Source organism: Phragmites australis, chromosome 21 (assembly GCF_958298935.1).
Source record: "Phragmites australis chromosome 21, lpPhrAust1.1, whole genome shotgun sequence".
In the NCBI taxonomy this organism is placed as follows: domain Eukaryota; kingdom Viridiplantae; phylum Streptophyta; class Magnoliopsida; order Poales; family Poaceae; genus Phragmites; species Phragmites australis.
The window spans coordinates 18,999,533-19,062,346 of NC_084941.1; the positions used below are offsets into that span (position 1 = coordinate 18,999,533).

General features: G+C 43.8%; 2 protein-coding genes across 3 annotated transcripts; one reads left to right on the forward strand and one right to left on the reverse strand.

Moving 5' to 3' along the window:
• Positions 1–15,449: 15,449 nt before the first annotated feature.
• Positions 15,450–23,550, forward strand: LOC133904116 (uncharacterized). 2 transcript variants are annotated; one of them, XR_009907398.1, is made up of 3 exons: positions 15,450–17,032; positions 17,275–17,403; positions 23,318–23,550. XR_009907398.1 is itself a non-coding variant. In XM_062345607.1 (2 exons), the coding sequence occupies exons 1-2, from the start codon at positions 16,399–16,401 to the stop codon at positions 17,316–17,318; spliced, it is 678 nt and encodes a 225-aa protein (XP_062201591.1). In that variant the 5' UTR covers positions 15,450–16,398; the 3' UTR covers positions 17,319–17,998. The 2 variants fall into 2 exon arrangements, 1 of the variants encoding a protein (XP_062201591.1); XM_062345607.1 differs by lacking the exon at positions 23,318–23,550 and having other exon boundaries at positions 17,275–17,998.
• A 20,226-nt stretch (positions 23,551–43,776) lies between these two features.
• Positions 43,777–58,896, reverse strand: LOC133903200 (alpha-L-fucosidase 2-like). The gene is made up of 10 exons (XM_062344522.1): positions 58,644–58,896; positions 48,918–49,063; positions 47,847–48,721; positions 46,914–47,046; positions 46,084–46,242; positions 45,647–45,871; positions 45,432–45,533; positions 45,213–45,348; positions 44,258–44,453; positions 43,777–44,184 (listed from the first exon to the last, which is right to left on the reverse strand). The coding sequence occupies exons 1-10, from the start codon at positions 58,894–58,896 to the stop codon at positions 43,875–43,877; spliced, it is 2,535 nt and encodes an 844-aa protein (XP_062200506.1). The 3' UTR covers positions 43,777–43,874.
• Positions 58,897–62,814: the final 3,918 nt, after the last annotated feature.

Below are 62,814 nucleotides of genomic sequence, written 5' to 3' on the forward strand. Positions count from 1 at the left end.
AAATATTATCCATTCGAGTTAATTCCTATATATCTCCAATGTTTCAGACGTTCAAATTTAATATTTTAGACGTTATGAAAATTTGTTGCAGAAGTTCTACGAGAATGTTGCATCCTGAAATTTCTTATGTACAGATTTGAACCCGAAAAATTATCCATTCGAATTAATTCCTATATTTTTCGTATCTTCAATGTTTTAGACGTTCAAATTTAATATTTCAGATGTTATGAAATTTTGTACTTGCAGAAGTTATTTTCGTACGTTGCATCTCGAAATATAGGAATTAACTTAAATGGATAATTTTTTAATGTCCGGATCTATGTGCTTTTGTGGTGCAATTTTTTTATGTTGCGAACGTTGATTTCAAATTTTGTAGACATTAGTCTTCGATGTTAGGACGAGCAGTTGCAATGTCCGATATATCGGACGTCCGAGCGCTAGCTTTGCCGAATTGTAAAGCGGAAATCTCACGTATTCATCTAAAATTTCCTGTGTTTTTTCCTACAACCCAAACCAACCCGATTTTTTTCTGGTTAAGCACACAATGACCAGAATTCTTGAATGAGGGACTGACATAAAATTCTAATCCTAAGCAGAACGCTAATAGCATGCAGCGTCAAGCCGATCCCTTTGGACTCGGCAGCATCCCATCGCCGTCCCTTTAACTAGTCCAGAAATACTTTCTTCTCCCTACGTTCATTTCTCTCGTGGCATTGTCTATCATAGTCCTCTGTCATAGCGCTGTTCATCTTGATTAATTAACATCTCGCTGCGATTAGATGATTAGCGATATGAACTATAAGAAGTCGATGCCGCCATTCATTTCATCCCCTAATTTCTTGAACAACCAGATCTAAAGAGGAACAATTAATTAGTTTGATGCGCAGGTTTAATTCTGAGAGCATGACGACACCTTTGTAGTTAGATTTAACAGCATTGAATAAAAATCAGTAAATACTGCAGCGGACACACCATGATAAGGACAAACAACAGCAAGAAATCTTCAAAGACCAGATGATTTGTGCGCGATGCGCAAGCCTCGTGTGCTCCAGAACGGAGAAAGCTAGCTTGTGGCGGTGTGTGCCAGGTATCAAATGAGTCAATAATCGACTTGTTTAAAGAGTAAGTTGATTATTTTGTTTGAAATATCTTGAGATGTCGGAACTTGATCCAGAGTTAGTACAATATCGGTTGCCTATAAAGCGAGATTTAGACTTTATAAACAGCCACCTAAAAAGTTTAATCCTAATATGTATGATCGGATCAAAGAAGAAATAGACCGGTAGTTCAAAGCGGTATTCATTAGGCCTTATAGATATGCTGATTGGATTTCCAACGTTGTCCCGGTGGAGAAAAAGAGTAGCGGTAAGTTACGAGTTTGCATTGATTTTAGAGATTTGAATAAAGCTACTCCTAAAGATGAATATCCTATGGCTATAGCTGACATGTTAATCAATGATACTTCAGGACATAGAATAATTAGTTTTTTTTATGGTAATGCTAGTTATAATCAAATTTTTATGGCCGAGGAAGATATGTCTAAAATGGTTTTTCGTTGTCCTAATTTTGTTGGTTTATTTGAGTGGGTGGTTATGACTTTTGGGTTGAAAATGCCGGTGCTACTTATCAAAGGGCTATGAATTTAATTTTTTATAATTTACTTGGTGTCATATTAGAAGCATATATTGACGACATAGTTGTTAAATCGGATGGTAATGATTCTCATGTAGCCGATTTACGTTTAGCCTTTGAAAAAATGCGTCGGTATGGTCTGAAAATGAATTCACTCAAATGTGCTTTTAGTGTGTCGGTTGGAAAGTTTTTAGGCTTTATTATACATGAGAAAGGCATAGAGATAGATCCTAATAAAATAGAAGCTATACAAAAGGTTCAGACCCCTACTTGTAAAAGAGATATGCAGAAATTTCTAAGCAAGGTGAATTACCTGAGAAGATTTATATCAATCTTGTCCGGCAAAATCAGTGCTTTTTCACCTATACTTCAGTTAAAAAATGAGACCAAATTTACTTGGGGGCAGAGCAGCAACGTGCATTTGATGAGATTAAGAAATATTTGTCTACTCCTCCAATGCTTCGGGCGCCTAAAGTAGAATTACCTTTTCGGCTATATATTTCTGTGGGAGATAATGTGATTGATGATGTTTTGGTACAAGAAGTTGATGGTAAAGAGTATTCAATCGCTTATTTGAGCCGACGTCTTTTGGAAGCGAAGACAAGGTATGTCTTTATTGAAAAATTATGCTTATCGCTATATTATGCTTGCACAAAGTTAAGGTATTATTTACTATCCAGTACTTGTATAGTAGCATGTCAAGCCGATGTGATATATGTTGCAAAAGCCAATTTTGAGTGGTAGAATTGGTAAATGGGATTATACACTTATATAATATGATTTGGTTTATGAATCATTGAAATCTATGAAAGGCTAAATTGTAGCTAATTTTATTGTTGACCATCAGATTGATGATAAGCATGATTTAGATGTCGGTTTTATATCTATTAAACCATGGAAGTTTTATTTTGATGGTTCGGCTTGCGGAGTTGGATAAGGTGTTGGTATTATTTTTGTGTCACCTAGAGGTGCTGTTTTTGAAATATCTTGTCGTCTAGAATATTTTTATAGTAATAATCAAGCCGAATATGAAGCTCTCTTATTAGGATTAGAAATTTTGAGCTCCATGGGTGTGAAGAACATGGAGGCTTTTGGTGATTTGTTGTTAGTTGTGCAGCAAGTTTCCGGTAATTATCAATATTTCGACGAATCACTAAATAGTTATCTTGATAAGTGTCTATATATTATTGCTATTTTGGATGATTTTACTATCAATCATGTGTCTAGAGATAATAATTTTTATGCTAATGATTTAGCATAACAAGCATCCGGTTATCAAGTTGGTAGAGGTAAATTCTTTGTGATTGAAAGACCGATGGTTGGAAGTGTTGATCCTTGTATAGCCGAACATAAATTTTTGGGTTCAGTTGTATCTTCTTCATTGGGAGAGAATGTTGAAGTTGCTGAAGGTGAAGATTGGAGAAAGCATCTCATTGATTACTTGAAAAATCCAAGCAATAGTATCGATAGAAAGTTTCGGCTCCAAGCTTTCAAGTATACATTGTTGAATGATGATTTATATTGCCAGACTGTGGATGGTGTGCTTCTCAAATGCTTGGATTCTGATGAAGCTAGAATTGCTATGGGAGAAGTGCATGAAGGCATATGTTGCACGTATCAATTAGCGCGCAAGATGAAGTGGTTACTAAAGATAGCTGATTTTTATTGGCCTACTATGCTTAATGATTGCTTCAGGTATTATAAAGGATGCAAGGTGTGTCAAAAGTTTAGTAATATCCAATTAGTTTCTGCTACTATGATGCATCCTATTATCAAACCATGGCCGTTCCGAGGTTGAGGTTTGGATTTCATCGGCCAAATACATCCTCCGTCATCTAAAGGTCATCGCTTTATTTTGTTGGGTATTGATTACTTTACTAAGTGGACTGAAGTTGTTCCTCTCAAGAACATGACATATAAGAAGGTAATTGACTTTATTTTGGAGCATATTGTTCATAGATTCCGCATTCCGCAGACTTTAACTACGAAACAAGATACTTCATTCATGTCGCACCAGGTACATAAATTTGCTGAATCATTGAAAATTAAGCTTCCTAATTCATCTCATTATTATGCTCAGGCCAATGGTTAGGCCGAGTTTAGTAATAAAATTTTGATTAAGCTTATCAAGACAAAAATAAAGGAACATCCCAGGAGATGGCATGAAATTCTATCGGAGGTTTTGTTGGCACATCGTATATCTTGACATGGTGCCACTAAAGTAACGTCGTATGAACTTGTTTATGGACAAGAAGTCATTTTACCTGTTGAAGTGAATCTTAATGCTTTGAGATTAGCCAAGCAGAATAACCTGTTGGCTATGGATTACTATGATCTAATGATGGATAAGATTGATGAAGTGACAGATGAAAGGTTGAAGGCTTTGAGAGAGATCGAGAAAGGCAAGTTGAGGGTAGCCAAAGCCTATAATAGGAAGCTAAAAGTAAAGTCATTTCAAATAAGTGATCTTGTGTGGAAGACTATGTTGCCTATAGTATCGAAGGATAAAAAATTTGGCAAATGGTCTTCGAGTTGGGAAGGTCCATACAAAATTCTAAGTATCGTCCCTGGAAATTCTTATCTGCTAAAAAGTTTGCAAGAAGAGAAACTGCCTAAAGTTATTAATGGACGATATTTGAAGAAATTTTATCCTAGTGTATGGCAAGATGCTTATGAGAGATATGGCCGATGTATTGGTTACCATCATCCTAAGGGGTATTCATGGCTGATGTCTTGATCATCGTCCTAAGAAAGGTATAAGGGAGATGATATGTTTTTCAGTGAGTAAGCTTCACCAAAAACAGGGGGCATATGTTGACGACAAGATTTGGCATTTATAGTGGCTATTGCAACAACAATTGGCTTAATGGGTGACCAGATGAACAGTACCACAACCAGATGAACAATATCATGACTAGTGAACAGTACCGCAACAAATGAACAGTAGCTTCCATATGGTGAACAGTGATTTCAGACCAGTGAACACGATTAGTGGTCACGACCAATGACCAGGCGACCAGTGAAGGTTTGTTCCTGCAATTGGTCTCTGGACAGATGGAAGAGTTGGTCAAATCTAAGAAGGCCGAACTATATTAAAGCGTATTCGGGTAGATATATGGGGTTTTTACGTGTTCAAATAGAAAATAACTGTTTGTTATAAAAAGTTTGAAGATCAGGTAAGCTTAGTCGAATCATATCTATAAGTCTTGTTCGATTTGATTTAGGAGTCCTGATCTCTTACAGCTAAGACCTGCTGCCCTTTAAATATGAGAGGGCCATGGCCGATTGAGGACATCAACCAATCGATCAAACACAATTTACAATATCTTTCGTGTTTTGCCTAGCTCTCGTAGTTTCATTCTTTTTTCCCACTATATTCCTTCCTATTCGCGATCTCGATGACCAAAGACAAGCCGCTGGTCACCCGCACTCTGACGGGTCCCAACCAAGCGTGGGTGACGAAGAAGGTCTGACAACGCAGCGCCATGACTAGGGCATCCTGGGTGCTGCTCGCCAGATATTGCACACGAGGTGTTCGGTGTGTTTAGCATGAAAACTTTTTGCGTCAACATGTGTGTATGTGAATTTTTATGCCTCTAGCAACAAGAATAATGACCTTACAAGGTGCTTAAATTTCAACCCAAAAACCAAAATAAAAATCAAAATAGAAAAACTTGCAAACTTGCAAGGGAACCAATAGAGGGAAACAAGAAGGAGGGAAATTCAAGCATATGCAAAAATATATAATTCATTACTCAAAGAGGTCAGCCCTATTTTAGGCGGATTACGAAGATTTATAGGCTAAGCACTTATCCTTCTCTACTCTAAAACCCTAACTCTAAGCTCTCCAATGGGTGAAACAAGGGGGCTCAAGTGGCTGGTTCAAACTCTTTCATGGCCCTACCCCTCTATTTATAGGCATAGAAAACTTGACTACTAAGTTTTTTATCTTTTTCCCAAAATACCTCTCTTGTAGTACACTCTTACCTACCCCGAGGGTATTTTAGTCCATTTTCTTCTCCATTCATTGGACGGCCGCGGTGCCTTCAAGACTTAGCTTCGCCTCGACGCAAGCTTCACGATGGTGCCATGTACTCCTCTAGTCCTCCCACGATTTTGAGGTCAAACCACGAAACCATCTGCACGCTTCTCAAAGCGTGACTTGCCGCCTTGCTTACACCTTAAGTAAGCGCTTCAATGTCAACACGTGTACTCCGTCATACGATCCTGACCGCCAGCAAGTCTCTCCTGCTCCGATCCCTCGAGATGCCTTGTCACTTACACCAGCATCCCCTTCGCTTGACTTTGTCAATACGCCATCTCCATCCGCCTTCCATGCTCTGCTTGACCTCCACGTGTTTAGCTAGAATCACCCTTGACTCCACCCGACCTCCTTTATCGTGCGGCACCAAGCACTCCACTTGGCCCTAATCATCCCGCTGTCAACCACCAAGTTGCATCCATCACATGCACGCTATGAGACAAGCAAATGCATATCTCCAACTCCAATACCAGTTAGTCCATAATCAATATGCTCAAATGAAATCCTAAATCAATTCAAATCACATCAAAGCTCATACAAAACCGAAGACCATCAAACCAAATAAATATCAATATCAATCACTCATCACAAGTAAACCAAGACACATTTTAATTTGGTTTCTCAATCTCCCTCTCGATGAGTGCATTAAAAACCCTCAAAGCACAAAGATTTTGATTTGAAGAAATTAAAACAAGATAAGCTCATCTAAGTGACCAAAAACTCAGAAAAGAGCAAAATATATGAAAGATTGCAAAAGCCCTAAGAGAGGCAAAGACGAGCCAAAAATCTCAAAAGAGCAAGAAAAACTCAAAAACCCAAAAACACAAGCTCCTCCTCGATGATTGCACATATTCTTTTTTTATTTCTATATATATGCTATTTTATCCCTCTTTGTTGAATATTTGTGCATAAAATCTTTGGATATATTTTCTCCCCCTTTGGTAATACAAACATCAAGGATACAAGACTATACAAAAGATGTGCAAATAAAATGCAAGCCTACAAAGCTTCACATATAAACACTTGCAAGGACTGGAGATATCAAAGCACTAGGAGGAGTAAACAATATAACTCAAAGGCGCACAAAGCCTCGAAGTGAGTTCATGTCACAAGCACCAGGAGTGAAGCAAGTTTTGATCATGTTGTTCAATTATCCAAAAGATATCACCACAAAAGCAGCCATAGTTTCATGATCACTGCAAAGATTAGAGAAACTAGTGCTATGTCAAGTTCAAATTAGGCAACCAAGTTCAACCTGATGGGCTATGCAAACACCCACATATCAGTCCAAGCCTTAGTTTGACAACATGAAAAATAACATTCTTAGCACATTAAAAAGCACAAGCTAATTATCTCATTTGATCATATAACTATCTTCAAGTGAGTTTTAAGCAACCATAGGTTCACTTCTTTGGCAAACTACATGATGCCTTAAGCCATCGTATTGGATTCAATTTTAGCTGAAAATTTGATCATTCATTTTATTAACTCAACATAGGAATCAAGATATGCAATTTTTCACAAAGCCAAAACAAGTTGTGCCTTTGCGACACAAAAGAGCATATGATCTCCTAAGGGTTAAACATTTACATAGACAAAGGTTAAAGACCCCCAATCTGCTGAATTGAACAAAACGGCCTAGCACAAGTTTTTCACAGAACTAGTCCTAATTTAAGCACTGATCAAGCTAAAGCAAACACTCAAGGGTGACAAGAGAATATTTTCATATTTCAAGTTCATTCTTAGAAAAGACAAGCTTGCTCAACAGATTTTATGTCATATTTCAACAAGAGGCTAAGCTTGCATAAATTGTTATACATCTACTGCACTTAGCAAAAATTCACAACTAGTACAAGAAAGTACAAAGAACATATAAGTGAAGCTTGTTAACATGATTATCTTACAAAAATGCTATACAATACAAATGCAATAAAAGTAAGATAGAATATGTACAAAGGCAACTCCCCCTCACACAATGCCATAGGGATGGCACACACCAAGCTCTCCCCTCAGAAATACAAACCTTGTTGTATCTAGAGGCTTGGTAAAGATGTCGACTAGCTGGTGTTGGGTATCTATGTAGCTCAACTCAATGTCTCCCTTCTCATTGTGGTCTCTCAGGAAGTAGAGTCTCACATCTATGTGTTTGGTTCTGGAATGTTGAACAGGGTTATTGGCTAAGCTTATGGCACTGGTGTTGTCACACAAAAGTGGCACACTCCTGAAATTTAACCCAAAATCCCTCAAGGTAGCAACCATTTACAAACAAAATTTGTGAGCAACAACTAGTAGCAGTTACATATTCAGCTTCAGTGATAGACTGTGCAATGCTAGATTACTTGCGAGAATATCAACACACAAGAGAAGTACCCAAGAAATGACAAGTACCAAAGGTACTCTTCCTATCAATTCTACAACCAGCAAAATCCGCATCCAAAAAGCCACAAAGAGAAAGCAAAGAGGATGCAGAAAATCAAAAGCCATACTCTAGAGTGTCTTAAGATACCTTAAAATGTGTTTCACCGCTTGGTGATGAGACGTCCTCAGTGAAGCCTAGAAACGAGCACACAAGCAAACGGCAAAGTGGATATCGGGTCATATCGCCATCAAGTACAGAAGGAAGCCAATCATGTTTCTATACTCCCGCTGGTCCACCTCCTCGTCATCTTCATCCGAATCAAGCATGATCGAGGTAGCCATCGGTGTCACTAATGGCTTTGCATTGCTCATGTCAAACTTCTTCAGCAAATCCTTGGTGTACTTCGTTTGATGGACAAATGTACCTTGCTTGTATTGCTTGATTTGCAGCCCAAGGAAGAAGTTAAGCTCGCCCATCATCGACATATCGAACTCCCTGCTCATAGTTTTTGCAAACTTGGCCACAAGTGCATAAGAAGAACCACCAAAAATGATATCATTTACGCAAATCTGAACAAGTAAGAAATCATTATCATGCTTGAAAGTGAACAAAGTTTTATCAGCTGACTCCATCACATACCCATACCCTAGCAAGAAACATCTAAGCCTATCATACCAAGCCCTAGGTGCCTGCTTAAGCCCATACAAAGCTTTCTGAAGCTTGTATACTCTATGAGGGTATTTGGGATGCTCAAAGCTTGGGGGTTGCTTGACATGGACCTCTTCCTCTATAAAATCATTTAGGAAAGCACTCTTGAAATCCATTTGATACCACTTGAAATCTTGGGATGCTGCAAATACAAGGAGGATCCTAATAGCTTCCAGCATAGATACTGGTCCAAAGAAATCTCCAAAGTCTGTCCCCTCTACCTGAGTAAAATCCTGAGCTACTAGTCTAGCCTTGTTTCTTACTACAGACCTATCCTCCCCTGTTTGTTTTTGAAAACCCATTTAGTGCCTATGGTGTGAACATTTGGGATGGATCTACTAGGACCCAAACTTGGTTTCTCTCAAAGATTTCAAATTCTTCATGCATGACATCGACCCAACTCTAATCAGATAAAGCATGTCCAATATCATGGGACTCAAAAGAAGCAACAAATGCAGAATCAGTAAAATGAGCATGAGAAATAGATTTGGACCTCGTTACCCTCTCACCAAGGTTGTCGATCATCAGCTGCGGGGGATGTCGCCGCTGAATCTGTTAAGGGGCTTTGCACTGCGAAATGACCTCCCCCTCAAACACGACTGGTGCAGGCTCGAAAACAGCTGAAGTGGAAGTAGATGCTGCAAGACCCTCTATCGGTGTCGAGGAGATAGGAACCAGCTCAGGAGCGAGTGGAGTAGTATGAAGTAGTGGATCATTCTCGTCATCCCCGAATGCTGGAAGGTCGTTGTCTACAAAAATGATTTTGCTCATCTCCTGATCACCTGCACACTAGACAGGGCTAGCACAAGGGGTTGATTCATCAAAGGTCACATCACAGGACTCAATGATGGTGTTAGTGTCCAGATTAAAGACCCTGTAAGAATGACCATGAAGAGAATACCCCAAGAAAATACCATCAGAATAACGCGACTCGAACTTGTCAAGATTGCCACGCTTTAGGATGAAGCACCGACACCCAAAAACTCTCAAATGCGAAACATTTGACTTCCTCCCAAAACGCAACTCATCAGAAGTCAAATTCAAGATTGAGCACAAGAAAATTCGATTGGAGATGTAGCACGCCATGCTAATGGCTTCAGCCCAAAACTTCCAATGAGTCCTATGCTCATCGAGCATCATTCTAGCCATCTCCACCAAAGTGTGATTCTTCCTCTCAACCACTATATTCTGCTGAGGAACGCGTGAGGCAAAAAATTGATGCTCAATGCCATTCTCAAGACAGAAAGTATCAAAGAGATAGTTTTTGAACTCGGTGCCATTATCACTGCGAATTGCTTTCAATGCACCAGGAAGTTCTTTGAACAATCTCAAAGCCAAGCTCTAAAAGTGTGAAAACACTTCATCCTTGCTCACAAGAAAGAAAACCCAAGAGTAGCGAGAGAAATCATTAACAATGACAAGTACATACCACTTCCCACTCGCCAAACAAACCCGGGAAAGATCAACAGTATCCATATGGAGAAGTTCTCCCGATCGTTCAGTCATCACTAGATTGACTGGTGGGTGAGAGGCAGTAACCACCTTACCATACCGACAAGGAACACAAATGAGGTTCTTCTAAAACTTGAGCTTGGGAAATCCTCGGATCAAGCCTATGGCACTCAAATGAGAAGAAAGTCAAAACTCATATGCCTTAGTCTCCTATACCACATTTAAAGCTCAGAAGAAGGTTGAGCAATCAAACAACAAGATGAACCAAGGGACTTAAAAAATCATCTCCAAAAACTCTCCCAACTCTAAAACTCTGGCGAATCAAAGCGCCTGAAGAGTTAAGAACTCGAGAAGTATCGTGTTTGAAATGCACTTCCAAGTCCTCATCCACCAACTGAGATACAGAAAACAAATTGTATCCCAGATGTTCCATCAAAGCCATATCCATGAGAGTAAACTGTTATTCACCCTTACCATACCTTTGGCTTTCACCCTTCCTTTCCGATCATCCCTGAAAGTGATATACTCATACCGCTTCGTTGGGGTGAGGCTAGAGAACCATGATGTATCTCCAGTCATATGGTGCAAACAACCGGAGTCAATGAGCCACTTGTTCTCCAGGCCTCCGCCTACCACCTACATGCGGGAAGAGTAGTAGGTGGATGGCTCAGTACTGGGGTTAATCATATACTTCTTGGGAATCCAGTACTGGGTTATCCACCCTAAAGCAGTAAAAACAAGTGCATGCAAATCAACACTAGTACGTTGGGGGCGAGAACCATAAAGAAAAAATATGATCTGCCAAAGCCCTAGAACTCAAAGCCTCTTACACGTAGATCAAAAACATATGAGTTATGGTAAAATCCACGCCGAGCACCACCTCTAGGAGGAGACTGAAAAGCACTAGAGACTCATGAGTAGGAGTGAGGAAAAAGCTCATGTACACCAATAAAGGGGCAGTACATGTCCCGGGTACTCCACTCCTACTCACGCCGCTCATCCCTCCTACAGCGAAAGTAAAACCCAATCAAGTGACCCTCTCTCTGGCAGTTGGTGTAGTGGTAGCGTCTTTCTGGAACTCAACTGCCAGTCACTCTAGGCTCTCTCACAGGGGCACTCATCTGAGACTGTGATGCTCACTTAGGTTGTCGTGCGGGCTTCTTCTTGGTAAACTGTGGTGTGAGTTTCTTCTTGTTGATTTTGGATTTCTCAGCTTCTTAGGTAGTAGATGTGGTGAAAATAATCTTACTCTCCCAATTGTAAGCCACCCTATCAAAACCCAACCGAAGAGCCACCTGTCTTATCGGCACACATCTTGGTTTTGGTTAAGATCAAATTCATTTTGCCCTTTCCTTCTGAGCATTTCTCCAGTAGAGAAAGTAGATACTCATTCTTGTCTAAAAGCTTCTCAACTTATCCTCTAACCCAGTTGAGTTTGTCCTGAAAGATGATGCAAGTGGGACAGTTCGACTACACATCCTTCAAACTCCCAGTACTCTCCAATCTAGATTCTAACTCCTTGATGCACACTGCTTTCAGTTCCACATCCTTTGCAAGCAAAGGGCAATTCATGCAGGCCCCTAAGAGAGTGGATCTAGAATCCTACTCAGAGAGCTTCTTCTCAGGGTCTCAAGTCGACTGGCAACTTGAGCATGTAAAGCCTGAAGTTTGGCAAGTTCTGTCATAACCACCAAATAACTCTCACACTTCTCATCATCACGCCTAGACCTAAGCAATGCAAGCTCAGAAAAAATAGACTCATACTTACACCTAAGCTCCTTCAACTCACGCACAGCTTTCTTAAGTAATCTATCCTGGCTAACGAGAGCATCATTCCAGGTATCGACTTGGATCGAAAGCTAGTCGTAGGAAGGTAATACCTCAGATGGATCAAGCTCAGGGTCGCTGTCGTTGTTGTCGTCCACCATGAAGCAAAGGCCGGTGAGGTCTTTAGCCTTCTTCTTTCTCTTCACTTGTGGTTCATCCTCCTCTGAGCTCTCCACCTCGCTTGAAGAGATGTCGATGTTTCTGAGAGCTGCCACAAACGCCTTAGAAGCCGCCTTAGCCACCTTCTTGGCCATCTTGTCACAGTTCTTCTTGCAGAAGGGTTTCTTGTTCTTCTTCTTGTACTTGTCACAGTCGTGGTCACGGTCTTCCTTCTTCTTGAGCCAGGGGCAGTCCGCCTTGAAGTGGGTGGTGTCACCACACTCAAAGCAAGTACGAGAACCACCTCTCTTCTGGTCTCCACGGTTGTTGTAGAAGCGGGTGAATTTTTTCAGGATCAGTGCAAGATCCTCATAATCAAGCACATCGATCTGCTCCTCTGTGATAAACCAAGGAAGACAAAGTAAATCCACCAGATAAAGTGTTAGCACAAGAAATACCAACTCCAGACTGGTTGCCACCGCTAGATCTGAAAACCAACACCATGTTCTGAGACAGGGGGTTTACGACACCAATTCGAACCGCCTTGGTTATCTCGATGGACTTGAGCTTGCTGAAGAGTTCATCACAAGTTAACGTGTCGTAGCTTGATGACTCTTCAATGCTCAAGATCTTCACTTCTCAAATGCTACGATCTTGAGCATAGAGAAACTTAATTGCTCTTTTGTTGTCAGAATAGGGTAAAACATCAATTGATCAAAGATTGTTAAAAATTCCATCAAAGCGAGCAAACATAGCATCCAAAGACTCTCTGGAGCCTTGCACAAATATTTGATATTCTTGGTTGTATGTGCTTTGGTGCCTAGCCTTAATCTGAGTAGTGCCTTCATGAAAGACACTCAGAGTAGTCCAGATCTCCCAAGCAGTATGAATGTGCTGAACCCTGTCAAACTCATTCTGACTTAGGCTTGTGAAAAAAATATTTCTGGCCTTATTGTTAGCCTCATACTGTTCGATTTGAATCTGAGTCATGCGAGCAGCAGGGATCTCGTAGTTGAAATTAGCTACCTCCCAAATTGCACTTCCTTGGCTTAACAGATAAGCCTCCATGCACACCTTCCAGTACGAAAAATCACGGCCATCAAACAGCGGAATCTTCTCACTTCTCTCCATATCACCTACGGATCACAAAGCCGATTAAGGTCAACAATTAATCAAATCGGCTCTAATACCAATTGTAGGAATGAGATTGACGACTAGAGATGGGTGAATAGGTGCCTCAATAAATTTCTTACCAAATTGATGGCCTTCTCCTATTTGCATCACCTAACGCACCTCAAAACTCAAGCGGAAGAAAAACTAGAGAGAAGTTTTAATAAAAGCGTGACTCGCCACCTTGTTTACACCTTAAGTAAACGTTTCGATGTCGACGCGTGTACTCCGTCATGCGATCCTGACCGCTGGCAAGTCTTCCCTGCTCCCAATCCCTCGAGCCGCCTTGTTATTTGCACCGGCATCTCCTTCGCTTGACTTTGTCAACACACTGTCTCTATCCACCTTCTATGCTCTGCTTGACCTCCACATGTTCATCTAGAATCACCTTTGACTCTGCTTGACCTCCTTGATCATGCGGAACAAAGCACTCCGCTTAGCCCCGATCATCCCTTCATCAACTGCTAAGTTGCATCCATCACCTGCACATCATGAGACAAGCAAATGCATATCTCCAACTCCAATTCCAAGTAATCCATAATCAATATGCTCAAATAAAGTCCCAAATAAATTCAAATCATATCAAAGATCATGCAAAACCGAAGATCATCAAACCAAATAAATACTAATATCAATCATTCATCACAAGTAAACCAATGCACATTTGAACTTGGTTTCTCAGAACTCCACTTTAGCAGTACTTGAACAGTAGCAGCACTCCCTTTCTTCACCAGCCAGCTATCCAAAATCTTCTCAGGCATCAGAGATGGTGTGGACAGATCAGTGGAAGCAGGTATGCCGGTGAAAACTAGAGTATGATCTGGTACAAATTGCTTGCGCTAGGAGACATAAAACACATTGTTGACTTGGTAGCCAACAGGTAGAGCTAAGCGATATGCTGTCGATCCAATCCTGTCCAGAATCTCATAAGGGCCAAAAAAACTTAAAGGATAGTTTAGGACAAGTTCGATTGACAACTGAATTTTGAGCATATGGCTGCAGTCTGAGGAAGACCATCTCACCCACTTGAAATTCCCTTGGTGATCGATGTTGATCAGCATAGAACTTCATTTTAGATTGAGCTATTGCTAACTGATCTTTCAGGAACTCTGAATATAGATGCCTTTCCTTCAGCAGTGTACTCACATCAGCAGCTTTAGATGAGGAAAGGTTAGGTACAGCACCAACATTACGGTCAATTCCATATAGAGCTTTAAATGGAGTTCAACCCAATGAGGAATGGTAGTTAGAATTGTACCAAAACTCAGCCATATCAATCCAATTATGCCATTTTTGAGGAGCATCATTTACTGCACGTCTCAAATATATCTCTAAACACTAATTGACCCTTTCAGTCTGTCCATCCATTTGTGGATGATATGAAGTACTTAACTGCAGCTTAGTGTGAACCAATATGAACAACTCTTGCCAAAACAAACTTGGAAAACCTTTGTCTCTGTCAGATACTATTGTGAGGGGTAAGCCATGTAGTCTAACCACATTATGGAGAAATACTTTAGCCACTTGTGCTGCAGTATAAGGATGTTTTAAAGGAAAAAGTGCGCATACTTTGTAAATCTGTCAACAATGACTAAAATTACTGAATAACCCTCAGAGGGGGGCAAACCTTCAGTGAAGTCCATAGAAAGGTCTTGCTAAGCTCCTTGAGTTGTGGGTAAGGGCTGGAGAAGACCTAGAGACTTAGTGTGTTCATGCTTTGCTTGTTGACAAATGAGACACTTTTTGACAAAGTTTGTGACAGCATTTTTCTATCCCTCCCAGGAGAAGACCTTTTATAGGTGCTTGTTGGTGTGTATATGTAAATATGTCATAGTGTAGGGACTAATATGTAAAAAGGTAGTGAGATAAAAGTATAGCAGGAAAGGGGATCGAGGGTGATCGATCTAGAAATCTCTACATGGTATCCGAGCCAGGTTTGCCACAGTAGTGAGGGAGACGATCGGTGGTCGGCGGTGAGGCGGTGCGGAGCTGCTGCGACGTGCTCGCGCGGGAAGGTGCGGGCATACGGCGCTGGAGCAGAAGAAGGAGACGACAGCGTGGGCTGGTCGACGGCGCCCGGCCTGGAGAGTTGACGGAGAAGGGAGCTAGTGGCTCGAGGCTTGCGGGTTAGTGTGGTGCTCGCGCGTGCGGACGCGGTAGACGGTGGATCCGACTTGGGTAGCAGCAAGCTCCAGCTCGATTTGGTGTGCTCCGGTGGCAAGGGCTTGATTTGCTTGGGTGTGCTCTGGTGCTACAGTAGCGGCCGAGGACGAAGCTCGCTGAAGGTGAGCAGCAGGCTTCACTGCTCCTGGCGGAAGTGAGCAGGTGTTGATTGTTGAAGGAAGCACTGAGCAGAGGAGTTGGGTCTCAGATTGGTGGTGGAACTTGCAGTGGTTCTTGATTGAGGCCAGTAGCGTTCAAATTGGGGGCGGTTGTGAAGCTTTGTGTGGTGCTGTTGGGCTGCAAGGGAGCAGAGAGGAAGTGGTGCAGTAAGCGTGGAGTGGTGCTGTGAGTAGTAGTGAAATGCTTGTGTGTGTGGCTGCAATCAAAAGAGAAGGAGCAAGCTGCTAGTAGCTGTTTGACAGAGAACGAAGGCAGGTGCTGCTGTTTTGCTCTATCGCTACAGTATGGGAGAAAATCAAGGAATTGAGCAAGTTCTTGGGAAACTTGTTGAACTGCTTACTGCGAAAAAGAATGAGGTCTCATCCTCATGTAGGGAAATTGTGCCCCACGCAGATACAATTCAGAAATTAGAATTGATGCCAAATGATATCAAATTGGAGGGCATCAAGAATTATCTGGCTTGGTCTAGGAGGGCATTGTTGTTGTTGAAGGCCAAAAAACTTGAGGGCTTTGTCAATGGAGAGATGATTGAACCTAAGGATAAATCAAGTAATGAATGGAAAGCCTGGGATGCTACTAATTCTTTGGTGGTTGCATGGCTGTTAAGCTCGATATCACCGACTATTGCTGGATCAGTGGATACTATTGTGAGTGCTTCAGGGGTATGGCAGGCTCTATCTGAGATGTATTCAGGCATTGGAAATGTGATGTTATTAGCTGATACAGATGACAGAATACATCATCTGAAGCAGGGGGGCTATATTTGATGAAGTATGTTGCTGAGTTGAAGCGTTTGTGGGCTGATTTAGATCACTATGATCCTATTGAGTTTCCACATCCCGAGTGTGTAGCATGGGTGAAAAGGTGGATAGAGAAAAAAAGAGTTCTTCAGTTCCTAAGAGGTCTGGGCTCAGAATTTGAGGCAAAACGTGCTGCCATGTTTCACCAATCCAACCTTCCTAGCCTGGAGGAAGCCATAGCTGCTATGGCACAGGAGGAGACTAGACTTAAGGTAATGAGAGGTAATTCTTCACCTCCACCCCGTCCAGCTTTTATGGTGACAGGATCCCAGGAGACTAGGATATGCTATAACTGTGGTGAGAAGGGCCATTTGAGTCGTGATTGTCGCCAACCTTTCAAACCCAAAAGTGGAAGAGGAAGAGGTAGCGATAGAGGTGGACGAAGGAGTGGTGTGAGCCATGGTGGAGGAAGAGGTTATAAAGCTAATCTTGCTATGATTGAGGAAGGTGAATCTAACCTAGTCATGGTCTCAGCTGCTGAGTTAGAAGAATTGAGGAAGCTAAAAGAGAATAAGGAAAATTCAAGATCAAATGATCAAGAGACAACGACTTCAAATTCAGATTGGATATCAGATTCGGGTGCATCCAGGCATGTCACAGGTACATCAAGTGAATTTGCATCCTATACACCATACTCATATTCTCATAGAGAGACAATCTAGACTGTTGATGGAACATCTCGACCTATCAGAGGTGTGGGTATGGTGCAATGCACACCATCTATTACATTGTCATCTGTATTATATGTTCTGTCTTTTCCAATAAATCTAGTTTCAATAAGTTCATTAGTTGATCAGATGGATTGTTGTGTTTCTCTTGATTGTGAAAATTGTTTAATTCAGGAAAGGAAGACGGGAAGAAGGTTTGGGACTGGAGTTTGACATAATGGACTCTGGTATCTTGACAAGAGCAAGATAGATGAGACTATATGTCTTGCTCTGTCAGCTATTGCAAGTGAAGAGGAGATTAAGGTAATGCTTTTACACTATCGGTTGGGACATATATCTTTTGATATTAAGAGTAAGGTATTTCCTAATGAAATGTGTAAGGTGGACAAACGTAAATTGATATGTGATGCATGTGAGTTTGGGAAGCACACAAGAACCTCCTATGTGAGTAGGGGGTTGCGAAGTGTGGCACCATTTATATTAATCCACTCTGATATGTGGACCTCTCCTGTAGTCTCTATTAGTGGAGCGAAATACTTTGTCATATTTATTGATTGCCACTCTCGTATGACATGGCTATACCTTATGAAACATAAAAGTGAGGTGCTTGAATGCTTTAAGGACTTCTGTGCATGTGTGAAGAATCAATTCAATGCTCACGTTCAAATTATCAGAACTGATAATGGGACTGAGTATGTGAACAAGGAATTTGGAAGTTTTCTTTCTAAGAAAGGAATCTTACATCAAACTTCATGCCCTGATACGCCCCCACAAAATGGAGTAGCTGAAAGAAAGAATCGGTACCTCTTGGAGGTAGCCCGTTCACTCATGTATACTATGAATGTGCCTAAGTTCTTATGGAGTGAGGCAGTTATGACTACTACCCATCTTATTAATCGCATGCCGTCGAGAGTGCTTGGGATGAAGACACCTTATGAGATGTTGTTTGGAAAAAATGAGTTTATTGTTTCACCAAAAGTGTTTGGATGCACTTGCTTTGTTAGGGATCATAGACCTTCAGTCAGAAAGTTGGATCCTCAAGCCGTCAAGTGCATCTTTGTGGGCTACTCATCTGGGCAAAAAGGGTACAAGTGTTGGAGTCCATCCGAACGTCGTATGTTTGTGAGCATGGATGTAACTTTCAGGGAATCTATTCCTTTTTATGGGGAAAAGACAGATTTTAGTTCTTTATTTGCTGATCTTGAATCTTCTGACATGCACGAGATTAGTGTTGAGAAAGAGGAGGAAATGCTAGGGGCTAAAGATGAGGAGCAATCAAAGAAGAGGGGAGTTATGACTGGTTTGATCCCATGTCCAGCTGCCATGAGCAAGCCGGCACAGGAGGAAAGGGAGGCAAGATCACATGTGAGGGATAATCTACAAGTGTATATGAGAAGGAGGAAAGAAAACCTCAATCAACTCCCTCCTGATGGTAATGAGGTTACAAGTAATGAGGGGCAACTGCAAGTAGTGGAGCAGCACCAATCACAAATAGATCAATTATTGGAGACAGGGGGAGAAGAAGTTGAATCCTCTATTGACCTGCCTATTGCTATAAGAAAGGGAACAATGAGCACTACAGGAAAGTCTCCAATAAGGTATGGCTTCGAGGATGCAAATAGTGATGGGGATGAGAATGACATAGCCAACTTTTGTGGCATCACTATAGTCAATGACAATACCAAAAGATTGGAGAGAAACAAAACAAAATCCAAAGTGGAAGGAGGCCATGCTCGAGGAGCTAGCAGCACTTGAGAAGAACAAGACTTGGGATCTTGTTCCATTCCCTGTGGGCAAGAAGGTAGTTAGTTGCAAATGGGTTTACACGGTGAAACAGGACCCTAGTGGAAAGATAAAGAGGTATAAGGCAAGATTGGTAGCAAAAGGGTATAGCCAGACTTATGGAATTGATTATGATGAGACATTTGCGCCGGTTGCAAAAATGAGCACGATAAGAACACTAATCTCATGTGCATCTAATTTTGATTGGCCATTGTATCAATTGGATGTTAAGAATGCATTCTTACATGGAGATCTTCAAGAGGAAGTTTATATGGAGGTCCCACCGGGATTTGCTACTGATCAGACTAAGGGAAAAGTATTGAAATTGAAGAAGTCATTGTATGGTCTAAAGCAATCACCAAGAGCATGGTTTGATCGGCTCAGACGTGCAATGTGCAGTATGGGATACAGACAGTGTAATGGGGATCATATTGTGTTTTATTGTCATTCTAGAAATCATGTCACTATTCTTGCAGTCTATGTAGATGACATGATTATCACTAGTGATGACACTTTGGAGATGGCTTGGCTAAAGGAGAATCTAAGCAAAGAGTTTGAAGTCAAGGATTTAGGCCAACTCCGTTACTTCCTGGGTATTGAGATAGCAAGATCTCCTAGAGGGATTATTCTTTCACAACGAAAGTATACCCTGGATTTACTAAATGAGACAGGTATGCTTGGATGTCGTCCTGCTTCTACTCCTATGGAACAAAATCACAAGTTGAGTGCCATGTCCGGAGATCCAGTGGATAAAGATAGATATCAAAGACTTGTGGGTCGATTGATCTACTTGTGTCATACAAGGCCTGATATAACCTATGCAGTGAGTGTAGTAACTCGATATATGCATGATCCTAGAAGTGAGCATCTAGATGCAGTCTACAGGATCTTGCGATATTTGAAAAGTAGTCCTGGCAAAGGACTATGGTTTAAGAGGAATAATCACCTTAATGTGGAAGGCTATTGTGATGTTGACTGGGCTAACTGTCCTGATGATAGAAGATCAACTTCTGGTTATTGTACTTTTGTTGGAGGAAATCTGGTGTCATGGAGAAGCAAAAAACAACCGGTGGTGTCTCGATCAACTGCAGAGGCAGAGTATAGAGCTATGTCTGTGTGCCTAGGTGAGATGTTATGGATAAGAAACTTATTATCTGAATTGAAGCTATCAGAAGGGGTTTTGAAGCTTTGGTGTGATAATAAATCGGCGATCAATATTGCAAATAATCCAGTTCAGCATGATAGAACCAAGCATGTGGAGATCGATTGCTTCTTTATCAAGGAACGATTGGATGATGGAACACTTAAACTAAGTTATGTGGCTTCAGGTGGTCAAGTAGCAGATTGTCTAACAAAAGGCTTAGGAGTTAAAGAATGTGTATTAGCTTGTAGCAAGATGGAATGATAGATATATATCACCCATCTTGAGGGGGAGTGTTGGTGTGTATATGTAAATATGTCATAGTGTAGGGACTAATATGTAAAAAGGTAGTGAGATAAAAGTATACCAGGAAAGGGGATCGAGGGTGATCGATCCAGAAATCTCTACAGTGCTGGTATGTTGCTTGAACACTGGAGTGGCCACCAATGGCTGAGGAGTGGAAAGCAGTAATAATTTTGGTTTGTAGAGCGGTTTTACTACCAATCCATACCTTTCCCTTCTTTCTGATTAGGCCAGATTCAAGAGAGAAACCTTGAGTATTGGGTGAGGACACAACCAATTCTGACAGCAGTTGGATGGCCTTTGGATTAATGTGATAGGAGTTTGTGACCTCTTGAATCCACAAGGGCTGACAAGTGGATATAGCCTGCAGAGCAAAGAATTGGCCTACCCTGGAAAGTGCATGAGCTGCCATATTTTCACAGCCCTTCATATATGGAAATTTAAATTGTAAACCAATCAACTTAGTCATGGCCTTCTTCTGAAGATCAATGGATAAGTGCTGGTCATCCAAGTGACACAAGCTCTTCTGGTCAGTTTTGATGGTGAATGGGCCTCTTAGAAGATATAATCTCCATCTTTCCACTGCCATCATTATAGCCAAAAATTCCTTCTCATAAATAGATAATTTCTGGTTCTGGACCCGTAGAGCTTTACTATAGTATGCCACTGGTTGACACTTTTGTGTGAGAACAGGTCCAATGCCTTTATCACATGCATCAATTTCAATTTCATAGGGTAGATGAAAATCAGGCAGTGCTAGGACTGGGGTAGTGCTCATGGCCTATTCAGCTTATCAAATGCAGTTTGTGCCTCTGCCCAGACAAAACTCTTTTTCTTCAACAAACTTTGCTCACCATCGTCTGCACCCATAGAAATGCCTGAATTTCCATTGTCTTGCTCAGCTTGCAGATGCAGGTGAGTACCCTCTAGCGAAAGCCTCAATTCTGATACTGTAGGTAGGTCCAAATTATTTTTATTAGATGGTTCTGCTTCAATCTGATTATACACAGTAGAAGAGCATGCTCTATCTGGTTGAGTACAAAACTGTGGGTTCAAACTTTCGCTCGCCGCTACCAAACTGAAATCAGTTGTTGCATCAGGAGGAGGTAGGTTCAAGTCCATCGTGGATGGCCTGCACAAATTGATAGCATTTTTAAGCATCTATGAAAGCAAAACATACTTGACTTTAAAGCATTTCTGCTGATTGTTGAAGGCAAGTAACCACACAAAATATGGTTTTTCTATCATCTGTACAGTCTGAAAATACTTTAAAGCATGTTCATGTAGCATTTAAATCATTTTCTGATAGCAATTCATTTTTGGCTCTAAAGCATTTTGATGATTACTGAAAGCAAGTTCTTGATGATTACTAAAAGCAAGTTCAAATAAGGTGTCAAATTGATAGCATTTATAGCAATACATACTTGACTCTAAAGCATTTCTATTGATTATTGAAAGCAAGTTCAAGCACTGCCAACTGTACATTCAAAACTACTAAGCAGTTACTGCTAATTTTCGGAACCACATATTCATGTAGCATTTTAAAGAACTAATTATAGCAATTCATATTCAACTATACAACATTTTTTATTATTACTGAAAGCAAGTTCAAGTAAGGATACAAAAGTCAACTGTACATTTAGAACTGATAAGCAAACTTATTTTCGTGTTTGCCACCCAAACTTTTTCAGGTTTTAGAGAAATGCAAGCACATCTGTTTAGGCTGGAAATGCGTAATCTCTGGAGCAGATAACAATGTGGCATAATATGATGTTGTAGCACCCGGCATGTAACAAATGCGGTACTATCGCAACACATAAGAATAAGCAATAACGTATAATGGTTCAACCAAGATTTAATAATAACCGAGATGATGTGCCAACACAAATATAGTCACCAGCGAAAGCAAACAAAATTGAAGTTTAACGGACCGGACCGGTCCACTAAAAATAAAATGTTTTGACTCCAAAGCAAGAGGTGGCAAACCACGGTGCTGGCAAACGTGTGTCACCCATGACCCATGCTCATACATCTACTCCATTGTCTTTTTACCTGGAACAGGAAAGCATGTGTGAGATGGAACAATCTCAGCAAGTATACCAACACAACAAGAGTAGGTGATATTAACAAAGAACCAAGGATAAGTTATCAAGGATTCCAGGCAGCCACAAATGGTTGTGGCTATGATAGCATCATATTATCAAACTGGTGCGAGAGATGTAAAAAGAATGCAAACAGGATTTCAAGGCACATGAGAGACCATATAGAGATCCGAAAAGCACCATCCCAGTATAGGTATTAAAATCTACATACTGTGAGAGTAATCAGGTTACTAGATTGGAAAGCAAGTACGGTACCGATTTCATGAGTCGCATACCAGGAGATACGAGAATAGCCGGGCACCCACCTCGACTGCATCCCTGTGGTTGGGTGTTATTTTCCCAACAGCGAGAATGTACGCCCCCGTACGTTGTTAGGTGTAAAGTGTTATACCCATATATGCGACGATAGATACCTTTGGAAACTAGGGACATGTATGCAAAGATTAATGGGTAACTTAGATACATGGACATTAGGAATACGGTTATCAGGGTTCATGAGGGTTGTGCTAGAATGGTCCATGGTCTTTGTGAGATGTTAGTGAAAGTAGATGTATAATACATGAGTAACCTGCATACTCGACTGCAAGGATTGAAGAATTATGAGTTAACCATCGCAAGCTGCAGTTTAGATTCCCAGAAATTCAGCATGATAGCTAGACTCGGATCAGTCCTGTTGTGTTCACAAATATTGTTATTGTAGATCGAGGCTTACTAAGGTGTCAGTTGCAACATGCAGAATAATAACAACGGGAAGTGAGATATTGCACTGCGTCCAATTTTCCTAGTTCTGCATTTATCTAGCCAATAACAAATCAATGTTGCACTGCAACCATCTCTAACCATCTGATCACAGCAGCCTTGGTTTACTCAATTCGACTGAAACATACAGGTTGGATTATTGATCACGGAAGGGTAAAAAAAAGGATTGTCGTGTGGTAACTTGCCTGCCACGCGGTCGGAAGTCCGGCTCACGATGGATCGAAGATCTGAACAAGTCCCGGACTCTCCTCCAACCTCACGTGTGATCCTGCGCAGGAGGCGACGGTTTAGGCGAGGATATGCATAAAGAAACAGCAATACGAGTTCAAGTCCTGCTGCGGCATGCAGCACTTTGGCAGCCACACGAGGCACCACCCGGCAGCAACATGCTGTGGACTAGCAGCACGTCCAGGCCACCAGCAGCAGGGCGATGCCGGTGTGCCCGTGCGGCGAGGGCACACCACGGCTGGGCAGTATGGTGCAGCAATACAGTACGCCCTGCAACCTCGGCCGCGACGCCGGCAGCCTGACGACTAGCTCGCCATGACCAGCAACAGAAGAATGGACAGTTGAGGACGAAGGAGATCTGAAGCAGGGTGGCGGCTCCTCCTAAACCTAGATGAGATCACGGGAGGCAGAGCAGGAAGACAAGGAGATTTTGGCAGTTTTTCTTTTTGATGAATGTGAGGAATAAAATAACATAAATTTAGAAGTTAAAAGGGGTCCTTTCTGGCAAGTTGAAAACTGAAATTTCAGGAGATTAATGGGATGATTTACTTCTTATTTCGAAATTGATAAATCCAGGGTGTTACAAATGCAACTGTAATAATTTTCATATCACAAGTCTTCAGGACGCGCAAACTGCAGATTAACGGGCTACCTACCTAGATCTAGATGTATACAACTATGTTCTTTTAATCACTGGATGCATCTGTTATGCTATATGTGAAATTTCTAGTAACTGGTGTAGGCAACTATGTTTTGTCAATTGGTAGGAACTATCTAGATGTATCAGTTGTGGGTTTTCTGCAGACTTTTGATCAGATGTTTTACATTTTTTCTGAAAACCTATAATTTGCATGCACAAAAAGCAAATATGCAAGACTCCATGGAAAGACATATCTGTTCATGGAATCGAGAATTCTGCAGAAATGTGATTTGAGGTAGGCAAATCTGCAGAATTAGGTTGTGGGATGGGGTGTGAATGCCTGATTTTTGCTTTTCCCTTTTGTCAGCACGTAATTAAGCTTGCAGCAATGGCCAGGTTGTGGGGACCGTGCACCTGCTTCCTTCGCGCTTGCTTCCCACGCAGCCGCTTCAGTATCGCTGTCTGTTTTGCGCGCGCGTGGCTGGCCCGATGGAAAAGGTAGGAAAAGCAAAGTGCACGTACCGACATACCAAAAACGGACGGCCGTACTGGGACCTTATAGAACGCACGGCCGTGCGTTAGCGCAGTCCATAGGATCTGATTATGTTTCCATAGTTGTTACGATCGTGATCTATTGTCATCGGCCGTTGTACCAACCTTTTAATCCAAGCCATCTGTGCTATATCATGAGATCAATCCCCTCAGAGGAATTCATGGCAAATCATCCTTTCCAACTTGATAATCAGAGCCAAGATCCCATCCACCATCCATGTCCACCGTCCCCCACCAACAAAAAGCAAAATGCTCCACCACCAGCGCCATGATCTCATCGCCGAGCGCCACCAGCGCCATATATATCGTCCACCGGCCACCACATCACCATGCGACTGACCTGAGAAAACCTTTTTCTCTGGAAGACGTAGGTCGTGCCCGTGCTTCGCGGGCACAAACTCTCCGGCTATGTCAATGGGACAACTCCCGCACTGAAGCAGTTTGTGATCACCGGGGGTCGGTGATCCTACCGTCGGGACTCCAAAGCCCAAAGTACCTGCGCTGGTTCCAAGCGGATCAGCAGGTGCATGCTCGGCGTCCTCCTCTCCTCCATGACCAAGGTGTCGGCTTTGCCTCTGCTCTGAAACGCTGGCGAGCTGTAGAACGCGATGGCGAACTGTATAGCTCGGTGTTGAACACGGCCGAACGAGAGCAGAGGGATTTTTGGTGCTGCTCACTCGCAGCGTTTTCTGGTGTTCTCTATTCCTTTTATTTGGCGATTACACAGTAAAGCAAAGAGCGTCCGAGCGCATTCCTCGGCTACGGCATTGTCGCGTCCATCCCCACGACGCCGTTCGCGAGAGCGTTCCCGTGGCGCAAGACCCGGCAGGGTGAGCTAATCTCGCCACGCCTAACAGCATGCACGGCACCACACAGGTCGTGGCCTCGTGACCGAAACGGAAAGGAAACAACTAGCTAGACACGCTAACAAACTATCTAACTAGCATGTACAAGATTTGGCTAACATTTCTCCCCCCAAACCTTGTACTCACTTGATGTTGACGACGCCGATCTTCGAGCGCAGGTGCAAGAATCTGACCCGGCCAAGAGGTTTGGTAAGTATGTCCGCCAGCTGGTCGTCGGTGTGAATTTTCTGGACGATGACCTCACCGCCCTCGACGCTCTCCCTGATGAAATGGAAACGCGTCGCGATGTGCTTGCTCCGGCCATGGAAGACCGGATTCTTGCACAGCTGAATTGCTGATTGGTTGTCGATGAAGATCGTGACGATGCTCGGCGCCTTCCCGTAGAAGCTCCCGAGCAGCCGCCCGAGCCAGATGCCTTGGCAGGCTGCTGACGCCGCCGCGATGTACTCGGCTTCGCACGACGACAGCGCGACCACCGACTGCTTCTGAGACTGCCAAGTCACAGGAACGTTCCCAAGGCAGAACAGAACACCGGTGGTGCTTTTGCGATCATCCAAGTCTCCGGCCATGTCGGCGTCGCTGTAGCCTTTTAGCTCGATGTCGCCGCCACCCTTGGTGTAGCACAAGCCAAAATGCAGCGTCCCAGCGATATACCGGAGAATGTGCTTGACGGCGCTGAGATGCTCCGCCGCTGGATTCTCCATGAAACGGCTCACGTACCCGACCGCGAAGGCAATGTCTGGCCGGGTATGAACCAAGTACCGCAGGCTTCCCACGATACTGCGATAATGTGATGCATCAGCAGGGGGGGTTGAGCTTTTCTTACTGAGCTTCAGGCGATTCTCCATCGGGACTTTAACACAGTTGCACTCCGCCATGCCCGCCTTCTCCAGAAGCTTGGCGGCGTAGGCAGCTTGCGAGAGCGTGATCTGCCCCGGCTGCTGCTTGACCTCGATGCCCAGATAATAACTGAGACACCCGAGATCGCTCATTTTGAACGTGCTCTTCATCTCCTGCTTGAACAACACGACTTCTCTCTCATCGGCGCCAGTGACGATCAGATCGTCGACGTACACGCCAAGGAGTACGCGCTTCAGCCCCTGGCCGCGCGTGTAGACGCCATGCTCCTCGATGCACTTGCTGAACCCGAGCGCCACCAGAGTGCGATCGAGCTTCTCGTTCCACGCCCTGGGTGCTTGACGCAGGCCATAGAGCGCCTTGGACAGACGCAGAACCTGGCGCTCATGCCCCGCCACGGCGAACCCCGGAGGTTGTGTCACGTACACTTCCTCGACGAGATCCCCGTTCAAGAAAGCGGACTTGACATCAAGGTGGTGCACCGCCCACCCTTCGTGTGCCGCAATCGCCACCAGAGCACGGACGGAGTCCAGCCGCGCCACTGGCGCGAACACCTCGTCGAAGTCGATCCCGGCGCGCTGAACGTACCCTTTTGCCACCAGCCGGGCCTTGTGCCGGACCACCGCCCCGGTCGCATCCTTCTTGAGTTTGAAAACCCATTTCAGGCCGATCGAGCGATGGCCGGGCGGGAGGTCCGCCAGTGCCCAGGTTCCATTGTCGATGATGGACTGCAGTTCCTCTTGCATTGCTGCACGCCACGCCGGGTCCGCGTTCGCCTGCTCGAATGTGGCTGGTTCCTCGGCCGCCGCTAGGAGAAGCTCGTCTGGATCAAGTTCCCGCGGCTCCGAGGTGTTGATGCAGTCGGTCACCGTGCGATAGCGGCGTGGCGCGCCCTCGTCATCCAAATCAATTCCAGAGGGAATGTGTGACGGAGGAGTGGCGAACCTGATGGTGTTGCCGCCGTTTGCCGCCGGAGTTTGAGGCTCCTCAGCCTCTGATGGCGCACCCTGTGATGCAGCTGATGTCATGGGGACGATGTACTCGACGGTGAACTTGTCCGGCGTGGTGTCGTCGTCGGAGGCGCCCCAGTTCCATCCTTTTGCTTCGTCGAAGACCACATCACGGGTTACGTGCAGCCGGCCGCTCCCAGGGTCGTACACACGGTACCCCTTTGAGCCCGGCTCGTATCCGACGAACACCATCTTCACGCTCCGGTCATCGAGCTTGGCGACGGGGGGGCGGGTCACCTTCACATGCGCGATGCACCCAAAGGTGCGCATGAAGTGGACCGCCGGCTTCTCCTCATGCCATGCCTCATAGGGGGTCTTGTTCTTGAGCGCCTTCGTGGGGGATCGATTCAAGATGAACACTGCAGTGCTCACCGCCTCCCCCCAGAACGTGCTTGGAACACCCCTTGTCTTGAGCAGGCATCGCGCCATTGCCATCACCGTTTGATTCTGGCGCTCAACCACTCCATTTTGTTGTGGAGAGTACGGAGCGGTGAGCTGCCGGTGTACTCCTTGCTCGGCGCAGTACTCCCCGAACGTGACGGCAGTGAACTCGCCACCCCGATCCGTCCGGAGCGCGCGCAGCTTGCGGCCGGTTTCCACCTCCACGCCAGCTTGGAACTTCTTGATTGCGCCCGCTGCTTCATCCTTGCTCGACAGCAGCACAAGCCACATGAAGCGGCTGGCGTCGTCGACGAGAAGGAGAAAGTACCGCCGCCCGCCGTGGGTTGCCGGGGTGACAGGGCCGCACAGGTCACCATGGACCAGGTCGAGCCGGCCTGTCGCCCGGTAGTTCGCCTGCTGCGGGAACGGAGCGCGACGCTGCTTGCCGGCCAGGCACGCGTCGCACAGCTGATCGACTTGATCAAGCTGTGGCAGACCGCGCACCAGGCCGCCTTTGCCGAGCTTGCGCAGCGCGTCGAATCCCAGGTGCCCAAACCGTTCATGCCAGCGCCAGGTGGTGTCGCCAGTGCGCGCCAACAGGGAGATCGGCTGTGCCAAGATGAGGGTAATCTTGTATAGCCGATTCGTGGAACGGCGTACCTTTGCGAGGAGCTCGCGCTGCGGATCGCGTACCCGCAGGATCCCTTCCTCGATCATGACCTGGCAGCCAGACTCATCGAGTTGGCCCAGGCTTATGATGTTGCTTCTGAGGCGGGGTATGAAGTACGCGTCGGTGAGCGCTCGGTGTCGCCCATGTCGCGCCGCGAAGAGAATGGTGCCGCGGCCGACTATGTCCACGACCGAGCCGTCGCCGAACTTGACCGTGCCCGTGATGGATTGATCCAGCTCGGAGAAGGCCGCCCGGTTGCCCGTCATATGGTTCGACGCGCCCGTGTCGAGGTACCACACGTCGGAGCTCGGCTTGCCGGAGCGATCCTCGGACTCCCCCAGCTCCACCACGGCGCGTTCTTCATTGAGGTAGACTTGCCCGCCGACGTGAACCGGCGCGACACGCGGCGCGACGCGCTCCGGCTCGATGTTGCCGATCGCCATCAGCAGGGACGGCTCCTCATCGTCGTCGTCGCCGGCTTGAGCAAGGAGCGCCGCCTCATCGCGCTTCTTCTTGCGGCATTCTCGGGCCCAATGGCCTTTCTTGCCACAGTACTTGCACTTGTCCTTCTTGGTGGCTACTCTGGCCGGCTCGCTTGAGGGGCCGCCAGTGCGCGAGCCACCGTTGTCGCCACCGCGTGGACCTCCAGACGACTTGCCGCCGATGCCGCCGGAGCGAGAGCCCTCGCCCGCGAGGCGGTGCTTGTAGCGCGCCAACCACTCCTCCTCCGAGAGGAGCAGCTTGCCGTTGGAGCTGGCCGGCGGTGGGTTTCGGCTCCGGTCGCGCACCTCCGCCGCCTTGAGCCTGCCGACGAGCTCTTCAACCGACATGTCGTCGACGTCGAGGAGGGTCTCGATGGAGTGCGCGATTTGATCGTAGCGAGGAGGGACCGCCTGCAAGATCCTTCTCACTACGGTGGTTTCCTGGGGCGGATCGCCGAGGATGGTGAGCTCGCTGACGATGCTCGTCAGCCGGTGGGTGAAGTCATCCACCGACTCCCCGTCGCGGAACTCGAGCGCATCAAAGTCGCGCGAGAGGGTCGTCGCCTTGGCCTTGCGGATGCGGTCGACGCCCACGCGCTCCGTCTTGATGGCGTCCCACGCACGCTTCGCCGTGCCCTTTCCGACGAGGGAGACACGCATCTCCGACGGTGTCCCGCGGAGGATGGCCTCCATTGCCATGCAATCTTGGTGCCGATCGACTCCGCCGATGTTCACCGCCTCCCAAAGTTCCCGCGCCTCGAGCATGACCTGCATGAGCACCGCCCACTCGACGTAGTTGGTGCGGGTCAGCAAGGGATAGTTCGCCGATCCCACCTCGCGAACGACGCGCTGGACTTGCGGCTCGTCGCCGCCGCGGCGCCTGCCGCGGCGAGGAGGTGGCGATGGCGATCGGGGCGCGCGGCGATGTGGGGGCGTGCGAGATCCTGTGCTATGGCCTGGCAACGACATCCCCGGCAGTTACCTGGCTCTGATGCCAATTGTCGGCTTTGCCTCTGCTCTGAAACGCTGGCGAGCTGTAGAACGCGATGGCGAACTGTATAGCTCGGTGTTGAACACGGCCGAACGAGAGCAGAGGGATTTTTGGTGCTGCTCACTCGCAGCGTTTTCTGGTGTTCTCTATTCCTTTTATTTGGCGATTACACAGTAAAGCAAAGAGCGTCCGAGCGCATTCCTCGGCTACGGCATTGTCGCGTCCATCCCCACGACGCCGTTCGCGAGAGCGTTCCCGTGGCACAAGACCCGGCAGGGTGAGCTAATCTCGCCACGCCTAACAGCATGCACGGCACCACACAGGTCGTGGCCTCGTGACCGAAACGGAAAGGAAACAACTAGCTAGACACGCTAACAAACTATCTAACTAGCATGTACAAGATTTGGCTAACACAAGGACATCCTCGGCCAGTGATGTAGCTCATGACTGCACGCGCTATCTGGGAAGCCCTCCATGCCATTGCCATGTTCTCCTCGCAGAACCGTGCACGCAAGATCCAAGTGCGCTCTCAGCTTTCCACGCTCAAGAAGAAGGACATGTTGGTGGCGGAATACTTCCAGAAGATGAAGGGGCTTGCTGACACCATGGGTTCCATCGGACATCCAATGTTTGGTGAAGACATTCTTGGCTACATGCTCACCGGCCTGGGGCCGGAGTACGAACCCCTCGTGGTGTTAATCACGTCGCATGAAGATCCGGTGAGTCTTAATAACACCTTTTTATGCCTGTTTCCTCGGTGCCGAGCTTCGAATTGAGCAGCAAGCGGCGTCGAGAGAATTGTTCCGGTCCTCCGCCAACAATAATGCCTCTCGGATCCACGACAATAACAACAACCATGGCAACTGGTGTGGCGGACACGGGTGCGGACATGGTGGTGGACGTGGCCGTAGCAACGTCAGGGCGTCCCTAAACTCACGTGCCGAGTCTGTGGAAAATATGGGCATGATGACGCGCTAAGGTGCAGGCAGCGCTTCAACCATGCATGCCTACCAGGCCGACGATAACTAGGAACGATCCAGCAGCTCGGCGCACACCGGTGGCTACACCGTCGACATCAATTGGTACGCCGACACTGGTGCGATGGACCACCTCACTAGCGACCTCGACCGGCTCACGGCTCATCAACGCTACGCCGAGAAGGATCACGTTAGGTTGCCAATGGAGCAAATCTGAAAATCTCGCATGTTGGTCAATCCTCACTTACTGTCTCACATAAACATCTCATTTTTAAAAGGACTTTCTTCATGTTCATCGCATAAGCAAGCATCGATCTTCTTTCAATTCATAAGCTTGTCTCTGATAATCACCCCTTTGCTGAATTTCACCCTAAGGCCTCTCCCAGTGCTCCACCTTAGCTTATGTCTTAGATATTAATTAGGTGCCCACCTAAGCAAAAATTTGATGTGGCAAACAATTTAAAAAAGAGAGAGAAGGAGCTTGTTTCTTATAGAAGACACTAGCTCTTTGAGCAATCCTAAATAACTATAAGATAATTAATTGTTTTGGGAGACCTCAAGAAACTATAAATATACATATATGTATTGAAAGCTTCTTTCTTAATATCAATATCTTACTCTCTCTCCTCTTAGACATCAGCTAAGACATAAGGTATTGGGAGTGACCTAACTCTTTTATTATAAAGGATCAAGAAACAATGAGGGTTCTGCTTCACAGTAAAAGTCGAGGTGGTCTCTATCCAGTGCCAAGCTTTTGTTCGTATTCGTTAGGGTCCAGTCAGCGAGCGCTCTCCAGTGTCAAACTCACTTCTGAGCAATGGCATAGGAGGCTCGGACATCCTTCTTCTAGCATTTTTGAGCCCATCATCCGGTCAAATAAACTTGCTTGTGCACCATCGAGTCTTGTATGTGATGCCTGCCAACATGCGAAGATTCATCAGCTACCCTATAATCACTCTAGTCGTGTAACTGTTGGATTTTGGTCTATTTATGGCCCATTCTTGAAATTCCAAAGCTTGCACTCTTTAATCCCATATTGCTTGTCCAAGAAGAGTTGGACATATTTAAATATGTGGCTCTCTCCTTTGTGTAAATTGGAAGCACATGGGAGAGAGAAAGAGAGGGACTTTAGCTGTACTCGTATGCATAAATTTGATATCCAATCGTGGAATCTTCTTTTTCTTTTTATTTTTTGCGATGATTCTGTTTCAATGTGATTAAACATGCATTTCAATGTGATTAAACATGCATTTGAAATCAGAGTTAATCTGGTGGTTTAATGAGATTGAACACCTGATTTGATTGCGATTGATAGCCATTAGTGACAAAGAGAAACAGACATTTTTATGGCTATCAAAAAACCAGGAGACGTCCTGGTGTAATCTCGAATTTTTTGGATCTCTTTATTTTTCTCCAAATCTTTCTCTCTCTGGCATGTATTCTGTTGCCGAGCCTCGTCGACCTCTTCTCTCGGCATGCACCGAGGAGGAGGAGAGCGGGATCTTCGAGACCATTGTCGCGTAGAGTCCGGCACGGGGCGGCAATCAGGTTTTGGGGCAGCGTCTTCCCGTGACCGCTCAGAGACTGCGAATCATCTTCGACTACTTCCTCGACGTCGACTACTTCCTCAACATCGACTACGTCCGAGGAGCTGGTTCTGTGATATCATCCAAATTGCCCTCGCGGAAGCCTATCTTTGTCAAACCATCAAGTAAGTTGTGAGGGCAATTTCTTTGAGGGAAGAGATTGCTGTTGAAGATCTCATTGCTGCCCTTGATGTGGAGGAAAAAGCAAGAGCTAAAGATGCACCAAAACATAATAATCAGAACAGTGCAAACGTCGTTCAAAAGAAGACATATAACAAGAACAAGGGTCCCAAAGTGAACAAGACAACTAGCTTTAAGAAGAAGAAAACAGAGAAAAAGGATTTGAAGAACAGCACAGGAACAATGATCTTAACAAGAAGTTCGCTAACGTGACCATAGGCGAGACCTCGACTTCAGGAGGGTACGGTAATTCTCTTGGTGTTTGCTCTGCATTTCAGTCCATCGACTCGTGGGTTGATACTAGTGCTAATGTTCATGTATGTTCTGATGTTTCCTTATTTACTTCTTACCAGGCAGCAGGGGCTTCCTCTGTCCTGATGGAGAATAAGTCACGTGCTTCTGTTTTTGGTGTTGGTACAATGGATCTGAAGCTTACTTTGGGTAAAACAATCCACTTGAAGAATGTCCAGCACGCGCCTGCAACAAATAAGAACCTGATCAGCGGTTCTCTCCTATGTAGGAGTGGGTATAAGCTGGTGTTTGAGTCAAATAAATTTGTAATGTCTAAATTTGGGACCTTTATAGGAAAAGGCTATGAAAGCAGAGGCTTGTTCCGTCTAAGTATTGTGGATTCTTGTTATAATCTTAATGTTGCTACTGGTTTGAATAAAAGTGAAGCCAATGTATGGCATTCACGGTTTTGTCATATTAGTTTTGATATTGTTGGTAGAATGTTCAGTTAGAGTTAATTCCAAAATGTGAAATACTCAAAGATTTTAAGTGCCAATCTTATGTGCAAACAAAACAACCTCGAAAACCCTTCAAGGGGCTAAACATAGAGAAAAAATTGGCACCATTAGATCAGATTCATTCTGATTTGTGTGAGATGAATGGAGTTTTGACTAAAGAAGGAAAAAGATATTTTCTTACTTTCATCGATGATGCAACATGATATTGTTATGTGTATTTGCTGAAATCTAAGGATGAAGCATTTAGCTACTTTAAAATATATAAGGCAGAGGTTGAGAATCATTTAGAGAAGAAAATTAAAAGATTAAGGGATGATCATGGAGGAGAGTATACCTCTAATAACTTTTCTAATTTTTGTTTAAACATGGGATTATCCATGAATTTACCCCACCTTATTCACCTCAATCTAATGGGGTAGCTAAGAGGAAAAACCGAACGCTAACATATTTGATGAATAACATGTTGGAGAGTGCCAGTATGCCTAAGATGTGGTGGGGCGAAACAATCTTGATTGCAAACTTTGTCCTCAATAGAGTAATCACCAAAAGGTGTGAGAGTACTCCATTTGAGGGATGAAGGGGAAGAAAACTCAATGTCAGTTTTCTGCAAACATGGGGCTGTTTGGCGAAAGTCAACATACCAGAGTAGAAAAAGAGGAAACTCGGGCCAAAAACAGTCGATTGCATTTTCCTAGGATATGCTCATAACAGTCCTACTTACAGATTTTTAATTGTAAAATCTAGAACTCCTGAGATTATTATTAATACAATAATGGAATCTAAGGATGCTTCTTTCTTTGAGGATATCTTTCCTATGGGACCAGCGGGTAGTACTTCAGAAATTGTGAACAACCAATCCGAAAACAACAATAATCTTGACTCTCCTCCATCTGAACCTATTGAAGACACATATATACGAGAGGTTTCTGAGGAGGACAATAGGCACAGATGCTCTGTGCAGGAGCAAGAGACAAAGGGTTGAGAAAACCTTTGGTGATGACTATATTGTATACCTCGTTGATGATGTGCCAAAGACCCTTTCCAAGGCTTATGCATTACCCGATGCTGAGTATTGGAAAGAGGCATTCCGTAGTGAGATGGACTCCATCATGGTTAATGAGACTTGGGAGATCACTGATTTTCCATACGGGCGTAAACCCATTGGAAGTAAGTGGATTTTCAAGAAGAAAATGAGGCCTGATGGAACAATTGAGAAATATAAAGTAAGACTTGTGGCCAAGGGTTTTACTCAAAAGGAAGGGGAAGATTATTTTGACACTTATTCACCTGTCGCCAGACTAACCACAATTAGGGTGCTCATTGCGTTAGCTGCTTCCTATGGTCTACACATTCATTAAATGGATGTAAAGACAGCTTTCCTCAATGGAGAGTTGGAGAAAGAAATCTATATGGAGCAACCAGATGGTTTTGTGATTAAGGGTCAGGAAAATAAAGTGTGCAAATTATTAAAATCCTTGTATGGCTTGAAGCAAGCACCTAAGTAATGGCACAAAAAAAATTGATAAAACCTTAACATCTGCTGGTTTTGTTGTAAACGAGGCAGATAAGTGTGTATACTATTGTTATGGTGGGGGTCAAGGAGCCTCTTATGCTTGTATGTTGATGATATACTTATATTTGGGACAAGCACTGCCATTATTGACAATGTTAAATCTTCCTTATATCGATGCTTTGATATGAAGGATCTAGGAGAGGCATATGTTATTTTGAATATTAAGTTGATCAAAAATGAGGATGGGATTGCTTTAAATCAATCTCATTATGCTGAAAAACTTTTGAGCCGTTTTGGCTTTGAGAGCAGCAAGATTTGCCCTACACCTTATGATGCTAGTGTAAAGCTTAGGAAAAATCAAGGCATAGGGAAAGATCAATTGAGATATTCATAAATAATTGGGTCCCTTATGTATCTTGCTGGTGCCACACAACCCGACATTTCTTTTGCTGTGAGCAAATTAAGTTGGTTCACATCTAACTCAGGAGATGATCACTTGGAGGCACTTGAGAAAGTGTTGCGCTATTTGAGAGGCACAACATCATATGGATTTCACTATTTTGGTTATCCTTTTGTGCTTGAAGGATATAGTGATTCTAATTGGATCTCTGATGCAAATGAGATCAAAGCCACAAGTGGCTATGTGTTTACTTTGGCAGGTGCTACAGTTTCGTGGAGGTCTCGTAAACAAACTATTTTGACGCGATCAACCATGGAAGCTGAACTTGTAGCACTAGACATTTCCACTGCTGAGGCTGAGTGGCTTAGAGAGCTACTCATGGACTTGCCATTAGTTGAGAAACCAATATCGGCGATCCTAATGTACTACGATAACCAAACAGTGTTGACTAAGTTTATGAGTACTAAGGATAACATGAAGTCTTGAAACATGTGAAGCGAAGGCTTAGATCTGTTAGAAAGTTGAAAAACCCTAGAGTAGTTGTTGTGAATTATATTCGCACTGAGAAAAATCTAGCAGATCCCTTTACTAAGGGGCTTGCATGGAAAGCAGTTTTTGATGCATCTATGGACATGGGGATGAGTCCCGCTTAAGTTATAGTATAATGGTAACCCATTTCTTACTGATCGGAGATCCCATGAATTTGATAATGGGACAAACAAGTTATTACTGTAACAAGAGAGTACAATATTAATTATAATTTGTACCCATGTACCTAGAGAATGTGCTCTCTACTGTATGGAAGCTTGGCTTATAGCCTTAATGTATTCTAGTGTCCAATGAGGGAAAATGTGTTGGCCTATAGGATTTCTATAATGAATACACCTATGTGAGCTTAACTGTACGATCACAGTTCATGAGAATGGGGTCGTTCTCTAGAAAGCTCATGAGAAGATCAGGGAGCATGACCAATTAACGCTCCGTCTAGACTTGGCTCTTTGACAACCTAGTACCAGTAGGATTTTCAAGAGAAATCTAATCGCAAAAAACTATGAATTCAAGATATAGTCCATTCATCAGTCGTGGATGGATCTTGTTAGTCTAGGTGCAAGTTCAACTCGTACGGGACTTACACCAAAACACTGGTATATAAAAACTTTTCAGTGCAGCAACCTTTAATATTTTCTATTTTTTGCTTTGGAATTGGTGGGGGATTGTTAGATTTTGGCCCATTTATGGCCCATTCCTGAAATTCAAAAGCTTGCACTCTTTAGTCCTATATTGCTAGTCCAAGGAGAGTTTTCCACCTAATAAAATCTGGACTTAATTTTTGTCGCATTTCTCCAACAGTAACAACCTCTCCTCCTCTTGAGATCATGCACACTGATGTTTGGGGTCTAGCTCGTGTCTCTGTTGGAGGATTTAAATACTATGTTAGTTTCTTTGATGCTGCTTCACCTGGATTTATTTGATTAAACAAAAGTCTGATGTTGAGTGGTTTTTTCATACCTTCCAAACTCATGTTGAGTGAATGCTCAATGCTAAAATTTGTGCAGTACAATCTAACTAGCGAGCGAATATCGTCATCTGCATCACTACTTCAACCATGTCGGCATCACACATCACGTCACATGCCTGCACACCTTGCAGCAAAATGGCATTGTCAAATGCAAACACGGCCACATTGTTGAGACCGGTATCGCTCTTTTATCCCACTCTTCACTTCATGTTCATTTTTGGGACCAAGCTTTCTTCACCGACTGCTATCTTATAAATCGCATGCCTAGCCGTGTAATTGGGCATTCCACTCCCCATGCACGTCTACTCAAAGAAGAACTTGACTACACCTTTCTTTGTACCATCGGCAGTGCATGCTGGCCCAACTTACGACCATACAACAGCTGCAAGCTTGAATTCCGGTCTTGCCAAATGCGTTTTCCTTTGGTACAGTTCCATGCACAAGAGCTACAATTGCCTCGATTGTTCTACTTGCCTTATCTACAACTCGTGAGATGTTGTCTTTGATGAGACTATGTTTAATTTCCCTTCACTGCCGCTCCTTTCCCTTTTCCGCTCCCACCGTGACAAATCCTGCTTCCTCGTTTCGTGCCAACGAGCCAGTAACGAATTGAACGATGATCGCATGTGGGTTTATGATCTCTCTCTGTTGGAAACCACTGATCCTGCCTTGCGCAGCTCGCTTTCTGGTGTAGGTCCTCTCGGTGGCTCCCGTGTGTGCCCAGGAGGTCTCAGATCTCGGATGCCGCGTCTCCTGTCTCGCTCGCACCGCCGGCCCAGCACGCTGCGATCCAAGCTTACTTTGATAGGTACTGCGACGCCACCAAGTGGCGTGCCCCTGGCCCCTTCCCCCCTTCAGCTGACGAGCACTACTACGAAAGCAATTTTTAGAGGTGGATCGTAGCCCATTTCCACAGGTGTTTAGCCAATCCACCTGGGATCAAAGGCCTATAGAAATGAACGATTTTCATATGCGCAAAATAGACCGTCTGTGGAAAACCATTTTCACAGGTGGTTCCTTAAGATAACCGTCTGTGGAAATTATTTTCCACAGGCAGTTCCTTAAGATAACCGCCTGTGGAAATGGTTTTCCATAGGCGGTCCTCTTACGGGACCGCCTGTGAAAACCTTTTCCACAGGTGGCCCACTAAAGATTTCCACAGGCGGGTGACATAAGGACCCGAATGTGGTATGTATTTCTTAAAAAATAAATAATGAGCATATATTTTATTCCCTCCAGATTTCACACAGTTTCAATACAGATTTTAACATCACATATTTCAATAGCATCACATATTTTAATATTTAACACAAGTACAATAATATTCACAAGTATTTTTACATCACAAGCCTATATTGCTAAAAGTCTTTCTTCTCCTACTCACAAAGTCTCGAATGGCTAGCTAATTCGCCTCCGAGATCAAAGAATTTGCCACTCTTGTGGATGACTTCATGCATAATAAACCAGCACATGTCACGTTTGACGTTTTGGATATCTTTGTCTGTAAGAGAGAGGTTGGTACGTTGGATGATCCGTGCCTGGAATAAAAAAATAACTAAAAGAGTTAAAACACTACTGACAACGGAAAGATAACCAAATAAGAATATGCAGGCACAATGATGACTTACATCCTCAGGATTCATTGTGTACCTCCCGTTTACCCTAAGAAATTGGCAAACATAGTATCCACAAAAGAACGCTATCGAAACCTTGCTTGTGGAACTTCAAATAAAAACACAACGTATTCGTTAGTTCAATAAGACTCTTCGTCATAAATAGTGAGATACAAGCATTAGAAGTGTGTTATTACTGGAAAGTGTGTACGGACCGTCATCACATCCGGCTTGGCCGTATCGTGTATCTCTCCTTTCATTATGTACCACTTGTAGGTCCTATTTGAATGCCAATAAGTAATTATCAATTCATAAATGATTTATAAAAATTTTATGCATGGAGATTTCCTTTACCTCTGTATAATGTTAATGCAATCTTGGTAGGATTTTTGTTGAAGATCGGCTGAGTCAAGAAACCACAATTTTGCTCGACTTTGGCATCAGCATTATACAAATATAGTGGTCATTATATGGATACTTATGTTAGATTCTCGATCGATCAGTTAAGTTGAATACTTATGTTAGGTTCATGACGTATCACACTTACTTAAAGTTGTAGGGAGCCAAGATGTAGTCCTTGTCCTGCATTTCTAGCATAGCTCTTCCTATATATGTTAACATTTCAAGCCTGCGTGTTTTGGTCATTTCTCTTATGACCCTTGATTTCTCCTTGTTACTCTTCCCCTTAATCTTGGGGTCATTAGTCCTCAAATTCACGACCATGTTAAGCTGGGAAATTCATTGCGGATTAATGAATCCGACGGGTGCCTTCAACTTTTCCGCATCGTTAAATTGCATCTTATAGAACAAGTCACTAGTCATTAGCTTCTATAGCATACATTGGTAGATATATGAACGTAAGGGTAGATTGTAGGCACTTACAGGCACCACGCGCTTATGAGATTGACGTCAAGTTTGTCGCGGCGGAACAAAGCGTGCATGTCCTTAAAATCGACCATGAGATAGGAGTCTCCGCTTAGATAAACGTTAGCGGGGACAGAAGCAATGATTATGGAGAACCCCGCGTGACATGCCCTCATGTACCATTCGTGGAATCTCCTCATCTCCCATGGACCTTCTTGGAGTTGAAACAATGGCAGAAATGGCTTGCCATGCTCATATTTCTCAAGAACATCCGGTGTAGGCAAGAAATCTAATTGAGAGGTACTTAATGTTTTGCCGGTCTCTTTCATGAGATCGCCCTTTGCTGGAGATTCCTGAGCAGATGATGCCTTTGATTTTGATGAGGACAGAAGTCACCTCTTCACCGGAGATGGTAGAGTCTTTTCGTACGGGGTAACCATGACAGGGACTCTCTAATGCTCAGGTGAATGTGGCAAAGGCGCAGACGCTGGAGGCAGAGATGCCAGAGTCGTAAACTCTAGAGGCGGAGGTGCCGGAGTCGCAGACGGTGAAGCACGATGTGAAGATGCCTGAGGCGTAGATACTGGGCGCGGGAGCGAAAGTGCCTAAGGCGGAGAGGCTTGGCTCTGGACCGGAGAGGCTTGGCTCCATGCCGGAGGTGCCTGAGGCGGCGAGGCTTGGCTCTGGGGCGGAGGTGCCTGAGGCAGAGATGCTGGACGCGGGGGCGGCCGTGACGCTGGCGATTGTGACTTCTGACGGCTGAAGATGATATCCCGCCTGGAATTAAAAATTAGGTTTAATTCCAGAAAATAGTTTTTGTCATTTTTAGTCGCTTAGAATTTCGTTTGATCGTAGTTTTCACTTCGTTGATCCGATTTGGGCGCTTCTTGTACCCAAATCTTCCTGAATTTGTGTCCTAGCTTGTTCTAGTGTTCGTTTTATGTGTTTGCTTTGTTTAGTGTCTATTTCTTAGTGGTGCTTGTTTGCTCACTTGTAGAGGAGTTTGTTCCAGAAGCGTTCGAGAACATCCAGGATCAAGACTTCGGAGATTTCGAGCAACTCATCGGAGAAGGCAAGTCCCCTTGAACATTTTGCGCCTACTTTTGTAAAGTTTTGCTTTACAAATTGCATGCTCGTCAACATGATACCCCATTGTTAGGGTTTACTAGTTTTTCCTCGATCTTCCTTGTAACCGTAGATTGGTTTTCATGTTGGGTAGAATGTCCTTAGTTATGCTTACTCATGGCTAGCATAGTCGAATTATGTTGATATTGATGAAATTTGGTAAAGGTGTTTAGCCTAAGATAGTAGGGTCTGGGCAAGTTGGCATGTTGGTTGGCTTGTGGATGTGTTCCAGGCAGACTTGTGGGCTTTCAAATATTTGGTTATTACCCTGTTGTTGGGTTGATGACGGTCTTGCCCAGACCATGTATGAAAATAGTACAACCACAAGCCTGGTATGGGACGGGCCTAGCTCAGTAATTCGCTTTTTTCTCAGCATTGTGAAGATCATTTGGTGGTACGAGGATGAAAGGGTGTACTTCTTGGAACCGTAAGGCGCAAGAAGGGGCTTCTGGGGTGGAGGGTATACTCCACTTATGTACGACGGTGAAACCTCAGCGGGTCAACACGTGTTGAGACAGGCGTTGGAAAAGCTTTGCAGTAAAATCTTGCCGCACATCTCGGAAGTGTGTAAGTGTTTGATCGACACGGGCAAAAAGTAGGACACATCTTGTGGTTAAAGTGTACGACCTCTGCAGAGTGAAAACTGATATATCAGCCGTGCTCACGGTCATGAGCGACATGAACTCCTCACATGATTAGTCGAGTGTTTTTCGGGTTGGTCTTGGGTTGGAATTGGTGGATCACGATGGTGGGAATTGTGATTCCAGTTAGCTTTGTTTAGATATGGTTGGAACCTCGGTTTTGGAGCAAGGTGGTGGGAACCATGGCTCTTGCCTTAGAGAAATCATTCAAATAGAAGTAGTTTGCCTTTATAACTATTTACAAATAAAATAGCGTTTATGCCAATAAACCTTTGAGTTAAGCCTATCTTGACTTTTAGCCCACATGTCATAATTTTTTTCACACTTGATGAGTATTCTATATACTCACGCTTGATCTCTCCTCCATAATCTTGTTGCGGCTCAGAAGCTAAAGACCACAAGGACTTTCCAAAAGATGGAGCTGAGTTCTAGGCAAACGGCTTTTCGATCGACGTCATGTGGAGTTGTGCGTCGTGCTGAGTTTAATTTTCGCTGCTTTGTAATCTTCTTTTAGACCCTCGGGGTTATTGATGTAATGAAGTATATTGTAATAATGGATATTGTGTCTGTTACTCGCTTATGACGTCACTACGTATATGTAACTTGATCCTAGTATACATGTAGTTTATATTTGGTTTGACCTTAAAATCAGGTGTGACACTTTCTTGTTAACCTCAAGGGTTCTAATGGAAGGAGGAATAGGAATAGGACTATGTTTCTTCATCGGGGAATCTTGGACAAGCTTGGGAGGAAATGCGACTCTTTTGGAGTTATGCTTGTTACATTTCTTTTTCCTAGAAATTGTAACCCATTGCTTGTCTTCTTCCTCCAACCAAATCTTCCTATTGAGTTGCCAGTGAGCTCCACCATCTCTCCAAAGGTGAAAGTACACATCAAAATGTTTGGAAATTATTCTTCTAACCGAGTAGATATCGAAACCAACTGCTTTGGAGGCGACTGAAAAAAGGAAGTGGCTATCCGATTCGAATTGCACGTGAAATCCAGCCGGTGCACCACTAAGTACAGAATGCAGAGCTAGTCTAACAGATTCTTCAGTCAACTTGAAGGTGAATCGTCGAAAAATTGCAAGTAGGAAGAAGCAGCTTTCGGTTGATGAAGACGGATGATGAACCGAGGAGTTGAAGAGTTTGAGCACCTTATTCTGAAATTTCTTCCCTGGAGAAGGATCCTGGCCTTCTGGAAGGGTTGAAGTTCTTACCATGTCGAAAGAGGGCGCTGCTGAAGGAGCCAAGCAGCTGGGGAATTTTGGTGACCGTCAGCTGCAGCAAAGGCCGCAGCGGTCAGTGGCTGTGGCGGGGAGACCCTTGGACCTTGGTCTCCCCCTGCAACTCCAGCTCCCTTGCTTCACTAGCCCATGCCAGCCAGTGCATGAGCCCTCCGGCGTGAATGGGACGCAGGAGCGTCGCTGGGGTGCCCGGCGGCTCGTTGGGTGTTGGGCAGTCGGGCGGCTCGTCAGACACTAGGGCGGCGGGTGGCTATAGGTTCGTCGAAGCTTGCGAGCAGGGAAGCAGCAACAGCGAGTCGCAGGCGGGCGTTGGCGGGGAGACTCGTCGGCGTGCAGGCGGGCATTGGCGGGGAGGTGCGCTTCGATGGGGAGGCATGTCGCATCGGCGGACAGGCATCCGCGGGGAGGCGCCGGCGACGAGGTAAGAGTGAGTGACAATGTTACACTGCGTTGAAGTGTTATGACATGATACATGTTATTAGGCACCCTTGCATCATGTCTATCTATTTGACAATTCTCAATTATGAAGGGTGACAACTGACAAAGTCTTTCTTGAATGTTTCTGTATACTATCAAGAAAAGAGATACTTATTTTTACACGCTCCCTATACTTCAATTGCCTAAAACTCCTTAATTGAAGTCGACGTCTTCATTGGTCACTGTGGTTAAGGAAAGAGAGTTTTCAGGGTTGGAGGTGTTCCGCGGACGGCGGAGGACCGTCGGTTGGAAAGGGTCAGCATGGGGCAAGAGGAGATGGCCCAGCAGATTTGGGTTTCGCAGCACTGGAGAAAAATGCAACAAAGAAGAGACTCGACTACCCAAGTAAGAAGAAAGAGGCGGGCCATGTGACACTCATCCTACGCCTTATGGTTCCACTTAAACTTCTTCGGTTCAGGCCACTGAGCGTTAGCATCTCCCTTGTTTTTATGCATGGTGATACAACTTGTTCAAGGTAAAGAAACAAACGCTTTCTTTTCAAGACTAAAATTTGAAAATAAAATTTGAAACGTTTGGAATTCTTTATATGTTCGCATTGCCATACGTCAGTACTCTCTCCATTTCAAATATAGGGCGTATTAGGATTTAACAAAGTCAAATTTCGTAAACTTTGATCAACAATTAGTTAAATTATGTGCATGTTCAGTGTGCAAATGATATATCAATAGTCACATTTCACATATCTTTTAATGAGATATTGGTTTCATAGTAATTCATAATATGTTGTAAGAGCAATTAATGGTCAAAGTATACTTCGAAAGACTTTCTCATATCCTAATATGCCCTATAAAACGAAATGGAGTGAGTAACAATTTCCTGAATGCTTCTTGGAGAGCTAGGAGTTAGTATCCGAGGAAACAAAAAGGAGCCTGTGACCCTGTGTGAATATTTAACATAAATTTATCAGGAAACAGAACAGGGCCTTCACATTCCTTTGAAAAACCTCCAATGCAACCAGGTCCTGAAAATTAATCAAATCTAGGAAATAATTCTCCAGCAAACGTCACTCATATGGCTCTATATAACACATGTTCAGAAAAACTAAACAGACTGAAATGGCTGATCGGTTGACCCTCCCTATGAAAATGCATCTGATAGTTATTTGCCAAGGGGCCATGCCTCCAGGCACTGTAATCCCCTGTTGAACTTGTAAACACTACCACAGCAAACTATGACATTGGTAACACATTCGCCGTAGTGCAGCCTTGTAACTGAATTTTGATTATTTGACCATAACATTGCCTCTTGAAGCTCCCCTTCATCCCAGCATATGTTGACAGTTACATCACCCCGAGCTCTCAGCCCTTTGACACAGCCTCTGGGCCATTTACCGCGTGGCAGAGCAGGGAGCAAGTAGAGATCATTCTGTGTGCTCTGAACAAGCATCTCAGCAATGGCCGCCGTGAATCTGAGTAAGAACGTATTCATGTGAGCTGCAATATCTAAAACTTAGAACAAGAGGCTAGAGAATGTGCTTGTACCCAAAATTTGCATCGATCTGGAACGGTGGGTGCGCTGTCCACAGATTGCTATACAGTCCTCCTTCGAAGTTAACTTTCCCACCAGGAGGAACCAAAGTGATCAATTTTAGGACCATTCTGTATGCATTCTCGCTGTTCAAAAGACGCGCCCACAGGGCCATCTTCCATGTGGTCGACCATCCTGGGCCATCTTCACCTAAAAAGCAAACGGGAGATGTTTTCTTGATGATCAAACAACTCTATTATAAAATTACAGAATTCTAGCAGTGATAGGAAACAACTTCTTCGAAAAGAGATCCAGTTTTATAATATATTTTTCTCGAAAGGACGGCAGGAGCTCTATCGATTTTGTCATAGATAGAAAGAAAATGGCCGAGGCCTTAGTGTTTTACTACATCAGAAATTATTTTGGAGGGCTTCCACTGATTACAACATTATGACGAAACCAACACAGTTTTGTAATATATTAAAGTTTTGTAACATTAATTGTCATAAATTACATAGAGCCTCAAGGTTAGGTCTTTCTTGATTGCTTTTCAGTTGTACCTAAATAAGAATCTGTCGCAACAATAAGGTTTTTATATGAACTTGATTTGACTATTGGATTCTAACTACTGAGAAACAAAAACATATTCCAAAGCAGATACTTTAGATATAGAGTTTCTGTCCGCGCACACTCCATGTTGGAGTTTGAGAGTTTGAAACCCAGTCTCCCCAGACACTTTGGCTTGGACTCTAAACATTCATTTTACTTTGGAATAGTACAACTATATGTTGAATTGTTCAACGGGAAAAATGCTTCATATTGTAACAGCTCATACTTCAAGCAAGTAAATTGTGATGTATATTTCCTCGTCTTACATGTTAAAATTGCCTACAACTGTTAGATACAGAATATGGTGAGACAGTCCATATCACCAAAATGTCAAACACAGCTTATTTATGTTGTGCAAACCTCTTTTATAAAGGCTATTGGCAACAGCTTCACAAACATCAGGGCTTTTCTCCATAGTTATAGTATGTCCTGGGTAAAGTCCAAAGAGATGCGACAAGTGCCTATGACGGACTTCTGGGTCCTGGAAATCTAGTGCCTGCATAGACACATTCAGAAAATAATTCTAGAACATAGGGAAACTGGAACATGGAAATGCATCTCATGATCTAAAGCACACACCCACTCCATAATAGTACGGTCTCTTGCAATCTGTATGGGAGGAAGCCTTGGTAGTGCTTTCTTGATCCTCTCAGCCAAAACAGTATTGGACTTCCCCAAGACCTATAGCATGGCAAACTGATCACTATTTTTGAAGAAACACAACTGACAGTTATGCCACTCTTTACAAATAATTATTTTTTGATGAAAACTTACAAATAACTATGATTAATTACCTCTGCAGACAGAAGGACAGCCGAAAAAACCTCCCTTATGATTGAGATGTCCATTGTTGTTGAGTAGCTCACGCTCGCTGGCTGACCATCAGGAGCTACGAAAGCATGCTCTGGAGATGTTGACGGATTGGTTTCCAGATATCCTCCAGGCCCTTCGATCAACCAGTCAACCAGAAAGGTGGCACAACCTTCTAGCAATGGATATGCACTGTTCTCCAAGAAGTCCTGACATATGTCTCTGTGTATTACCAAGATAGTAGATGTTTGACAGCTATGAACAATTGAACAATTTTTATGCAAGTAACTCTAAACATCATTTTCATATGTTCTATTTGATTTAGTTTGGCAATAATCGCAAACAATTTATTCAGATGTGTTTCTCTTAAAGACTGGATAATGAGATCCGGAGGGATATTAATAACAAGACCAGTTCTTACTTTGTCCAATGAAAATTGGTAGTGCTCCCACAGATGTGTGCAAAGCCATGCACCTCCCATTGGCCACACTGCATGCTTAGGATTCTTAATAAAGGCTGATGATTTTGCCCATATATCCGAGACATGATGTGTTACCCATCCACTTGCTTCGTAATTGACCTGTCAGAATTACATAGTTTCCCATAAAGTTGCAAAAACAAATCAGGATTTTAAAATGTATTTGAATATTGCTACAGAATGAATGAAAGGTTTTTGTTTGCATGAAATGAATTTCAGTTTCAAGTTTAACTTTTACAAATAACACGAAGGTAATACTCTACTATTAGTTCAATTACACTTTGTACCATGTACATCTTCACTAACTTATCACTTGCTGTCACTATCTTGTCAAAAAAGAAGAGATAATTTGTTGACACTATTCACTAGCATTGTTTCTGTCAATAATCGTTAAAAGCTTGAATCTTGGTATTTGTCTTTGGACTATGACAGCCTTGTTTGTCTGCCTCATCTCTCTCTTTCTTAATAAAATGATGTGCCGTCCCCTGTGGGTCTAATGAAAACTATGAAACCCTTGGTTTCTGGGTTGTCAACGGTAGGTTCCAATAACTGTTTCTGATAAGAAAAACTATGAAATACTTATGCGCTGATCCTCTGCGGGTTCTAATAAAATGAAGCAGTGAAATGATGGACCAATATTGCATGGTTGCTCAAATTCGATCCCAAGGAACCAGAACTAAAACAATCAGATATTGACAAATTCTCAGGTAATCTAATCGCTGTAATAACTCTGCAGTTGCACTAAACCAATCACAGTAAAGAACCTTACTTACTTTTGCTGTTTTACTGCCATTAACTGCAAGAGACGCAAGGAAGTCGAATAATGGTTCCTGGCATTCACTAAGGTTGCAAGGAAGCGCTGGCCAGTAATTCATCTGTAGATTTATGTTCAGGTGAGGTACTGCACTGAAAAAGCAAAGTAGGGTGAACAAACGAATCACAAATAAATAGGCAATCATTTGTAATCACTAAATAAACGCGCAAGAGGCTCCTCACATATGGTGTGCACTATTGGGTTCCTGTAATACTGGTCATCTGCATTGTAATTTTCTTTCTTGGTGACATTAATTGTATAAAGTGTAGTTCCTAATTCATTACTGCTTAGAACAGAGAAAGGCCTTGGCTCCTACCATTTTTTAGATATAAATGGCAGGAACTTTGCCCCTTCCTTTCAGAGAGGAAAAAACTTTACACACACAACACCTGTCCCGGAAGGACACAATGAGAAGAACACCATACACCTGACCTAATTCTCATGTTCCTCCTTTGTAATATAATTGATGCCGTGGAATCTACTACTGAAAGTATTAGGATAACTTTGAGACACATTATATGCATCAAGCGGACATTTATCTAAAATTTCCCTTCGCAATTCATATTGATTGTTCTCAAGTCGAATGGATGTGTCGATACAAGTGAGAAGTAAAACACTGTTGAGGACTTCACAACACAACACAACACCCTGATGCATGAACAAATTACATTAGTGCATGCCACCTCTATTTAGAAATAGCGATTAAGTACCGTTGGAATCCTCAATTATCTATGAATATTTGAGTAATATTCCCAAAAGCACTGCTTTTTTTTTTGTACAAACTATGCACCATACAGGTGTTAGATAACTACATCTTACACAACCATATAAGTAACTGATTGCGATCAGAATATGAAGATCCATTGCTTAGAGAAAACTGAAAATAACTTACTCCCATGCAGGTGCTACATCTTGGCTCCATATTCCTTGCAGATTTGAAACCTGAGTCCCTGGCCTGGAGCAGGAAATGAGGAGATAACGTCCATACTGGAATAGCAATTCAACCAGAGATGGATCCTCATCAGCACTAAAACTCTCCACCCTGTCTGCTGATGTTCTGATGGCTTCACCAACTTCTTCTGGTCTTTCTTTTTCAGTCATCAAACCGCATGCGTCGTCCTTCAATCCTCGTGAAAGTTGCAAGGTAACACGGTAAAAGAGGCGCTGATAATCATCCAAATGGGCTGCTTTCAGTTGATCAAATGTTAAGTTTCTAGTGATGTTCAGTGTATTCAGAGCTATGGATGTGGGTTCCAATTTAGAGTCTGAAGGATTGACAAATGGACCACTAAATGAGGAAGAAGCCGCAACAACTATAACAACCCAATCTGCATTGTCAAGTCTCAACAACTTCTGATCATTCAGAACCGCTGCTTTTGCGGTGCTCTCGCCCATCTGCAAACCAAGAACGGCCGCAAACTTAATTCCTGTGACAGCATTGGAGTCACCTTTTCTCAGCCCAGGCCTCTGTCCTGGGCAGATACCTTCCATGACCATCTCATTCGCATTAGTCATAGTGACGTTATGGTTTAACTGGCTGCTCAAGGACAATGTGCAGGAGATCTGCCCTGGTTTGCTTGCAGAGATCCTGGTGACGATGACTTGATGCGGGTTTGAGCAGAAGTGCTCCCTCGTGTACTGCACCGCCCCAATGTTGTAGGTGACGACCACGGTTGCAGTATGTAAATCAAGCTCCCTTTTGTAGGAATCATACGCCTGATCGGAAGCGCCAAAGTCCAGATTTACATCGCCGAGAGGTTGGTAGACCTTCGGAGAGAAAATTCATGTTCGAAGAAAGCAATGTGAATTCGTGTTTGAAGGAAGCAATGTCAATCTGGAAAGCATACTACAAATGCATTACTATGTGTGGTCTGTCAAGCACAGATACTATGTTTTGATCCTGCTTGACAGCATGGCAAGTGAAGTAACAGAAAAAAGCCATACTGTTGGCAATTTGGCATACCTCTGATTGGCCACCGAATAGGCGCGTGGCCGCCGCAGTGGCGTCGGCGAACCGCCCTTGGTCGACGAGCCCCCTCACCACCGCAAGAGCAGCCGGCGCATCCGGGTCGGTGTAGTTCCCAGGCGCACCGGTCCACAAGGTGTCATCTGCATCAGGCCATCAGCTCTCAGTCAGTCAACATGTCGCTTCAAACATTATCCTCAAAAACTTCTCAAATCTTGAAGTCATCGCGCGATTTTGCACGAAGATGCACGTGCAAGGTGCAAGACATGGCATTGGTCAATATGGTGGCGAGGATCTCTGGAACCGACGAGTGTGTTGCATCAGCCTAGCTCGCATGGCTGAAAGATCAAGTGCCCTAGTATTAGGGTAAACGGATTTACTACGTTTTAATCGATCGAAATCAGAGCTTTGTCTCACTCAACATGTTGTCCATCTGATCATGCGTCTGTCTTTTGATCTGTACTTAGTCAGGGATTTTTGCTTGGCATGCACAAAAAATTATATATGTCTCTACTATAAAAAATATTATTCACTTGTGAATCAATTTTTTGTCAGCCATTAGATCTTTATCTAACAGTTGTTGTTGTCAAGTGAAACATACCCTTATTTTCACTCGATTGAAAATTAGCAACTCCCTTAAGTAAATATGATTTTGATGATTAATATCAATATAGTCAATATGAGTAACATTATTTGCAAGTATACAAGGTTTAATCTCATGGATCCCATGTGATGGACTTAGGGTTTCAAACACCTCAAAAAGATAATCATCAAGGTCAAAAAAGAGCTTCATAAAGATATAAGAACCTATTTGTCGGAGGGTTAACTCTTGTCGCAGGGATTTTGAGGGACCCCTTTTTAGAGATTCAGCCGGGGGATGATTCTGAATATGTTTGCTGGAGAAATAAATGGATGTAAATGCGATGGCAGGTGGGGTGGAATGATCTAATGCAGAAAAGAGTAAATGCGCTGGGAGGATTTTTAGATAGGTTCGGGCCGCACTGCGCGTAACACCCTACTCCTGTGTGGATGCTATAAATGCCCTGAGAATATCTCTCAGGAATGTACTGGTTACAAGAATGTTGCCTATCCTAGAGCCTTGGGCTCCTTGTTCTTCAGTGGTCACAGCTTCTGTGCTTGTACTGAGGGTTCTTCGAGTCTCGGCGTCTGCGCTCTCTCCGAACCTCTGAAGGGATTCACCTTCGATCTGTCTTGGATTCACTATGCTTGCTGGCTGCTTTAAATACCCACCGGCGGTAGCGTACCCCGGAAGGGAGGGCACGAGTTCCAAAGCGCTATAAATGGAAAGGGCGTCATCATGGCCTCTGCTCGAAGTGACGGTGGTTGAAAATGCGCCCCGCGTCCGGTCTTCAGTCGTCATGATGGCGCTGGCAACGGACGCCGTGGAGAGGGCCCACCGGGTAGCCGCAAAGCGTCCCGGCGTGCCCGTTCGGTCTTGTTCGCCTGCCACAGCAGCGCGGCAGACAGAACGCCTTGGGCCTCGCAATGCTATCCCGAGGCGCGCCAGATGGCGCGGGATGGGACCCGTGCATTAAATGTCCCCACGCCCTTCTGCCAGAGTATGGCAGGGACTGATACCGAGCGTGGCGGGAGCAGTTGGAGGTGACAGGCCACGCGCGCCCTTAAATGCGGCATCGGGTCTTTCACTGACTGACACCACATCGCTGGACCCCTGTGGGGGCCACTGACGGGAGGCTTCCTGGGCCGTCGGGGAACCGAGTGCTCGGGGGTCACTGTTCACCTCCCCGAGCACTCTCTCCCGAGAACGCCCTCTCTTGGTCCTCGGGGAACCGAGTGCTCGGGGGTCACTGTTCACCTCCCCGAGCACTCTCTCCCGGTTTTGACTGTTCGGGTCCTCGGAGAACCGAGTGCTCGGGGGACTGACACTATTGTTTAGACAAATGACCATGGTGTTGAGAGCATCATTTGTGTAAATAGGCTTGTTTTCTTTGGCTGTACTAAGAAGTGGGATTTGGATTTAGTAGCTTGATCTAATATCTTTATGTTAATTACTTAGTAGATGATGCACACTAGGTTTGGTTAACTCCAATAGACCAAAAGAAGATCCAAGACATCAAGAAAGAGAAACCACAAGGACCGGAACTTGACATAGATTGAATTGGACAAGTCCCCTTTGAAAAAATAGGTCACTGTATCATACGATAGTAGTCACCGTAACATCCGTGGTGAACAAAAAGAAAGCAGCAAAGTTTTCCAAAGTTATCCTACCATATGGTGAGGTCACTGTATCATATGATAGGCATCGTGCTGCGAGACAGAGTTTGTCAACCAGTGCCCCATGAAGATTAAGTCACCGTATCATATGGTGTGACAAGTCACCGTATTATATGATGGGTCATTATATCATACAATTGTATAGAGAAAGCTCCAACGGTCAAATTTCTGACCGTTGGAAAGGTGGTCAGAGTATCGTATGGTGATGTCACTGTAACATACGGTAGGTGTTACCGTATCATATGGTGACTAGGCTTTCTAGGCAGAATCCTCTAATCGCTAGTTTTTGGAGTTGGCCCATAAATACTCCACCACTCAGCCTCACTGGCACCCTCGGATTGGATACGAGGGAGGTTTTCCACCTCAACATCCGCCAAAGAGGAAGACGATGATCAGGAGCGCACCGACGAGGACGCAGAGACAAGGAGGGTGCCTATGTTGACTCCAACTCTGACAACTCCAGTGACGATGACAATAGCAATGCCACTAGTATCATCGCCATCAGCTACACTGCAACCCTTGGTAGCTTAGCGACAAAGAGGCATAGGCTAGCATAGGATATATGTAGTAAATATCTATATGTACGTAGGAAGAACTTAAAGAATGTGTTATCTACATGTAGTAATAATATTCATAAATAATATATTTCTGTGTGTATGAAATGGGACAAACGCCATATTTTGGCTTTTAGTTAATTGTAAAATAAACCAATATGTAATTAATATATCTATGTGTGTAGTAAAATATGCAATTATAATATAAACCAATATGGATTGAAGATTGCAAAAAAAAAACAAAGCATCAAAGATATCGCAGACGGTTTCCAATTAGAAAACCGTCTGCAATGACGTATATCACAGACGGTCTGTGATATGTTTCATATCCCAAAATTTTCCCTTCCAATTTTTCCCAAACCCTATATGGGCCCGACATCTTCCATCGTGACCCTGACGTCGTCCACATCGCTCCGCCACGGCCTCGACCTCCTCTAATGCGTCGCCACTGCCCCGACCTCATCCACTGCGTTACTTGGCCCCGACCTCATCCAACGTGATACCACTACCTCGACCCCCTCCATTGCGCCGCCACTGCCCCAACCTCTTCCACCGCACGCTGGTCTAGCTCCAACGTCCTCCACCGCGCTGTCGTAGCCCCGACCTTCTCTATCGTGCCACCACGGCCTCGACCTCCTCCACCGCGCTGTCGCGGCCTCGATCTCTTCTACCATGGATGGATGCCGATGCTAGTAGGTGCATAAATCGATGACTATTCGATGCTAGATGATTTTAAATGCAATTAAAATGATTTTAGGTTATTTTAGGTCAATTATAGATTAATTTTAGGATTTTAGTGGATTAGTTGCCTTTTGTAGTAATTTTAGTTGAAGTTTAGGTGAATTGCCTAAACCCTGCTACCCATCATATCACTAAGGCACAATTGAATAATTGTTGTTTAATTTTTTGCTATTGGTGATATGTTTATTATGAAATGGACCAATGATAAGAGGTCACATATTGGAAAATGATGATGTTGGATAGCTAGATGCACTTTGCCCTTCTAAATATTGCCGATGATATTTGCCTTTTCAGATCGTCAATTGGAACTTGATCATTTCCTATGTACAAGTCCATAGCTTAGTATATCGTATTTTATAGCTGAAAGCCTGGGATTTAATCAACTGGCTCGAATGCCATGAACAGGTTCATGGTTATACAGGTGCTTGCTATAGGAGGTATGTAAAATCATGCGGATGCTTGGGAAGTATTCAACTCAACCCTTCTCGACTCAAGTGATCTCTCCCGGGTGATAAGGGTTCTAATAGCGGGAGAGAAGGGGGAACCACAAAGACTGATCATAAAAGTAATATTATTGTAATCCTTTGTCTTATAATTTTAATGCTTTGCTACAAGTTAATCCAAAATAGGGTAATGTGATGAATGTATGTGATAAAAATATGTATATATCTACTATTTGTGATGAATGCATGTGTATTATAATAATGCATATAAAACACAACACAATACAGTTTAAGAAAACCAATTGTGGTATGAGATATAAAGTAGACGGTTTTAGAAAAACACTATATATGATATAAATATAACACATACGGTTTAAGAAGTAAATCTTATATGATATGAACATAATACAGATAGTTTTACTGAGACAGTCCAATTTTCCCTCTTCCTCTCTCTCACTGCCAAGTGGGCCCCAACCGTTAGAATCATCTCTCACCTCCCGATTTTTCTCCTTCCTTTCCTATGTACACCCTAGCCCGTTTCGATTTTCTTTGTTTTCCGTGCATGATTAAGGAGGGGACACACCTATGCATGGAAACCGATGCCGCATTGAAGAGGGACATCAAGCCGGGAGCAATTGCACGACGAGAGAAGAGGAAACCGAGCCCCAATTTTTTCGACGCTACCATTATTCCTCGCCGGCCAACTCGAATCACCCTCCTCCATCTTTAAAACCCAAATCAAACACTTGGTCGAGCCTCCTTGCACCATGCCGCGCTCAAAGCCCCTTCCCCCGTCGAGTTCTCCTCACCAGATAGCTTCCGCCCCTCTGCCGAAGCTCCATTACACCCCGCCGTCATCGTCGGACCTCTCTAAGCCTCCTCGACGCCGTCTAAGTGCGCGATGCCATCCTCCATCCACACCTCGTCGTCCAAAAAGCATGCCAAGAACAGGGAGTTCAAAGTTGCCCTTATGTACAAGTCTGTCGAAAGAAGAGCAAGCTTTGTAGTGGTGATTCGGGATGCTGCGCGCCAAGCCCTATACCGAGAGTGCAACACCTACACCGAGAACTTGAAGATACGTGCTTCCGCTACATTCTTTCCAGGCCTGCCAATGTCCCAAAGAAGGAGAAATTAGATCTACCCTTGGATGCCCTAAAGTAAACCTCAATTTAAGGGGGGTAGACTCACCAGCCAATCTGGTAGTGCTAGAGTCCGAAGGAATAAATGTCATTCTCGGAGTGGACTGGCGGGCCAAGAACAATGGAGTGATCAAGTATGGCTGAAGAATAGTCAGACTCCCAATGGAAGAGTCAAGGCTGAGATCATAGCTAATATCCCAACAGCTGAAGTGAAGTAGCCTACCATTTAGAACTGTTACCCAAGCCAGCCGATATACGAGATGCATTACACACCTCAGTTCAAGAAGTGCCTATAAGTGTCGAAGAAGGTACTACCACGAGAAGATGATGAGTCATGAGAAGACCTCACCGATGAAGAATACCCAGCCAAGATTCCGGCCAAGAGACTAGAGCATGTAGTCAGGAGCAAAGTAATGTGTTGTACGAGTGCAATGGAGCTACTGCCCAAAAGCAGAAGCTACGAAGAAGCTCGATGAAGATCCAAAGATAACATTTTTCTTTCGATGTTCGCCGAGCAGTTAAAATCTCAAGGACGAGATTCATTTAAGGGGGTTAGTTTGTGACAGTCCAATTTTCCCTCTTCCTCTCTCTCACTACCAAGTGGGCCCAAACCGTTAGAATCATCTCTCACCTCCCGATTTTTCCCCTTCCTTTCATGTGTACACCCTAGCCCATTTCGATTTTCTTCGTTTTCCGCATGCAATTAAGGAGGGGACACACCTATGCATGGCAACCGACGCCGCATTGAAGAGGAACATCAAGCCAGGAGCAATTGCACGACGAGAGAAGACGAACCAAAGCCCCAATTTTTCCGCCGCTACCATTATTCCTCATCGGCCAGCTCGAATCGCCCTCCTCCCTCTTTAAAACCCAAATCAAACACTTGGTTGAGCCTCTTTGCACCGTGCTACGCTCAAAGCCCCTTTCCCCATCGAGTTCCCCTCACCAGAGAGCTTCCGCGCCTCCATTGAAGCTCCACTACACCGTGCCGTAGTCACTGGACCTCTCTAAGCCTCCTCGACGCCGTCTAAGTGCGTGACGCCATCCTCCACCCACACCTCGTCGTCCACGACCCTTCATCGTCAAGTTCTGCCACCATAGTCCACGACGCCGCCGAAGCTCACCGTTGAAGCCCCGCTGTCGCCGAGCCTCTTTGGTCTTCCCTGACGCCTACAACCTCGTCAAACGAGCTTGCCATCGTCAACCGGTCACGCTCCACCGTTCGTCGTCGCCTCCCGAGCACCCCAACGCCACCCCAAGTCTTCTCTTACCGTCGATCACCGCGGAAGCCATCGCCGTCGCAGCTGTTCAACCAGAACTGAGGTAGATGGTCTCTCCACCATTCGATCTCAAGTGTTCGGCTAGGATTAGAGGAAGCAAACCCCATCGCATTAGGCGATCTCAGCCGTCCGATTCGAGATCAACGGCTCTCATTTAATGAAGTGCCCTGTCAGCTCTGTTGCCTAGTCTGCATGCCTCGTGTGTAGCCACGTCGTCATTTTGTCCAACGTGTCAGATCCAGTCAGCACTCTCTCTCCGAGTCAGCGGCCTGTTCAGCTGATGACATCATCGCTTACGTAGTAATCTGATTTTCCCATTAGGAAATAATTCGTGATAATCCGAATATTCTGAAAAAATAGGTTTTATGTTTAGAAAATTCCAGAAAAAAGAAAATAGTTTAGGTAAATGTTTATAAATATTTTTTATTCCTATAAATGTTATTTAATGTTTTTCTAGTCTAAAAATTATTGCAAAAATGTTAGAATAAATGTTTTAATTTGGAAAATAGTTTAGAAAATATATATTAATTCTGATAATGTTTAAAAATGTATTCTTTGATAAATAAATGTTTTTAATTTGTTTTGATGCATATAAAAATTAGTTTTATTTCTACAAAAATACAAATAAATTTCGTAAAATTGTTTTAATCAGTTTTATGCTATAAAATAATTCTATTAAATTTTAAATAAAAGTTTTTGGCCTTTTAAAAATTAGGTTTAAGTCCAGAAAAATAGTTTTTCTCGTTTTTAGTCGCTTAAAAATTCGTTTAGCCGTAGTATTCGCGTCATTGCTCCGATTTGGGCGGTTCTTACGCCCGAATCTTCCTAAAATCGTGCCCTGGCTAGCCATAGCATTAGTTTGTTTGTTTGTTAGCCTTGTCCAATGCTTGTTCTTTGTGTTGCTTGATTTATTCGTGTGTAGAGAAGTTTGTCCTGGGAATGTTCAACAACATCTAAGATTAAGACTTCACGGATTTTGAGCAACACTTCGAAAAAGGCAAGTGTTCTTGAACATTTTGCGTCTATTTTTGTAAAGTTTTGTTTTACAAATTGCATGCTCATCAAACATGATATCCTATTGTTAGGGTTTACTAGTTTTCCATAACCTTCTTTGTAGCCGTAGTCTAGTTGTCATGTTCTTGGTAGAAAATGCTTAGCTGTGCTTACTCATGGGTAGCATAGGAAAATATGTTTTGGTTAATATTGATGAACTTTGGTAAAATGCTTAGACCTGAAAAGTAGGGTCTGGGCAAGTTGATATGTTGGTTGGCCTGTGGATATGTTCTAGGCAGAATTGTTGGCTTTCGGATAATTGGTTATTACCCTGTTGTTGGGTTGTTGGTGGTCTTGCCCAGACCATGTTAAGGACCAGTTCGTGGAGTGACCACCTATGAAAACAGTATAACCACAAGCCTGATATGGGACGGGCCTAGCTGAGTAATTCGCTATCCTCTCAGGAAAATCATTTGGTGGTACGAGGATGGAAGTGTGTACTTCCTGGAACCGCAAGGCGCAAGAGGGGGCTTCTGGGGTCGAGGGTGTACTCCACTTATGTACGGTAGTGAAACCTTAGCAGGTCAACATGTGCTGAGAGAGGTATTGGATAGACTTTGCATTGGATTCCTAGCGCACACCTCGGAAGTGTGTAAGAGTCATTCGTCGGCCAACAGTTACTCGGCAAAACAGGAAGACACGTCTTGTGGGTAAAGTGTATGACCTCTGCAGAGTGAAAACTGATATAGCAGTCATGCTCATGGTCATGAGTGGCATGGAGTCCTCACATGATTAGTCGGGTGATTTCGGATGGTTTGGATGGTCTTTGGTTGGTTCAGATGGATCACAGTGGTGGGAATTGTGATTCGACCTTAGATTTTTGGATAGAGGTGGATGGAACCTCAGATGAGGAGTAAGGTGGTTGGAACCTTGGCTCAAGTTTTAAAAGATCTTTCACATAGTAAATATGTTGCTTTTATAACTGTTTTACTATTAAAATAATATTTATGCAAATAAACTCCTGAGTTAAGCTATTTTTGATATTAGACTTATGTAATATTTTTCCACACTTACTGAGTATTCTATTTACTCACACTTGCTATATCCAAATAATGTTGCTCAGTTGGGAAAGATTTTGAAGACTTCATAGAAGATGGCGTGTTCTAGAGTGTGTTCTCCGTCGATTGCCTGTGGAATTGCCTGAAAGGTTGAAGACTACGTTTAATTTCACTGCATCGCTAGTCCCTTTTGTAAGAACGAAGGTATGTTTAAGTTAAGGATATTGTTTCTGTTACTCACTTATGACGTCGCTATATGTATGAAATTTTATCCTGGTATATATATAGTTTACATTTATTTTGATCTTAAAATCAGGTGTGACATTTACCAAACAAACTGTCTGTGATATAGGCATCACAGACGGTTCTTATTGTCTGTGGTCACTTGAATGGCATATATCTCGGATGGTTATTTTCTTATGAACCGTATGTAATATTATTTATCAGAGATGGTTGCCAAACCATTTGTTATTAATTGGAGGGATCATCACAAACACTTTATAGTAGGCGGAAGGAAAATCGTCTGGCATGAAGGTTTGACGCCGTCTAATGAAGCATTCTGCAGTAGTGAATGGAAGCCTGGTATGGCAATAGCAAACTACGGTGAAAGAATGAGAAAACCTCGTGCCGCACATTTGGCTTGCTATTAGTGATCAGTTCTGATTGTTTACTATCAAACTTCGTTTGCCCTATTTTTGGACCTCTACAGTTGGATGTCATATCTATGAGATAAGTGAGACAAGTTGGATGTCATCAATGTGGTCAACAAAATTCATATCAATAACAAGCATCGCACATGATGGATGCGAAATGTATCTTCCATAACTAGGGATGCAAAGTGAATCAACCCATGGTACAAAACCAGCCCACTTTAGTTCATTTGGCTAAAAATCTAAGAAAAAAGTGAATTGGTAATTAGATGGTGGAAGTACATTTGGAATGGGTTTTGGGTCGACAAAAATATTGGACTTACGATATGATGAACCTTAGACGTTATCATATTGTATGCCAGAGATGACTAATGTATAATAAAATTCATGCTGCGTATGTGTGAAAAAATTATGATTTAGCAACTCCCTTTGATCAAAGTCTATACATATGTTAATTATACTCTCTCCCTCTCTCTGATCGAAGTCTATACCTATTTTCATGGTGCCTATGTCTACTGCAACATAATAACCCATTATTGCTTCATCTTGCACACCCAGTAAACAAATATATACTAGATTTAAGCAACGTAAAGTGAAGACATCAATTACGGTTAAGCTGGAGCTTTTCGGTGGCGACGCCGCCCCAGACCATGCCACCGAGGCTGCCATTCCCGATCGGCGCCGCGTCCGTGAAGTACTCCGCCGGCGACGCAAATACCACCTTCAACGGCCGCTCCTCCTCCACCTCTGTCACAGCAGCCGACCATTTCCGCCGTGCGGCTGAAGCTGCGGCCACGGCCTCCGCCTCGGTAGGCCGGTGCAGCCATACCCAGTCGCCGCCGCCGCTGCTGCCACCGTCCATGTGGAGGAGAACCGAGGACGGGAGGAAGTGAAAAGGCTTGGACAGTGGTGGATGGAGAATAAGGAGAGTGCGAGGAGGATGCTTGTGCTTTTGGTTTCTTGATCATTTGGCGCCAGGGGAGAAGACAAACATGCCGGCAGGCAGGCCTCCTGGTTTTTCTTTTCCCATTTTTTGGGCCCAACGTTTCATCTGTTTATTTTGTTTCTTTCAGTGTCTTTTCTTTCGTTTTGTTCATGCTAATCTGACCTGATAATTAGTACAGCACAACAAAGTGTATGTGTGCAAAGATGCAAATCTTTTCTTTTTTTTCTTTCGTGTTCATTTCTGTGAGGCCAAACTTTTTGTATGGAAGAGGGCAAACTTATTCGAGATACATTCTACTATGCAACTCCATCTCACGGAGCATATTCGCGGCTAGTTTTACAACTCCTTCTTTCCATTTGACCAATCAACCCTCACAAGGTTGAAATATCTAAAGATCAAATCACACCGGGAGTGAATTAAGCAAGGCAAGTGAGAAATTTACGGTTGAGCTGGAGCTTGACCAGGGGGACGCCGCCCCAGACCATGGCGCCAAGGCCGCCGTTACCGATGGGTGCCGCGTCAATGAAGCACTCCGCGCGGGAGGCGAAGTATCACCTTCAGCGGCTGCTGCTCAGGGCCAGCTATGAGTTTTCTTTTTTTTTTTAAAGAAATGTTTTATTTTACTCATATCATTACATCAAAAAAAAATACAACTGTAAAAAGATTACACATCTAATCTCTAGATAACTAAGATGCATACGGCCAATAAAAACAAAACAAAAACAACCAGGCAAAACTTCTAGACTCAACATAAAGCTTAACATAAGAAGAACACTCTAGAGCGGGTCTATGTAGGTATATCTATGATCAGAAGTCTAGACTGTCACCTAAAACAGGTAAAGAGCACTCAGACCACCTGCTCTAAGTGTGTGCACATCGTAGCCACCGACTCTTGACGCTCCTGTCGCTATAGAATAGACTATGTACGGAGCCAATGTGTACACGACTAGATAACCTGCAACAGAGAAAAATTTTGTTTCATGTTAAAGAAAAAATTATTTCTGCATAAACATATAGACCAACAAAAGGTATATTGGCTTTCCATTGTTTAATTAGACTATAGAGCCAATTACCAAATAAAATTAGAAGCGCTACGTGATGAGTAAATATTAGAAGCCACTTGGACTATGGACCATACTAATCGGGTAAAACGGTAATAAAAAAGAGGTGCTTAATCGTCTTATCTTTATGGCAGAAGTAACACTTTTGACTACCTTGTCATTATCTTTTAGATAAGTTATCATTGATTAATAAAACTCCTTTGCACAAATACCATAGAAAGATTTTGATTTTTAGTGGTACCTTAATTTTCATAATTTTCTATTCATAATTGGTGTATTATAATGAATTAGAGCACAATAAAGGGAGTTTGTACAAAAAGTTCCAGATTGGATCAGGTTCCACCGAAACTATCACGCCCTTGAGATAAGTTAATATGAGAAAGGCTTTGGAGCAATTGGCTCCACGCCGTGAGATTAGGACTAACCAGGCTCCTCTGGAAAGAAATTTCTGGCGGATTTGACTGTAGCACTACGGCAACAGTGGCGTCCTTGTTTTGCACAATATTATACATGCATGGAAATTGATATCTAAGTGGCACATTTCCTATTGATGCTCTAGAATCTGATTTAGGAGCCATTCTTAATGATGTAGGAGTCAAAGCGAAAAAGGATATGTTTGACCTTCATCAGTCTAGCCTAACCTAAAAATAAGAGTACCTAACTTTCCATGTGACCCTTGACATAGAACCAAGATATTTGTTTCGCAGCAATTCCTGCCAAGTCCCCTCTTCCGTCTCCAATTTATACAACCATTTGTAGAGAAGGACCATACTTTGCGCATCAAGGTTGCTGATCCCTAAACCACTCTGTTCTTTCGGTTGGCGCATGACGCTCCATTTCGCTAGTCAGTATTTTATCTTCTGACTATCGTTTTGCCAGCTATGAGTTGGCCACTTGCTCTAACTCTTTGCTGTGTGATGTTGCAATTTTCGCCAAAGGACAGGACAAGATATGCCGGCTCCGTTTTCGCGCGTTGATCACTTATTTTCCATATAGTATATGTATATGCACCTGCAAAGCTTTCACCTGAAGGAATAATTTGTTTCACCTCCAAAGCTTGGTCGGCTTCCTAGCAATACTCGTCGTCCAGTGCCTGCAAAGATTTGTTCTTCGATCAGACACATGTCCTCGGCAGTAATCAGCTTTGAAAGACAGGCCCCCCTCTGAAATGCCAGTCATCTGGCTGGTGCTCCACCGATGCTGCTGGACTTCGGAACGTCTGCAACGACATGGTTTGCATGACAATGCTGAGTGTGCTCTCTGCTGTCAAGGAGCAGAAAGAAACCATTGAACATTTGCTGGTCGGCTGTGTTGCGAGCCGGGATGTGGCATGCATTCTCTCGCTCGCTCCTGTGCTACTGACAAGTTGCTTGCTGGTTGAAGCTTCCCAGAAGGATGTCTTAGCTCTCCCTCCAAAAAAAAAAAAAAAGAGAGAGAGATAGAGAGATAAAAAACTCAATGCTTCGATTACATGGCGGGTATTACGTGTCGAGTACTTTAGCCTTCTATAATCGTGAAAGATTCGTCTATAATCGTGTCATCGAGGGTAGAGTGCACGGCACATCTCTGCTGATTGTGGAGGCATGGCTGATGCCCACATTCTGCTGCAGTGCATCAAGATAAGCGTGTTGCAATTACGCATCAAATGACAAGCGCCACACAAGGACCGATTCGATTTTCATATGAAAAGAGGTGAGCACTGAGCAGCACTACTTCTAAAGCAGGTAGCACATTAGTCATTCATCTACCAGCTCAGGAGATGAGTAGTGCCCTGTGGCGAATGCAGAAAAAATATATGGGGCTCGACGTCCATGTACTTCTTCTTACTCCAACTCCTTACCCTTTTTGCATCGGAGGGTCGCCTCGGTTGGCAAGGACAACGCGTGCGTCTGAGCCAGCGCGCGTTCGAGCGATGCTCGATGCGGGTATGCATCGGGGTTTTTTCCGTTTAATTTCAGGTCTGCCTCTTGTGCATGGAGCTAAAAGGGGATTGTGATGTGCCCGTCACCTACGGAACCAGCTGGTTTCATCGATTTTTAGAAGGACGTTTTGCTTCGTATAGATGTAGGTCTGTGTATTTGTGTTGAATGTGTGATGTGGTGTGTGTTGTGTGTGTTTGTACGAACAGATGCTACATTTATACCAGTCGAGAGGTGTAAAAAAAAACTGCTTACCCTTTTTCCCTCGGAAAAAATGTGACGAGGCTATAAAGGTGCGGCACCCGGGGCCCCCCCTAACCAACTATACAGAAGATATCACAAATAAGGTGTTCAAACGAGCAAGCGCGATAAGCAACATTTGATTATATGGCAACGGGGTAATCAGAATTTCACGGGAATTCCTTCTTGAATTTCGTCACTGTGGTGATGTCCAAATTGCCAAGAAACAACATTAGTAAAGATGCCTTGCAATGAAATGTTTGTAACTGGCATGGGAAATAAAAATATACTAACAACAGTAGACAATATATTGTTGAGTGAAGGAAACTAAAATGGGTGAGGGAGATGCGAGGCCGACAGCTAGAGAGAGAATCTTTCGGCAATTAAGAATGTAATGAATCAACCTTTAGCCAGTTTCATCTCTACCTTTTCTGCAGCCGTTGTTATATGAACAAGATGTTCACAAATTAACATGCACACACTACTAAAAAATTATTTTTCGAGACATCCAAAATGAACAAATTCACATGCACATACTACTAAAAAATTATTTTTCGAGACATCCAAAATATCTTTTCGAAGACGACTCAAATAACAAAATGTATAAGTAGTTC

Coding starts and splice junctions, on each gene's coding strand:
- LOC133903200 (XM_062344522.1), bottom strand. CDS start 58,896: ATGGACGGTGGCAGCAGCGGCGGCGGCGACTGGGTATGGCTGCACCGG. Junction 48,722..48,917: donor TATTCGGTGGCCAATCAGAG/GTATGCCAAATT, acceptor TTCTCTCCGAAG/GTCTACCAACCTCTCGGCGA. Junction 46,243..46,913: donor ATGGCAGTAAAACAGCAAAA/GTAAGTAAGGTT, acceptor TAATTCTGACAG/GTCAATTACGAAGCAAGTGG.
- LOC133904116 (XM_062345607.1), top strand. CDS start 16,399: ATGAAGTATGTTGCTGAGTTGAAGCGTTTGTGGGCTGATTTAGATCAC. Junction 17,033..17,274: donor TGCATCCAGGCATGTCACAG/GTACATCAAGTG, acceptor TGTTTAATTCAG/GAAAGGAAGACGGGAAGAAG.